This window comes from Vicia villosa, unplaced genomic scaffold (genome assembly GCF_029867415.1).
Source record: "Vicia villosa cultivar HV-30 ecotype Madison, WI unplaced genomic scaffold, Vvil1.0 ctg.000892F_1_1, whole genome shotgun sequence".
NCBI classification, from domain to species: Eukaryota; Viridiplantae; Streptophyta; class Magnoliopsida; order Fabales; family Fabaceae; genus Vicia; species Vicia villosa.
The window spans coordinates 239,398-311,486 of NW_026705401.1; the positions used below are offsets into that span (position 1 = coordinate 239,398).

The window sequence follows — 72,089 nt, forward strand, 5'->3', positions numbered from 1 at the left end:
TACAACAGCAATGTAGTGAGCTTGATGATGAAGTTTGAGAGCTTTTGAATTTGACAGCGTTTCTGGATAGTGCGCAAGTGTTGTTAAGCTTCTCATCAAAACTTCATATTTATAGGCACTTGAGAAGATGACCGTTGGGAGCATTTAATGCTTTGCGTATTCCATACAGCATTGCATTTAATGTTTCACTCTTTTGTCAACTACCTCGAGCCTTGTTTCCGTTGTGTCTACTGACATTGCCTTTAATAGCTTCTAACGTTCCTTTTGTCAGTCAGCGTAGCCTGCCAGTCTAGTACTTGCTTCTGATCTGATGTTTGTGTAAACAACGTTTGAATGTCATCAGAGTCAAACAGCTTGGTGCAGAGCATCTTCTTGTCTTCTGACCTTGAAGAGCTTCTGAGCGTGATACCATGAGAACTTCAGTGCTTCTGCTTCTGATCTCAAGTTCTTCTGATGCTTCCATAGACCCGTGTTCTGATTCTGCTTGACCATCTTCTGATGTCTTGCCAGACCATGTTCTGATGTTGCATGCTGAACCTTCTGAGTCAGTGCTTCTTGCGCTGATTTTGTGCATACTCTTTATATAATTCCTGAAACAGAAATTGAATAGTATTAGAGTACCACATTATCTCATACAAAATTCATATACTTGTTATCATCAAAACTAAGAATATTGATCAGAACAAATCTTGTTCTAACAATCTCCCCCTTTTTGATGATGACAAAAACATACATAAATGATATGAATTTGCGATCAGAAAATCAGACGGCTAAAGACAATTACACAGCTATAGCATAAGCATATAGACAATGTGTGAATATGTCTCCCCCTGAGATTAACAATCTCCCCCTGAGATAAATAATCTCCCCCTGAAATAAATACTAGAGAAATTTTAATAAATAAAAGACTTCCCTGAGTATTTCAGTAGAGACTTTCACATATGCTTTGATCTTCAGAACATTCGCAGCTTCTGATTCTTACTTCCATAGGACAGCTTCAGAACTTGAATTTCCTAGATCTTCAGAATATTCATAGCTTCTGATTCTTGCTTCCATTGGACAGCTTCAGAGCTTGAATTTCTTCTTGAGTCATTTCATGCTAGATTGTATCAGAACATTGTTGAATGTACCAGAGCATCATCAGAGCATCTCTACATCCTGAAATGTTACAGAACAAACTAAACGACAAAAGTCAGCATGAATGAATCAGAACATAGAATATGTTTCAGAACATATAATATGTATTAGAGCACACACACAAAATGTTTCAGAGCATATTTTGTAACTAAAAACATGCATCAGAACATGTAAAGAATAAGAATGAAAGTATATTCTATCATCAGAATATCAGAACATTCTTCCTTCTTGCTTCTGATTCTTGAGGCTTTAAAGCACTCAGCTTGCTTCAATTTCTATGAGCTTGATTCTCTATAAAATTGCTTTTCCCCATGTCTTTGCTTCTCATGTTGAGCTTTAAATAGGATCTTCAATTCCTGCAAAACAACATTCAAAGACATAGAACTTTGCAAGTTCTGTTAGAAATGTGGAGCCTTTCTCCCAGCAACTGATAAAATAAATCAGATCATTTATCACATTTTTCTCCCCCTTTTTGTCATAACATCAAAAACATAAAAGATTCAGATGAAAAACAAGACAAACACATAGAAGAAAAAGGATAATTTTCATTAAGCACGGAGAAAAAGTTCAGAAGTACAAGAGGAAGGGCAAGGGGAGATGCAAAGAGAAAACAGATGCAGCACAGCAAAAGAAAGACAATCTAAGACTCAATCTAATATGACCCTAGCTTTGACATGATCTTGGCCAGCATATCATGAATCTCATTGTTGCTCTCATTCTGCCTCTCCATGAAAGCACGAAACTCAACGTTGATCGATCTCTGCTCATCCTGGTTCTTCTGAATGACTTCCAAAGTCCTTGCAAGACGAGAAGGTTCATCAGAAGAAGCTTCACAACTTCTTTCCAGAGGGATGGCATGCGGATCCGTAGCTTCCATAGTCAGATCATTTGCAGGATGTTCCTCAACAGGAATGATTTCAGCAACATGATCTTCAGCATCTGCTTCTTCCATAGAAGCATCTCCATACTCTGCAGCAGGTACCTCAGAATCTCCATTCTCAAGTGCCTGAAGAATGGCAGCAAGATTCCTAGGAGCAGAAGGACCTTCAACTTCTGGTGGGTCAACAACTTCTGGAATGACCAAGCTTGGATCTTCCTCAGAAGGGTTTTCCCTCAGAAATTCAAAAAGAGTCCTGAAGTCTCCGAGCAGAACAGGATATTGAGATCTCCAGACCACAATCTCCCTGCAAGGGTTAGCTTCCATTGCAGCAGCAATTCTTGCTTCTTCCAGTTCATCAATGAACAGCTTCTCCTCAAAGATATATCTCCCTCCGAGACGAGCGAACCAGAAGTCTTCATAACTTCACAGAATACCACAAGGCCGTGGAGCAGCTTCTACACAAACTTCCTGAAGTTCTTCAAAACAAGCATCAGCTTTTCTTCGGAAGATTCTCCGGAACTTTCGCATAGCAACATCATTCAGGCCAGCACTTCCAGCGATTCTGAGAGTATCAAAGACTCTTCTGAGATTCCTCTTTACCAATTCAAAAATTACACCAATAGGGTATTCCTGGCGGGATTTTATTTTGGTTATTGGAGAGACAGGGTTAGGGATAGAATAGGGTTGAGGTTCTCTATCCAACCTAAAAGATGATTCTGCTTCATTCTCAGAGTCTAACACTACCATTTCAGCTTCAGGACGAGGCTTGGGAGTGTAGTTGCAATCACGGAGCAATTGCTCATGTGATGCAGAGTCTGGAAGATCAGAAACACATGGGTTGTTTTGAGAGGTGGAAGGAATGGGTTCATAGCTGGCATGGGGAGGAGGTTGAGAAGTGGATATATTTGTGTGAGGTGGAAAGAGAGTTTGTAGGGGTGGTATATCAAGAACAGGGTTATCAAGGACCTGGTCAGAAGCAAGGTTGGTTGAGGGAGGAGGAGAAGGAATGGGAGCATCTAGAGTGGGTGAAGGAGGAGGAGTAAGGATTTTGGTTACAGGAGAAGTGGGAGGTGTAAGAACGTGGATTTTGATGGGTGATTCTGATGGGGCTTTATCTGGTTCAGGGGTTTGGGCAACAGCTATTGGTGCAACTTCTGAACGTAAAACAGGAACAGAATCAGGTTCAGAGAGATGTATACCTTTGGATACCTTCTGAACAGCTTCGAACACGGCCTCAAGCTTCTTCTGCTTCTTACTCTTCTGCTCTTCAACAATCTTTGCTTTACCACGAGAGATTTCTCTCCTTCTGGAAGATTCCAGAGCTTCCTTCTCATTAACAGCAACCTTTTGACCTTCAACTGCTTGAGTTGTTGGTCCTTGAGAGATTTTAGCTTGCTGATTCACAGTTTCTTGAACAACCTCTTCTTCATCGGAGTCATTTATTATCAGCTTCCTTTTTCTGATCTTCTTCTTCTCAACAGCTTTAACATTTTCAACATTTTTAATCGACTTCTTCTTCTTCTTCTTATCAGCAGCCTTCTTCTTATTCTTTTCAAATTCAATTGACACAGCTTGAACGACTTCAGCAATAACTTCTTTTGGAACAACCTCTTTAACAGTAGCAGCAGCTACATTCTGAACTACCTTCACCTGATTATCAGAAGGATGATCAAATTTTCTTTTGGTCCTTCTTTCCTTCTTTTCAGCAGCTTAAGGAGCAGCTTCTGAAACATCTTCTGAGGCAGCAGCCCTAGAAGTAGAAGTTTTCCTGCGACCTCCTTTAGCAGGAGCACCTTTCTCTTGATCTTTTACTCCTTCATCTTCTTTGAGTGACTTCAGATATTTAGCTCTGACTTCTGGCACATCACTTCTGAAGAAGGTTTCAAAGTTAGCAAGAATAGGATCTCTTCTGCTTCTTGTTCCAGGAAGAGGTTGAGGGGTTTTGATGATAGTATCAATAACTTTTATCTTTCTCAAAGTGAGAGCATTCAAGCAACTTCCAGTGGTAACGACAAGGTCTTTGATAGTACCTTCAGCTTCCAGGTTCTCAACAGTCTTGGAGTGAACCAGAAGGTTTGTAATGATTCTTCCAAAGGGAATGATCGTACAATTTTTTACTCTGAAGGCATTTCTGGAATCCCTCACAGCATTCCACATGTGATTGAAGATTATGTAGATAACATCAACCTTCTTCTTAGTGGCAATGCAATACAGAATGTATTTCTGCTCATTGTTGACGAAATCTGCAGCATGTGTTCCTTTCCTGTGATAGAAACACCCCAGAAGAATCTTGGTCCAGATTTTGTAGAGGTCTTTCATGTCCTTGACATGCTTTGTCATCTTAACGTCTGTGTAAAGGGTAGACAACACTTCATCCCAATCAGCCCTTTGATCAATTTCATAAGCACCCTCAGGGTTTCTTAGATCGAACATCACTCTCAGAATGTTCTTAGTAACTACCACAAACTTCCCATGGACGAAAGACAGAATGGACTTAGGGGCAACAACTGCATGTACCCAAAATTCCTTAACAAGATCTGGGTAGACCGGTCCACAGAACTCAGCAAACAATGAGGTCCATCCTTGAAAAATGATATCTTCTTTAAGATGATATGCATGTTCTTCGATGCTATCAAAATCTACCATGAGTTCACAAATAACTTCCATATCCTTCTTAGGAATAGAGCAGGCAACAACCGGAGTGATTTGCTGATTTTCTTCTTCTTGAAGATGAAGAGAGACAGATGAGCCAACATTGAGAGATGATGAAGCGGCCATTGAAACAGAACAGAAATTTGAAGAACAAGATTTGGGTTTGCGCTTAGGGTTTGAGAAGAGACTGAAAAGATTGCAAAAATGCATGCAAGAAGAAAGAGAAAATGGGAGCGAAAAAGATAAACGTTATGATTTGAAAAGTACTTATAGAGACGGATTTGAAAATGAATGCAATGAAGTTATGAGAATGAACAGTTACAAAATCAAATGAAATCAATTGCATTAAATGATGAGTGACGTTAGATGAGAGATCGTGGTAAATGAAATGATTTAACACAGTTACCTAGGGCGGCGTCCCATCAGATTAACTCACGCTTTTACTAACCGTACATACACGTGTTCACCATCAGAATGCTCTTGATGACAGCTGTGTTGCACTGAATAGACTTTACACCTTCTGATTCTGATCACTGCTTCTGATTGTCATTATTTAGAAACGATCTAGTTCTGATAGGATCATCTTTCTTTCCAAGAATCACATCTTCTGAATGAGCTGAAGTGAGTCTGGGAAATCTTCTGACTGTTGGCTCTTCAGAAATCCTGAGATTCTCTAAAGATGCAGCAACTTGATCTTCAGATCCTTTGCTTCTGAGACGTTCAGCTTCTGGAGCTTTGCTTCTTGGTTCTACAACTTCTGATATGTCAATATCTATATCTGCAAAATTCTCAAACTGTTTTGGTTTTCCAAGACCAAGCTTATCATCAAACCTGATATTGATTGATTCTTCTACAACCAATGTTTCAGTATTGTATACTCTGTAGCCTTTAGAGCGTTCAGAATATCCAAGAAGAAAACATTTTTGTGCCTTAGAATCAAACTTACCAAGATGATCTTTAGTATTCAGAATAAAACACACACATCCAAAAGGATGAAAATATGAAATGTTGGGCTTTCTGTTCTTCCACAATTCATAAGGAGTCTTATTTAGAATATGTCTTATAGAGATTCTATTCTGAATATAACATGCAGTGTTTATTGCTTCTGCCCAGAAGTGCTTAGCCATATTGGTCTCATTGATCATGGTTCTGGCCATTTCTTGCAGAGTCCTATTCTTTCGCTCTACAACTCCATTTTGCTGTGGAGTTCTAGGGCAAGAGAAATCATGGGCAATACCATTTTCTTTGAAGGAATCCTCAAAGAATCTGTTCTCAAATTCGCCACCATGATCACTTCTGACCTTTATGATTTTGCACTCCTTCTCAGATTGAATCTGAGTACAGAATTCAAAGAACACTGAATGAGACTCATCCTTGTGTTTTAAGAACTTTACCCATGTCCAGCGGCTATAATCATCTACGATGACTAATCCATATTTCTTCCCTCTGACAGATGCTGTTTTGACTGGTCCAAACAGATCAATGTGCAGAAGTTCTAATGGCCTTGAGGAAGAGACAACATTCTTAGATTTGAATGCAGGTTTGGAGAACTTTCCCTTTTGACATGCTTCACAAAGAGCATCTGATTTATATTTCAGATTTGGGAGTCCTCTGACCAGATTTAGTTTGTTAATCTAAGAAATCTTTCTAAAACTAGCATGTCCTAATCTTCTGTGCCAGACCCATTGCTCTTCAGAAACAGACATAAGGCAAGTCACCTTCTGCTTCTCAAGATCTGAAAGATCAATCTTATAGATGTTGTTCTTTCTCTTGCCTGTAAATAGGATTGAGCCATCCTTCTGACTTACAGCCTTGCAAGACTTTTGATTGAAGATTATATCATAACCATTGTCACTTAATTGACTTATGGACAATAAGTTATGCGTTAGTTATGGAAGGAGAGTTACCAATACTTATGGTTCCAGAGCCAATTATTTTGCCCTTCTGATCTCCTCCAAACTTGACTTCTCCACCAGACTTAAGCACCAGGTCTTGGAACATAGACCTTCTTCCCGTCATGTGTCGCGAGCACCCAGAGTCCAGGTACCATGACATTTTGTGCTTTGTCCTCTTTGTAGCTAAGGATATCTCTTCAGAATCTGATTCTGATGTAGATTCTGATCCATCATCCACTGTGGCCATTAGTGCAAAGTTGGCTTGCTCTCCTTCAGAGTCTGATTCTGATTCTTATTCAGAATCATCCCATGTTGCCATAAGACCTTTCTTCTTATGAAACTTCTTCTTGGGATTCTCCTTCTGAAGTTTTGGACATTCATTCTTGAAGTGTCCAGGCTCATTGCACTCATAGCAGACGACCTTCTTGTCAGATCTTCTGCCACCAGAAGATTCTCCTCGTTCAAACTTCTTTGAACTTCTGAAGCTTTTGAACTTCCTTTGTTTGCTCTTCCAGAGTTAGTTTACTCTTCTGGAGATCATGGACAGTTCATCTTCTTCTTCTGATTCTGATTCTTCATAATCTACTTCTTCAGCCTGAAAAGCGTTAGTGCATTTTTTAATATTAAATTTTAATGCAATAGACTTACCTTTCTTCTGAGGCTCATTTGCATCCAGCTCTATCTCATGGCTTCTCAAGGCACTGATTAGCTCTTCCAAAGAAACCTCATTCAGATTCTTTGCAATCTTGAATGCAGTCACCATTGGACCCCATCTTCTGGGTAAGCTTCTGATGATCTTCTTTACATGATCAACCTTGGTGTAACCTTTGTCCAGAACTCTTAATCCAGCAGTTAGCGTTTGAAATCTTGAGAACATCTTCTCAATATCTTCATCGTCCTCCATCTTGAAGGCTTCATATTTTTGGATTAGAGCAAGAGCTTTGGTCTCCTTGACTTGAGCATTTCCTTCATGGGTCATTTTCAATGACTCATATATATCATGGGCAGTTTCCCTGTTAGATATCTTCTCATACTCAGCATGAGAGATAGCATTCAGCAAAACAGTCCTACATTTATGATGATTTTTGAAAAGCTTCTTTTAATTATCATTCATTTCTTGTCTTGTAAGCCTTACGCCAGTAGCATTCACTGGATATTTGTAACCATCCACCAGAAGATCCCATAAGTCACAATCTAGACCAAGAAAGTAACTTTCCAGTTTATCTTTCCAGTATTCAAAGTTTTCACCATCAAATACTGGTGGTCTAGTATAACCATTGTTACCATTTCCATTGTATTGCTCAGCAGAGCCAGATGTAGATGTAGGTGTGTTTGTTGGAATTTCACCAGCCATCTTTTACTGAAGCGTTTTTCTCTTCCTGAATCTTTTTTAAACACGGTTAAGTGCTTGCACCTTAGAACCGGCGCTCTGATGCCAATTGAAGGATAGAAAAACACTTAGAAAGGGGGGGTTTGAATAAGTGTAGCTTTAAAACTTGTAAGATAAAAACAATTTGCACAATGATTTTTATCCTGGTTCGTTGTTAACTAAACTACTCCAATCCACCCCCTTGGAGTGATTTACCTCACCTGAGGATTTAATCCACTAATCACACTTGATTACAATAGTTTTCCACTTAGCCAACTGCTAAGTCTTCTAGAGTATCCTGATCACAACCTGATCACTCTAGGAATAAACTGCTTAGACAACTTCTAAGACTTGCTAGAGTATACTGATCAACAACCTGATCACTCTAGAACTTACAAATTAATGTAAACAAATTCTTTTAAGAGTTACAATGCTTCTTAAAAAGCTATTATCACAACTGTGATTTTCTCTTAAGTTTAAGCTTAAATCTCACTAAGATATTACAACAGCAATGTAGTGAGCTTGATGATGAAGTTTGAGAGCTTTTGAATTTGACATCGTTTCTGGATAGTGCGCAAGTGTTGTTAAGCTTCTCATCAGAACTTCATATTTATAGGCACTTGAGAAGATGACCGTTGGGAGCATTTAATGCTTTGCGTATTCCGTACAGCATTGCATTTAATGTTTCACTCTTTTGTCAACTACCTCGAGCCTTGTTTCCGCTGTGTCTACTGACGTTGCCTTTAATAGCTTCTAACGTTCCTTTTGTCAGTCAGCGTAGCCTGCCTGTCTAGTACTTGCTTCTGATATGATGTTTGTGTAAACAACGTTTGAATGTCATCAGAGTCAAACAGCTTGGTGCAGAGCACCTTCTTGTCTTCTGACCTTGAAGAGCTTATGAGCGTGATACCATGAGAACTTCAGTGCTTCTGCTTCTGATCTCAAGTTCTTCTGATGCTTCCATAGACTCGTGTTCTGATTCTGCTTGACCATCTTCTGATGTCTTGCCAGACCATGTTTTGATGTTGCATGCTGAACCTTCTGAGTCAGTGCTTCTTGCGCTGATTTTGTGCATACTCTTTATATAATTCCTGAAACAGAAATTGAATAGTATTAGAGTACCACATTATCTCATACAAAATTCATATACTTGTTATCATCAAAACTAAGAATATTGATCAGAACAAATCTTGTTCTAACACCTTTCCCCCTCTTTACATTCAAGGTGTTAGTATCTAGTTTAACAAGAGTAGCCACAACAGGTGTTAAACCAAGAAGGACACTCTCATCATAATACAATAAGTTAAGCCTTGGAAATCGAATATAAACCAGAGTCTTTTCCACTTTGTGATAGGAGATGCAAAGTCTGAAGTCCATCGAGCTACTGCCAAATAATGGTCAAATACATTTGTGGACCTTCTAACTAAATTTTCTCCCTATCTGCGAGCAGTTCTAACTTGACCATAAAGAAACATTTATCAACGTCCATGATCTCAAAACTTCCGGTAAGTTTCCACATTTTTTCAACATATCCTTCATCAATGAAATCACACGTTATTCCCAAGGAGTTTAATGACTAGTCTCTCCTTCCAAGGATTGCCCAATTCCTGGAAAAAAACTTCTCATCCAACGTGACCGTTGGTAGCAATCAGTTTTCTTCTTCAAGAGAGACTTTCATAAGTCCCTTTCCATTCAGGTTCACTCTCTCCTTCACAATAGTAATTCCTTAACCTTCACTGAGAATATTAGTGAGAATATTCTGTAACGACTGTCTAAGAGACTTAAATGCACATCTATTTGGTGACTTGGCCGGTGGCGGCGGCATGGAAGTGGCAAAAATAAAAGACTTAATGCAAAAATTAATAACAATTATTTTAATTTTATTGTGAGTATGCATCAACTTATTTATGATTGAGAATCAGATGAATACAAAAGAGTTTTTTTTTAATAATTTTTTATTGCTCTTTTTCTTTTTATTTTAAAAATCTTTACTTCATATTCTACTTATTTTTTAACTAAACTAGTAGAAGACCTGTGCGTCCGCACGGGTGCCTTCATTTATATCTTAGATGATTTGATAAGGCTTGATCATTTCAAAAAAATTAAATATTATAGTGATAGCGACCTGTGCATCCGCACAAATAAATTCATTCATATCTTATGATCATTTGATAAGGCTTGATCAGTTCAAAAAATTAAGTATTATGGTGCTAGTGACCCGTGCAATTAAAAGTTTAAATATTTTTGATAAAGTATTGCAATTAAATATTTATTTATTTACTATTAATATTATTATAATATGAATAATTATCGTATAAAATACAATTAAATGCAAATCTAAATTTGAAATAAATTTTTTATTTATAAAATAAATAATTATTATATAGACTGAACTGCATTAACCAAATAAGTAATTATTATATAATTGTATTTCAATTAATTTATTTATTAGCCAAACTTTGTGTATAAGTGTAAAAAATGAATTAGTCCCACATAAATAGTGGAGATATTTTGACAATCATAGTGCATAGTTGTAATATGAAGATTAATCTCATTTATATCAGTTGAAAAAAAATATTGAATACTATCTATTTAGAATCCTTCAAGCAAAAGAAGAAATTACTTTTCAGTTCATCCAAAGTCTCCTCTCTTTCTATTTATTGAATACTATTTATTTACGATCAAAGCTTCGCAGTGATCTTTTTATGCAATAAAGCCATAATTCAACCTGTCAAAAAAAAAACATGAGAAAGGATCACTAAGTAGGTTCTATACATTCTTATAACTTTCAAAATTCAGTTTTATATAAGAATCAAATAATGAGGCTAAAACTCATAAACTTAATAAGGTTTCCATCCTGCTTAAAAAATGACACCTGATAGATTTCTTGTGTCAAGTGGTTTTAAGAAACACTAAAATGTGTAAAACACAATAGACATAAGGATCTTGGTCTTTATGGGACATTATAACAAAATACTCTAAAAAATTATATATATTTTTTTAAATAAATCTACAATTTTTATGATAAAATAAACTTAAACTAAGGAGATCCACTTAAAGTAAAGTAAAAACATATATATAGTGTTCAAGAATAATTAAAAGATTATCCCAAATTTGATAAGAAAAAAGAACAACATATATTTCACTTTCTAGGTCATGAAGAATAAGATCAAATATTAACTGAGTGGAAAAGTGAAAGTATAAAGGTGCAGTATAAAGGTGAAGCGCAACCATCTTTTTTAATTGGTCTTAGAACATAACTTGTAACTGGTAAGAATTATATGGTTGGTTAGCATTTGGATTTGAAAAGGTAGATAGCATACAAAATAGCATGTGATGAGATTTGAAAAACTAACCAAAAAGCATGAAGCGGTAGACAATTACCATAAAAAATCTTGTGATTAAAATTGATATTGATGAAAACAGATTGTGAACAAATTTGAAAAACTTAGTCACAAAGCATGAAGAAGTAGAAAACATTTAAAAAAAATAGGTGTTGAAGTGGAGTTAACATAGAATTTCAAAAAAAAACAAATTTTGTTAAATCTATCAATCTTACTAATAAGCTTTTGAGGTCATTGATGTTCAATGACATTACAAGTTTAACAATAATAGCTATCACTCAAAAGGAAAACTCATAACCATGGACATAGAAAATTACCTGGTGCTGAATAGCTTTCATATCATTATTAATAGCAACTCCTTCTGAAGTTAACTTGAAAGTTTGAATCATAGAAGCCTTGAGTTGGAAAGGAGCTCTACTTCCCTCTTTTGGAATGTTCATTCATGTTCTGAGGATGACCACTACAGCGGTAACTACCACTCCAACTCTAAATCTGAAAAACGCATCCTCATCCTGTCAAAGGGAGAGTTCGAAAGATCAACAACAGTTAAAATGTTGATGCAAATAACCACTAATGATTTTTTCAATGGATTTGGAGCAAAACAGAAACTTAATATTAATGTCTTGGGTAGGCTAGTCTACATATAAATGCTTTAATAAATAGGTTGTTTAGTTTAAATGTAGATCTTCAGCCTCAATAATATGTAACAAAACTCAATTCGCACATGGAGAAAATGTATGAAATGTCAAGAGAGTTGCAGATAGCATAAGTAAACTATAAATGGACTGATGAAATGTTATTGACAAATCATAATTGGCATAACAATGCATATAGTGTTTCACACTCTTTCGAACAGTACCTTATAATTGGTGATTCTTAGTTAAAATAATAAAGCATATGAGAGAAGAAAATAAAGCTTCTATTTTCATGACTAAAATATTATGCTTATAAAAAGGAGTAAATATTCTTGGCTAGAGTGGTTCTACCTTGCCCTCCTATTCCTACCGCAGAGATGGCAGTGTGGTCTTCCCTTCCCTTTACCAATCAATAAATCAACCTGCAATTATGTGCTACACCTGAAATTGAGATAATGGAACACCAAAATCAAATGTTATAATACTTATTCCATGAAAATTCAATCACATCAGCATTATGTGCTTTAAGAAAATGGGTTATTTGATTGGGAATTTATATCATCCGCGTCTTGGTTACTTGTGGGAGCAGTTGTTGCAAAGCTCATTTGTATAATATTGTGAAGCTCATACTCCCACATATCATGCATCTATAGCAAATTGTATCAAAATATAGTCAGCTAATAAACCTAATGCAAACATAATTTGGCCGCAAAAGCAACTTTAATGATTATTACCTGATTTGGCTCCTTGAACCCTCCACTCAATTGTGGATGCATAGCTCTACGGAGGATATCGGACGGATTTGTCATGTTTGGAATAACTGCCTGAATTAGCCCTGGCTAAGATTGATGTAACAGAGTAAAATTCATAATACAATAACGCAATGTTAGACAGAGTTGCAGATCTTAAGCTTTTTTTCCTAACTGGTATGCAAATAGATGAACAACTTACATCTTTAGCAAGAAGACCTTCAATATTAAAATCCAGCCGTGGAATTACTGTTGCACATTTCATAGATAAAAACTGCCAAAATAAAGAGATGGATCCGAGTCAATTTCACATAACTAAAATTTAAAGGGTCATAAGAATGAGTGTTCAATTTCACATATATTGGAAAATGATGGAAATGAGGAAATATGCCAAATTATAAATGTTGATATTGTGTTGAGGTAGAACTAAAATACACAGGGCAAAACAATTATAGGATTAAAATCTCTAGTGGGAAATACAAAGATAAGACCACAAGCAAGACTGACCATTACAGACTACCTTTATCTAAGCATGAAAAAAACCACACATTAGTAATAGAAAGGTACAATTGATTTTATATTAAATAAGTATAAAGTCAGCTATATCTGGTCAAAGTTACCTAAAATCTCATGAACCATTGCAATTGAAAATAAAAATTAACTATCAATAATAACAAAAATAAACAAAAGAAAATAAGATTATTGTTATGTGTTTAGATTTAAAAGCAAGCAAAATCATTTAATAGTATGAAGTAAGTCTTACAACAAATGACAATTTATAAAAAGCTTGCTTGAAGCTATTTAGCATAAGGCTGAGTGATACAGATTTGTGACATTTAGGCAAATAGCAATTCAAAAATATGTTAACAACTCAAGAATAGTGACAAATGTGGACAGTTATCTATAAGTGAGTTGTTAATTATATCAACAATACTAAGCATGAAGAACCGAAAGCTCTAACAACAGAGCTAACCATGTTTGCAACAAAATCCATATTGTCCAATGTTGATAAAACTACATCAAAAACCAACAAAATCAATAGAAACAACAAATGTCACAAATGTCTCAGCCAAACAAAATAATATAATGAAAAGAAATAGAAAGTATTAATTAGAAATACTGACCATTTGAGATAGGAGAGTACCAAGCCTTCAAAACCCTAAGAGAACCCTTCTCCATTCCAAACTTGTGACAAAAATTGAATTTCATGGTGAGAATACAAAGAGAGTGTATCAATGAAATCAAAACCACAACCCATAATCTGGGTCAACGACAAGTCACCGAAACAAAATTTGATTCGGTTCATTAGGAGGGTTGAGAGATGAAGAGAACGAATATGGCATCGGTTTTTCAATCGGAGGTGGCAATGGTCCTATATAGAAAGGAGAAGGAGCTGCGGCGGCTAGGGTTAGGGGAGAAAAAAAGGAGAGGTATGGTTCTTGTTTGCAAAGAGACAATATTTGTTGGAGGAAACGAAATGTTGTGAAAAGTAGATTGGCAAAGTACAAAAATTGAAGACATTGACCAATAGAAGACTACCAAATGGCATGGATGAATATTGAATTTGTTAATTACAGGAAAGACCTTTTAGTAGTGTAAAAAAATTTGAGTGCAGGGGGTAATAAGTAATTTTGGGCTACATTTTAGTATTGGGTAGATAGTTGATTTTAAAATTATAGTTTGATTTTGTCTGAAATAGTTATTTATTATATTTACTTATTCTTCCATTAAATTTTAAATTTTCATAGATGTTTTTTCCGAAAATTAGAGATCAAGCCCAAAAAATAACAATAAAATGTATGAAATCAACCATCAAAAATATATTTATATAATAATATAAATAAATTGTTAATACAAGGACATTAATTATTGACTAACAGTATCACCAATAAATTCTTAAACATAATAAATACTCACTTTAAGAAATAACATACCATATAGTAAATAATAACATAATCAAATCATATGTAACATAACATAATAATAAAATCCTAAATCTTCATCAAATCTTGAAAGATCTTCATGACAGGAGCAGGCAAACCAAGAAGCACATTGATGTTCCTCCTCTCCTGCCCATGTGAAAGGAACAAAATCACTTCCTTCTCCGGCAAGCCAACCGGTCCCGATAGGACCGGTTCGCCCCAACCGAAATCAGTAATATGAAAAGAAAGCCTAGACCAAGTTGTGATCAAGAGTGTGCAAGCCAAAGAAGGCCTAGCTCTTGTCACCTCAAAATAATCAATAGCTGATCTCATGTATCCATCATTCACCATCTTAATTGCTTGTTGAATAAGTTTCACAGTATATGAAAAGGGCTTGTTTGTAATTTCACCTGCTTTACAAACAGATTTTGTTAGCACAATTCCATTCCCAAAATACCCTTTTGGGAGTTTTGGTTCAAATTTTGCCCTTCCATCAACTGCAAAAAGAAGCTTTGTTTCTTGCTCTGGAAGCAACTTAAGTGCTTTTGTTCTAGCTATCCAAACAAAAGCTGAAAGCACTTCAAATGTTGTGCAAGACTCAAGAACACCATCTTCATCCTCCATGGCTTTTTTCTTCAATTCTTTTAGTTTTTCGGGATCGAAACAGAATGACCTATACACCATTTCGTCTTCGTATAAGCTGTTAGTGTTTGATTTGTCTTCGATGTCAGCGAATTCTTGGTGCAAATGCTCAATCCTTGGTGGATTGCGCGCCTTTAGTATGCTTCGGTCGAGAACCGGAGGGATTGAGATTGGTAAACCTCTTGCTTGTTCTCCCCATGAGTTCACAAACTCCATAGCTCCAATTCCATCAAACATGCAGTGATTCATGCATAGTCCAAGAGCGAAACCTCCACATTTGAATTTAGTTACCTGAAATATTGAATTGATTCTTCAAGATTACAAGACAAAGTGTGAAAAAAATTCCTTTTTATCATTTTTCACATAAAAGGTTTTTAGTGTCTATGGTCAAGGAGGACTATAAAAATAACTGAACCAAATTAAAGTTGAATTAATCGAACTGTTTAATTAATAAATCGAACTATCTTACATAAATAGCTTTAGAATTGAACCAAATGATAAACAAATCAAATCAAACCGAAATTGAAAATGAAAATGCTAAGAACAAGTTTAAAAATGTTTATTAAAAGATTAAAAAATATATAATAGTTTGATTCTTTAATAAATGGCTCCATTTAAAAAAAATTGTCTTCTAATATTTGATGTGGTTCGGAATTCCGAACGGATATACCAAATGAATACTCTACTTTTAATTTAGTCAAATTCTGAATAAATTAAAACGGTTTGATTCGATTTAAATTATCTTTTACAATCATTCAATTTAGTTTTTTCACTGAACTGGACCCTGCAAAGCTTTAACTGTCCGTGCACAGCTCTAACTGTCTGGTTGTCTTAAGTTTTTTGAAGCACGCGTTTCGTGGCAAAGACAAAATAAATAGGAGCCTTATTTTGTTGAAGTTTAAGAATTGGTAAATATTCTATGAGTTTTATTTAACCATGGTTTTAAAGTGGAAAATTTTGGGCTATGTGCAATACTATAGTTTATATTGCATGCCCTCAATGACGATCTTGTATTCGGTCACGGTCTAGTAGGTGGATCCAACCTTTAAAAATTTAAATCTCTAAACATGTAAATCCTTAAATTTTAAGATCTAATTACAAATTACTCAAAAAAAATTAGGGACCTAACTAAAAAAAATAGTTTCACTAGTCACAAAACATACCTGAGCAACCAAAGGAGGCATCTGAAGAATATGTTTAGCATCAGGAATATCATAAACCAACATCCCAAGAGTCCTAGGATCAGGTTTTGTAATATCACCAATTTCCTCCATACAACAATTAGCTTCAGCTTCAACAAAAAGAGCACCTTCTCCAGTACAATCCACAATCAGTTTCCCCTCTGAGCTTATGCTCAATCTCCCAGCAAGAGGGTAATAATGAACAAGAACATCCTTCAGTGCATTCTTAATCACTTCACAAGCATCCTCGTTTCCCTTGTCTTTGTTTTTGAAACAATAAACGGTTCGAACAATGACCGCGATGTTTTGATCAAGGTTTGATAGAAAGTATGTTCCTTTTGTTGTTTCTTCTGATGGTGGAACAAGTGATGGTTCACTTGTTAGCTTCACATTAATTTGTTGGAAACCGTTTTCATAGTTGGAGTTCTCCATCTCAAAATGTTCTTGCTTAATTCACCTGAAAAAAACAAGAAAAAAAAAAAAAACAAGAACAAATGTTTAAGGAAATGTTGGAAATGTCACATGGAATGTATGTGTTTTGTTATTTGATGATACCTGAATTGGTTAACACAAATATGAAATGGGAAATGTGATGAGTATCTTTAAGAGGGGTTTGTTATATATGTATGATATATGGAATGGTGTATCTTAGGGGTTTAAATAAAAGATATGATAGAAAATAAATGTAATGGGAAGAGGTTAGAGTTAGTTGTTTTTGGACAACGGTACAAGCTACAAACGTGGATTTTTGAAAAAGCTATACTTTAAAAATACTATAATTACAACTTTTAAAAGAGAAATGCTATAGTGACACTCAAAATGACATATACACCATATAAATATACAATCAAGTCTACCTTTTTCTATTTTTTATTATTTTTTACATGTCTTGGAATATGTGCTAGAGTTAAAATGAACTTTAAAATTACGGTGTAAGGCATACGGTGTATAAAACCAGATGTAGAAATAGCATTGCTGCTTTTTAAAATACTATGAAAAGATCTCTTTGAGTTTAAGTGAAAGTTTCTATTTAAAAAAATATTTAAAGATGAATAAACCGACTATTACGAATTTGAATAATATTTTTGTACTCGAATGATCTCACAATTAACCATTGAATTGGATTAACAATCAGATATATCTCTTTATAATATCTCTTTATAACTAATAATTGAGCTGATTAACGGAATAGTGTAAGTAGGGATGATAACATGGGTTTGATTTGTCGAGCATTTTCGTTTTGCCCCGATTTTTTACGAGACAGACCAATTTTTCAGGTCTGCGTTGTCAAATATGTCCACTCACAATAATTTTTATAATTTTTAAACATACTTTTTATAATTTTTAAATTTTAAAAGTTTATTGTCCGTCCTGTTCAACTTCACTTTTTTAAGGATATATCAAGATTTTAGATCTGCGCTCTCAATAATGTCGATCCCGTCTCATTTTTGCATAACGGATTTAAACATTATGATAAGTGCGTTTGTCAAATGTAAGTGAGTTTTATTATTAGATTTTTCTACCTATACAAATATGGTTTGATTGACTCTTATTAAAAAATTGAAAATTGTTTTGCTTTTCTTTTGTGAATATTTGGATCATGTTTGGGTGAGATTAGGTCACTAGTAAAGAGACTTAAGACAAAAAGACCAAGTCAAAAAAACCAATGTGTAGGATTTGTTTGGTGAGATTGGTGACCATAACATTTGATAACCTAACACATTTTACTACATGAGTCGGTCCTTGTTTGAAACTGAGGAAACTTAAAATAAAATGAAATCAATATTAGTTACTTCTTAGATGATGATAACAAATAAGAATTGTTCTTTCCTCACATCATCGTTTTTGGCAGTGTTAGGAAAAGTTGCATGATTGAGTAACGAATTACTTTAAATTATGTTTAGAAAATTTGTGGAATTGTTAGTAAAATTTGATTATAAATTGCAATCTATATTATAAGAAAATAAAAATGTATTGAATATAGTTCCTATTAGTTTTGGTTAAATTATCTACAACTTGTATAAATCAAAGAATTAATTAATTCTAAGTAAAAGCCATGTCTCTATATACTGCATTCAGGCAAACGTCTCTTGTCTTATTTTTTTCTAAATTTTCTTATTTTCTTATAAAAACATGTATTTAAATATTATTTTAAAAAATTAATTTTTTGTTTGTCAAAGAAAAGGGTCATATGTCCCTACTTACTGCAATCAAGACAACGCCTCCTGCCTTCATTTTTTTGTCAATTGATTTTTCTAAAAAATACATTCATTGAGGATTATAATTGCTTTTGCGCGAATCAAATTTTGGGGGGATTTGATAAATCTGGCAAATTTTAATATTTAACAATTGAGATAATTATAGTTTAGCAAATAAATTATTATTAAAATATAATCATATAAAATTATTTATTGGACTAATTTAATAATTTTTTAAAAGTACAAAAGGATTGAATGCTTATTAAAAATTAATCTTGCAAGAACATGTTGCTAATAATTTTTTTAAAATATTATTCATAAATATTACTCCCTCCGTTTTTTATTATAAGTCGTTTTAGACTTTTCACACAGTTTAAGAAAAATAATAATTGTTGTATGAAAATGAGAAATTTTGAAGGTTTTTACAAAATTATCCTTCATTAATGACATATGGAAGATAAATTTATATAATTGAAAGGAGAGAGAATAATAAATATTTAAGGATATAATAGGAAAAGTAGCATTAATTATTCATTGGAATTGTAAAGCGACTTATATTTAAATACAAATTTTTTTTCCAAAACGACTTATAATAAAAAACGGAGGGAGTAATAACTTACTCAAATTGATTCATAGATATAAACAAACAAAAAATGTATCAAATAATTAGTTGCTATTAAACATCATTTCCTGCGTATGTATCGAGAGTTTTACACATTTAAAAAAAATGACCTACATAGGGATTATAAGTTATAGGCATTCAACACCTAGACCAATTTTAGAAAATTTCTTTACCCACCTCGCTACGGGGTCACCCCCAGCGAAAACCCAATTTTATCCCGCTTCGGAAATGTTTTTTTTTTTTAATTTTTTCAGACTTCGGAAGTGTATTTCCGAAAAAATCCCAAAAATTGGGATTTTGACAAATTCGGAGATGCATCTCCGAAACAACAAAAAAAAATCTAAAAAAATCCCAAAAATTAATTTTATGATATTAATTAATTCATATATCATAAATTTGATATAATTTATGAGTAATGAATAATAATAATTATATATTTTGATATAATTTATGAGTTATGAATAATAATAATTATATATTTATATTCTGATTCATATTTTAAAATTTAAAATAATTTTAATTAAAAAAATTAAAATAATTTCACTTACAAAATGAGTTATAATTTTTTATTTATATATTTATAATAATTATTATATATTTACAAAAAAAATTAAAAAAATGAGTGTTTTAATTTATATATTTATATATTTATATAATAATTATAATAATTATTATATATTTATGAAAATTATTATATATTTATATATTTATATAATAATTATTATATATTAATTATAAATATATTTATATATTTATATAATAATTAAAAAAAATTTAAAAAAATAGTGTTTTAATTTATAATAATTATTATATTATTATATATTTATATAATAATTATTATATATTTATATATTTCACTTATAAAATTAATAATTATTATTATATATTTATATATTTCTATTCTGATTCATAATTAAAAATGAGTTATAAATTTTTATTTAGTTTAAAAAAATTAAAAAAAGATTTTGTCTTAATTTTATTTAAAGAATAAATTTTATATTTAATTCTAAATAATCAAAATTTAATTATGAAATTAAAATGTTTTTGATTTATATAAGTTAGTAAAATAATTTTTAACTTTAAAATTGTTTAGGAAATTTTGATTCACCTTGATTTTATTGACACTTTGATTTTAATTTTTTAATTATTGAAGTGTATATCCGAAACATTCCAATACCAATTTGGTCTTGGAATATTTCGGATATGCATCTCCGAACACACCCCCTTTCCCAAAAAGGGGATTTTTCGGAAATGCATCTCCGAAAACTCAAAAAAGGGATGTTTTCGGAAATGCATCTCCGAAAACACCTTTTTTTCGTGTTTTCGGAAGTTTTTTCAGAAAAAAAGTGATTTCGGAGATGCATTTCCGAAATATAGGGGCATTCTGAGAATTTCGCCAGGGGTGACCAAAAAGATTAGGAGGTCTGTTAAGAAATTTCCCCAATTTATCTGCAAACAAAACTCAATGAAATGCAAAGATTAGTACAATTGTATTTGTGTTAGTACAGACTCTCAAGAAAGTATTTACACTGTTTTTTATTCACCAAATATGGCAACAAAGTTGCAACAATAATTGGGTAGCAAGCAAGATACTACATTAATTCTTTTGTCGTATCTATCAAGAAACGAGACTTCTTGTTCTTTCAAAACTAGCTTTCAGTACATTTACAGGGACAACAGCATTTAATGCAAACTGGTGAAGGCAGTTACAAATATTATAGCTTTGATTTGAGTATTCATCACCCAATCTCTGATGTGATTTTGCTTCACAAAATAATGTCTTATTTTTGGTCATCAATGGAACTCTGTAAGTCAAGCTTGGCCACACCTACTCAGGCAAGCCAGTCCTTCTTCTAGATAATCTTCCCTGTTAATCCAAAACTCTGGCGCATCCTGCATTTTAACCACCAGAGAAAAAGTTTCTTGGATGATGTTTGTTTTCAAACTAGGAAAGACTCAAATTATTTGGATCCTCTAAAGTGAAATATGTAAACTGGCGTGTGTTTGGTTTTGCAGTGAAATTGAAGTTAAAGTGACTTATGTTTGGATAAATTTTGGTTTTGCAGTGAAATTGAAGTTAAAGTGACTTATGTTTGGATAAATTTTTGCAAAAGTGAATTGAACGGTAAATTTCTATGTAAAATTCACGTTTAAACTCAAAAGCTACAAATCATAATTTCAAGTAGAATCGATTCTGCAAAGCATAATCAAGTCTACCCGAGAGCAACCAAAATGTCAAAATCAATTATCCCAAAATCAATTGTAAGCACTCCAACCGTGAAACCAAACATACATTTAGAGAGTAAAGTTGTGTATAAACTTTGATGACGTAACATATATACTAATGTATAATAAAGGCAAAACTATATTAGAACCCTTTAATTTAAATTTTTAAACAAGTCCAAGTCCTTTACCTTTATGGTGTAAAATTAGTCCTTTATCTTAAAAAATTAATCAACTTCTTTTTTTCTTAGTTCACTTCTATTCCTTCATATTTCTCAGCAACACAATTAACCACTCATTGACACCAATGACGTCACGATATTAAATAATAAAATTGAAAAAATCATGTTAATTTTGATGGATTACATATTGCAGTCATTATGATGTTATCTTACTGAATTAAATATGTAATTTACTTTGTTGGGTGGTTAAGACTTCTGGTATCATACATAGATGAAAAAGTAAGTTTGGTTGAACATTTTTTATGTTTTTAAATATAATGGACTAACTTGAGATGAAAAAAATACTAACTTGACAGAGAAAAAAAATACAAGACATTTTTTTAAACTTTAATTAAGTTAGATGACACCTGGTGTATTTTTTTCCTATAATAATGTTTAAAGTGGCTAAAAGCTTAATAACTTTTCGAACAACGGTTTTTATTTTGCACTTTCAGAATAGCCCAATCCAATAAGGTTTAGATAGCAACAAGCAAAAAAAATAACATTTAACTCAAACCTTCATTATTCCTGCAAGGACAGCACCTCCAAGGTACACCATGTGTTTCCTACGTGGTGGGTCTTCAATTCTTAGTCGCAATTTCTGATTACGAATAACAAGAAAAATGAGAATAAGTTTATGCGAACTTCTCCTTCTTTCTCTCATTGAATAAAAACAGCTTAGACTTAAACATGTGTTCTGTAAGTGCATAGTTGATATGCACGCGATAAGTTGTTTTCAACATGTGTTCTGTAATGCAGAAGCAAAAAGATAAGAAAATTGAAGTTTACCTTCAATCCATCTTTGTTTCCCTTCAAAACAACATCAAGATAACGATCAAGTATTTCTTTTTCCAATCTGAAGATGGGAGAAAGAAAAAGAAAACAGGATTACCAACTTTATTTTGGTAACACACAAAGAAAACCCAAACCGTTTTAAGAGTACCAAACACCATGTGCCAACAGATGAAAAAATAAAAGCAGAAATAAAGGGACCTTCCAAATTATTTATTTACATCAAAATTTGAAATTCAAAACAATCTAGATTCTAGAAATATACTATTTAATGCATAATAGTAAAGCAAGTATAGGGCATCATTAAAATGATATATGCTTAGATGAGTAACCTAGCTTGCAAATAAACAATGTATAATAGAGTTCTAGAACGCACTTTTGGCCAAAGAAAAATATGCAGAGAGATACCGTAAACATTTCAAATATTGAACAACAGGTGATCACGTATACGTGTAGCATAAATATGAGGCATTATCTATTACTATATGAGTTTAAAGGAGTGCTATCAGTGTAAACCAGTTCTACATGACACTTACGAGATTCCATTGTTTTTCCCTGTCATCTCACTCTTGTAAATGTACTTTGAAATTAATTAATTGTATATTAAAGTGGCAAAGCAATGAAGTGGGTTCTTATTGGATGTGAGCGTAAAATCAATTTACACCAATAGACAGTGCCAATTAACTCGGTACTATATACAATTAAAATATCATAAGCCTGGATTTAGCTGAAAAGAAACTAATGGATTGAGATCAAAGTTATGCAATACATGCTCAGGGAACACGTGATGATATTTAAGAAAAAAAACAGCAACAGAAAAGATTAAAGAAAATTAGTTCTGATGTAAAGGAGAAATAACCAACTACCTGCTTGGTAATCCAGGATACATGGTGCTCCCTCCACTTAAAACTATGTGTTGATAAAGCTGCAAAAAAAAAAGATCAGAACAAGATGTAGAATAAATTGCATGACATTTTCAAAATACAGTAGAAGAGGACGGAGGAATATTCTGTGAAAGTTATAAAAAGATTATCTAGAGCTGAAGTGGTTTTTATAATAAGTATAAGTTCTTCGATTTAAGGGGAAATGAAATCGGTTAGGATGTGCTGAAGTGACGTATCTAATAGCTGTCATAAATGTCATTCAAGAAAGCTAAAAACTAATACTATTTCACTCCCATAGTTAAATTTTGAGATATGGAAGATACCATTACAGTACAACCTTTTAAATTTTAAATGGAGATAATCAACAGGTAAAAAATAACTTATGTTAAAGATATTAAAGAATATATATTTCAAATGGAGCATCATACCATCATCCGGTTGTCAATATCCATTTCTTGAATGCAACGAAACACCATGTCAGCCATTCCATCACCTTCAACATCTATAAGTTCCTGCAAGAAGAGGGAAAACACCAAGCAATCATAAGCCAAAAAAATATACACCTTATATATTTAGCTAGAATTGCACTGGCACATTATAAAAATACTAATGTTAACAAATCCTTCTACACTATAATCATTTTGATAGGTTTTGAAAAGCTCATTTAGAGAAAACATGAGCGAAATGAGCAACAAGTACTTACCGGTGTGAAAAGAGCCTCAGGGGCCTGGAACCTTTCAGTGCCTACTTTAATGACTCTTCCATCTGGAAGCTGATTTAGAGAGTGCAAATCAATATAAGTGATATCAACATAAACAGTATATGAATGACAACACCTTTTGGCATGTATGAAGCGAGTGGAACGACTTGGGGTCATTGCAGTTTTAATTCCTAAAGTTTAAAAAGTATATATTTGTCCTAAATGTTTTGAAATGTACTACAATTGGTACCAGTTATTTTTTTAGTCCCTGTAATATAATTTTGTTTATTCTCATTCTAGTCCATGTAATATTTGTTTTACAACGACTAGTTGAACATAATCAAATATTAAAGGACTGAATCCCAAAAATAGACCATATATTGTATTGTAGGTATTAGGAAGGTCCTAAAGTCCCACATTGGTTGGAGATAGAGCATTGAAAGAGTTTATATAGTGACATTCCTCCCCTTACCAACCGGTTTTGTAAGGATGAGTTAGGTCAAACTCTAATAATAGAAACAAAAATATATCAACGAGGACCGGTTGTAAAATATTTCAGAAATTGGAGGATGAAAAAACTACTTAGGAAAGTTTAGAGACTAAAATTGACAATTAGCTCAAGTTAGGGGATAAGCATATTACATATTTCGCATATGCATTAAGACAACTACTATGAATTGGTTAAAGAAAAGCTTTGAAAAACATATGAAAATAAACTCAATAAAGAACATTAATAGATCAGTAGAACTTGAGCCATCTGTGCCTTTATATTCAGGAAAGTCATTTCGACCAGAATTGCTAACTAAATCATTTACACAGAACTACTCGTGCAGATTTCAGGAAATTCAGGATGCCAACTTACAGTATAGTTCTTAACAAGGATAGTGGTTTCAAGCCCCAACTGATATTCCCTCTTGTAGTCATAGCTGCAGTAAATTAGATGAACTGTTGAGAAAACATTTTAGGGCATACAAAACTAATATTTGATTTGAGATTTGTTTCTAACCCTATATAGCATAGCTTCTCTTTGATTTCCCTAACAGTCTCAAAATCAGCTGTCCTATTCACTGCATATCTTGAGGAAAGAAAATTGTGTTCCAGTTAGAATTAAAGCATAAAAGGGTTTCATAATACTTATATTACATTACACCTGAAATGAAAAGAAATAGCTCTCACCCCCTCCTTGAAAGCAAATCAACGAGATAGGCAGTTATATGCCGGCCAGCTACATTCATTCGTTTTGTCAAATGAGGGAATGAATAGCCGTCAACAACTGGGACCTAGATCAAGATTCGAAATTTTCATTACAACATTTTTTGAATGAATACTTTCAAATAACTATTTCTCATAAAACTAAACTTTTTAACCACCTTTTACTTCATTAAACCATGGATCTACATAATGCTTGTGTAGCAAGATTATAATTGGTAAGTCAGTATATCATATTCATAAATTATGCTTAACTCCATTTTCATTTTGCTTCAAGCAAAAGCCGTGCAGGAGAGTAATAATTTACTTTTCAAGAATTGATTTAAATAATTCTCTACACAAATATTAGATTTGCATATCTCCAAACTGTGTTGAACCATTAATAATGTGTTATGACATAGTGCCACATGCATACATTCATGTACAATGAAATTTTATATATTGTATATTAGTAAAAACGACCCCCATGGTTACTCCCTCACTTACAATTGCAAACACGGCCCCCAAGCCCCCTTTCAAAGCCACCATGGCAAGTCACTTCACTTTTGTCCAGTTTGATATATGATGTTTTTATGGTGTTTTATAGATCATTGTTTGTGTTTTTGTTGCTATTTTAAGTTTGTTTCAAGTTTGTGATCCATAGGTTCTCTGAAAAGCCTGAGAAATACTGGGTCTATTTGTACTGTATTTTGAGTAAGGGGCTTATCATGGCTACCACCCACTTCAGCACCCCATTAACCATACAAATGACTTTTGGACAAGTGGTTGGATTGGTCATTTTAGAGACTACCTGTAGTCGATTTGAGACCCCACAAGCCAGAGAAATGATTCGTAATCTGATGAAATTAAAGATTGGATATCTCACTGTCCTTGACCATTGGACATGTGCGGAAGAAATTAGTTTGGTGGTTAGGATTAAGAATTTGGATTGTAAAGCTTGACAACATAGTTATTATATAACAATAAGAGATAGAATCTAGTACAGCACCCTCATAGTGATCTGCAATACAATATAATTAAGTAGCATAGAGCTTAATTAATTACCACATGAGTGACACCATCACCCGAGTCTATAACTAATCCAGTAAGCAAACCTGAGACAAGCAAAGAAGTGTTATGAAGGCACAAAGATTGCATATTGATAAAAGGTATGATTCGTAGAAATCGGTGTACGTGTGGGTTTTGGTTCCTGCTATTTGTTACTTAATCGTTGAAAGCACAAATTAGCCTATTTCAAAGCCTTGCAAATTAGGATATATGATGTCGCCACATTTGATTTGTGAAATAAAGCTATCATACATTATAGAATATCCAAGGTTTATAAATAGGTATGTTATGATGAGTGTTAGTAGTTTCCAAGAATGAGTAACAGCAATTATAGGGTGCAAGCTCTAATTAGGATGAGATAAAAAACAAAACAAAAAACATTAACCTTCACTCATCTCTATAAGCACCTTGAGCATATAATGTTAGAACAGCTTGGATTTGGATAAACACTCCAGCAAAATTGTACTTCTCAAACATTGTCTCGACCTGCCAGGTCAAATCACATAAACAATAACATTTAAAACAATTAAATGCAAGAAATTAGCAAAAGGGAGAGCATAATTGCACAGACCATTTTTTCACGATTCTTTGAGGGATTAAGAGGCGGATCAGTAAGTAGAATCTTACAGTCTTGCGGATTAATCTGTCAGTAAAATTGTGGCCCAGAGTTAGCTACGATATCAAACAGTCACAGTTGAAAGAACAATGAGAAAGAAGCACCAGAAGGTTACTTTTAATTCGTTGTAAAATGCATGATCCCACACATGACACATGTCATCCCAGTTTTGGACAATTCCATTGGTCACAGGATAAGATATATCAAGCTGATGTCGCAGGTCTGCACATCCCTCGCCAACAACAATATCCTAAACAGAGCATAACTTAAAAAGTAAATAACAAATCTCACAAGACCTAAGCAATATCTTAAAATCAGGAAATTAAAGTGCATAAATATTATTGTTTACGATGAATAGACTTGAGGGCTAACTCAACCCACAAAACCGACATGTATGATGAAAGCTATCCAAACGTTGTAAACACTTCCTAAGACGTGTCTCTAGTTGATGTGGAAATCTCAACACACCCACCTACATTCAGAAATCTACATCTAAAAATTCTAAACTGTGGATTAATGTGGGTGGAATAACAGGAATACACTCTGTAACACCCACAGCTAAACATTTGAAAACACGAACAAATGCAAGTCAAAAAACATTGACCCTATCTGAAATAGGCTCTAATATTATCTTAGAAATTGGAACTAGGATTTAACTAAACCCCACAAAACCGACATTTGATGTGTGAACTAATGGGGAGGAATAAGCATAATATTGGCCCAATAACAGATTTTGGCCCAATAACAAGAGCCTGTTTCGATTGACTTATTTAAGATTAAGCTTATCTCCTAGCATAAACCCTTGTGAGACGGTTTGGATTGGTCTATTTTATCCTTTGTTACAAAAATAGCTTATATATAAACACATACCCGTAAGACCTTATATTGTAAGCATTTTTTTTAAATCTTGGTATCCGGCCTTCCACTTGTGGGAGGCCCGTTTAAACCCAGCCAGAGCAAAACTTTGTATGGAATTGGCTCAACAAAGGGTTGTTTGCACCTGTCGGGATTCAAACCTAAGACCTTGAGATGGTTTTAAATTACGATTGGTAACCATAATTGCAGACGCAATATTGCTGATGTGGTAGTAATTGCGGTGTGATTTTAAATCATGTGTCCTACTACATTAGGAACCGCATCAGACAACATCGTCCAAATTTTTTCAAGTATTTTCATCAAAACTCAAAATTTAGAACCCAAAAACTCAATTTACTTCTCAATAAAAATTCACGCCGCAACAATCACAATGTACATCGCAGCAATCGCAATGGTCGCAATCGCAACACCCGCAACCGCATCGCGACAGTAATTTAAAACTATGCTTGAAAGGAGCACACTAGAACACAAGCCGCCTTCACCACTAGGCCAACCCTGGGGTTTTGTAAGCTCTTAATTAAGCAGTTTATCTAAAATGAGCACTACATTGGTCATATCTCTATATCTCTAATCAACGTCTGACTCTCAACAACTAGACCCAGAAAATCACTATGAACTTGTAAAAAATCATATACAAACAACCACATGTCATATAGTAGATCAAACAAAGTACATATCATAATTCAAAAACCTCAAAAATCAGGTTTCACATGCCTTTAACTCTTGCTCGGTAAGAGATTCTTCGTATCGGAGCATTGGCCTCCCCACAACACAAGGAAAAACGGAGGTAGGGAAATTCTCACCAGCAAATCCACACTTCACATACTGAATTTAAATAGAAACACAAAAAAAATACATCAGAAGTAGAAAATTGGAAAACACGATTTGTGATAATTTGAGATTGGTGATTTTTCAAAGATCTGTTGGATCCGATGCAATGCGGTTTGATTTTGATATGAAAAGAAGATATTGGAGAAAGAGTGAGAGAGAGAAGTACTCCGGTTCCGTTGTCGCAAACGACGACGTTTTTGCTGTCCATGGTGTGGTGTGATCGGTGGCTGTTTCGGTTTCAGTTAGCTTTGGCCGGAGATGCCGTACTAAAGCAGGAAGAGAGCACTACGCGGTGGGTGGGACTCCTTGTTAGAACGTCTAGTCAATGGAACTTAATAAAACGACCTCACTGCTTAGTCGTTTTAGTTTTCAATAATATAGTTATGCAAGCAAAGTGGAAGAAATGAAAGAAATATATACTAACCGAAGCAAACCCCTATCCGTGAGTATCCATCGAAATTTGCTCCGAATTTGACATAGAAAATTCATTTTGATTGAATTTAAATTCGGGTTTGAGTTCTCTTTGATTATAGAATATGTATATGGGGATGGTCAGGTAATGGATGTTATTTCTCTTAAATTATGAATGGCATCAATTTTGGCAAAACTAACTTCGCAGCAACATGTTGAACAAGATGTTTCAACTTGCAGGTTCAACATGTTGAATGTGATGTCTTAACTAGAAGAGTAGGATTTCCAGTCTGTTAGAGTTTACAGCTTAAATTATGTTGGTTCAATTTAATTACTGAATATTTTGAGAATATTAAAGTAATCCTATGTGGCGTCCAAGATTGAGGAATCAGAGATCATGTTGGTACTGAAAAGCATTCAGTTTTCTAAAGGTTAAGACATTTTAGGAATGTTGAGATATTTTAGGAAACTCTTAATTGAATACCTATTTTTATGGAGAAGTTTTTGCAGATCTTTAGCAGACTCCTTGCTGCATTTTTGAAGCCTAAATTCAGTCCAGATGTGTGCTTTAAATAGATTGTCACTAACCTAGTTTTAGTGTGGCACTTACGTGTGTTTTTGTTAGAGTTTGGATGTGTTAATCACGAGCCTCTCTAATATCATCTTGATGCTAGAGTATGATTGTTTCTATTGTGTTGTAAGTTATGTTAATCATTCATAAGCTTTTAAGCATTGAATGATTGTATGTCTTTGAAGTGTATCTTCAAAAGTATTTGAACTGATAATCACGGTTGTGATTGAGGGGATTAGGAAGGGTCTCATACCTAGGTGAGTCTTAGGTAGAAGTATAGTGTAACACCCTGGATTTCCGCTTACCCTGCGGGGCTTCCGGCCTACCAAGCATGTCATCAGCTTAATCAATACTCCCCCTAGGTCCGCATACTGGCTGCCCATGAAATATTGTTTTTGCCTCCTGTAGGAATCGAACCACGTACCTAGGGGTTAAGTGCGTATTCATAGCAATTCCTGCTACCACTTGAGCTACTAGCAATTCCGAACCAAACCAAACCAAATTAATGCGGTTTGGTTCAGTTCGGTTGGTTCGGTTTTATACAAATATTTTATTGAGCCATACATACACATATAGATGACAACATAATTTTGTATTTAGACATTCATACACTATCAAATAACAACAAAACTCGTCATATTTTGACAACAATTTTCTATTTAATATGTAAAAATTAAATTAGACAAAAGTGAAATATTAAACATAAAATAATAGCATAAAAAATATAAAAATTATTATAATAAAATAAAAAAATAGAAGAGACGAGAGATTAGTGAAGGTGAAAAAAAAGTTGAGAGATTAGAGAAGAAGATGTGTGGTAAAAACGAAACTGAAATACGGAACATTTACATAAAAATGAGAAGGTGAAAAAGAAAGAATATAAGAGAGTAGAGATTGAAGCAACTGGAAAACTCATTGAAACAAAACAATGAAGTCGCCATCGAACATATATTTATCCTACGCACAGGAATGGAAAATATCGAAGAAAACCAAATAACAAGCAATGGTCTTAGAGAAAGGTTAAGGGTGTCTGTTACGTGAGGGGAAGGTGTTAGCACCCCTCACGTCTGTGGTACTCCACAGGATCCATTCTTGCTAATTTTCTAATCTAAAGGTATGTGTGTGTGTGTAACATGTTATGTGCTAAGGAAGACATGCAATGGAAGATATACAAATAAGAGGAAACATGCAATGGAAGGAATAAGCAAATAAGCAAGAAAGTCGAACAAAAATAAGAAAAGAAAAAGTTTGCTCTCTAGGGTGTTCGTACCTTGTGCCTACGTACCTCCAATGGGCAATAGAGAAATCAGAGCGCCGTAGTTCGGCCAACTAGTTTCTGTTTGTTTTATGTTTTTTAGGTGAACGAGTTACATTCGCACTCCGCTGCTCGACCTTTGGAGACTTATGCTGGGAATGGAGCGGAAATAACAAACTCTTAAGAAAAGAAAATCAAAGAGTGTGGTTTGTGTTTTAAAGAATGCATGAGGAAAACCTAAGTTAAGGGGGAAAGCTTGCTACCTATGTTGTCATACAAAGGGTGCAAGTCTAAACTAAGATAGCAACCTATGGGGAAAACAAAAACAACACACAAGAATATCACAAAAACGAGCTCCGCTCGTAAAGCAAACAAACCACCGGCGCAGGCCGTGTAGTAGAAAAGCGGTTCCGTTGTCGCAAACGACGACGTTTTTGCTGTCCATGGTGTGGTGTGATCGGTGGCTGTTTCGGTTTCGGTTTGCTTTGGCCGGAGATGTCGTACTAAAGCAGAAAGAGAGCACTAGGCGGTGGTTGGGAATCCTTGTTAGAACGTATAGTCAATGGAACTTAATTAAACGACCTCACTGCTTAGTCGTTTTAGCTTTCAATAATATAGTTATGCAAGCAAAGAGGAAGGGAAGAAATGAAAGAAATATATACTAAGTGAAGCAAAACCCTATCCGCGAGTATCCATCGAAATTTGCTCCGAATTTGACGGTGAAATTCCATTTTGATTGGATTTAAATTCGGGTTTAAGTTTTCTTCGATTATAGAATATGTATATAGGGATGGTTAGGTAATGGATGTTATTTCTCTTAAACTATGATTAGCATCAATTTTGGCAAAATTAACTTCGCAGCAACATATTGAACGAGATGTTTCAATTTGCAGGTTCAACATGTCGAATGGGATGTCCTAACTAGAAGAGTAGGACATCTGGTCTGCTACAGTTTACAGTTTGAATTTTGTTGGTTCGATTTAATTACTTAATATTTTGGGCATATTAAGTAATCATATGTGGCGTCCAAGACTGAGGAATCAAAGATCATGTTGGTACTTAAAAGCATTCAGTTTTTTAAAGGTTAAGACATTTTAGGAAACTCTTGATTGAAGACCTATTTTTATGGAGAAGATTTTGCAGATCTTTAGCAGTCTCCTTGCTGCATTTTTGAAGCCTAAATTCAGTACAGGTGTGTGCTTTAAATAGATTGTCACTAACCTAGTTTTAGTGTGGAACTTACGTGTGTTTTTGCTAGGGTTTGGATGTGTTAATCGTGAGCCTCTCTAATATCATTTTGATGCTAGAGTATGATTGTTTCTATTGTGTTGTAAGTTATGTTAATCATTCATAAGCTTTTAAGCATTGAATGATTATATGTCTTTGAAGTGTGTCTTCAAAAGTATTTGAACTGATAATCACGGTTATGATTGAGGGGATTGGGAAGGGTCTCATACCTGGGTGAGTCTTAGGTAGAAGTATATCACAGGTGGTGATTAAGTGAGAAGTCGGTAAATCGTGGGTTGTTTACATAAAACTTTGAATTAATGCTATCATAGTGGGTTTATCACTGGTTTGATAGCCCTCGGAGGTAGGTGTATTATATATCGAACTGGGTGAATAATTATGTGTGTTCATTTACTTTTTAGCGCCTTTAAATTGTATTTACCTTGTCATTGTATGTTGTTCAGAGATCAGTGTCTCGACATCTCTTACGACATCTGAGATCTGAATATTAGAATTTTAATTGGTATCAAAGTAGGCATCTTGTTTGTATTTGGGTGAGACTCAAGGAAGATACTTCCTGGTACAATTAATAGGGAATGAGGATTTGTTAATAGATCATCCATTATTGATGGAACCAGCTATGACTATTAGAAAGCTCGTATGGTGGAGCAAGACATGGAAATTTGTGGTCAAAGGATGGAATCTTCCATTGACTAAAGATAAGGATTGGAAGATTATTGAATTATTAAAGGATGGGGGGGACTGGGATGATGAAGATGATAAATTTGCTCTAGGAAACTTTAAAGCATTGAATGCCTTGTTCAGTGGAGTGGACAAAAACATCTTCAGACTAATAAGTAGTTCTAATGTTGCTAAAGAAACTTGGGAAATTTTGAAGACTGCTCATGGAGGAACCTCTAAGGTAACGATGTCAAGACTTCAACTTCTTACCACTAAGTTTGAGAACTTAAGAATGAAGGAAGATGAGAGTATTCATGACTTTCACGTGAATATTATTGAGATAGCCAGTGCCTCTAGTGCAATAGGAGATAAGATGTCAGAAGCCAAGTTGGTCAGAAAAAATCTCAAATCTCTTCCAAATAGGTTTGACATGAAGGTTGATGAACTTAATTATGGGATCTTTTCACACCTTTGAACTAGGGTTTGGTGAAAAGTCTGAAAAGAAGAAGAGTATAGCCTTTGTACTAATGCTGGAAGTTTAAAAGATATAGGTGACTTGGCTAGAGATGAAGGATTATCGGAAGACCTTGTGCTACTTGGAAGACAATTTAATAAGGTGTTTAGAAAGATGGACTGGAAGTCAAGATCAAATGTCAATAACAAATCACTCGACATCAACAATAACTAGGATGTTGGGAGAATGTCCAGAACTGAGGAACAGTCATATCGGCATCACCATGGCATGATGAGAGGAAGCTACCTGCCATTGAAGAAGCCTAAGATATAAATAACATGAAGGTTGATGAACTTATGGGATCTTTTCACACCTTTGAACTAGGGTTTAGTAAAAAGTCTGAAAAAGAAGAAGAGTATAACCTTTGTGTCTAATGCTAAAAGTTTAAAAGATATAGGTGACTTGGCTAGAGATGAAGGATTATCTGAAGACCTTGTGCTACTTGGAAGACAATTTAATAAGGTGTTTAGAAAGATGAATTGGAAGTCAAGATCAAATGTCAATAACAAATCACTCGACATTATCAATAACTAGGATGTTGGGAGAATGTCCAGAACTGAGGAACGGTCCTATCGGCATCGCCATGGCATGAAGAGAGGAATCTACTTGCCAAGCATCAAAACAATAAAGGCGTCGAGCTAACGATGTAAAACAAGCGCTTGTTGGGAGGCACCCTAATGATTGTAAATTTTAGTTATTTTTCTGTATCTGAGGTGTTTAGGTGAAATGGAACTTGGCTAAAAGATCAAACTCAGTTCTGATTTTTGTGAATTTTTCTGCTCCCGCTTAGCGTGCTCAAAAAAATTTGCCTTCTTTGTTTTGTTCCAGTGGGATTCCTATTCCACTTGGCCTTCCTTTTCCCACTTTTGTAACACCCCAAATCTACCCTGCAATTTAATAAGAAATCAGAGTGCAAAATCTCAAAGACAACAACTTTTTGAGGCATCACATATTCAACTTAAACAAAATCTCATGCAAGCTCATTAATAAATATACATAACACAATCAAGGGAGGAATCGTAATCCAATATTCATTCAAAATCAAAACAACTTTTAAACATCGCAGCGGAATTCACAAAACTCATAAACTTCAAGTTATAACATTTGTGACAACATGCCAACAACTAAAAAACATGTTCCATAAACGATAACAAAATCCAATCAAGCATAACACATAAAGCAAGCAAACGACAAATCCCCCGAGTGCTACGTATTATAGCAATAGACATCGACTCGAGCTACAAAGGTAAACAACTACTCCACATTGTTACCTGCACGTTACCAACAAAGGGTAACATTCAAACATAAGGGGTGAGATATCAAACAGTATAAAGGAACATATGTTAATACTCATAGCAAAGAAAGATCATACATCGCTCACCACTTCTCATCACAAAACTACATTCATCTCAACAACAATGTTATTAATCATATACAATAACATATTCAAAAGCACAACTATCTCATCAATACATCATAACCTTTACATCATAACACACAACCATTCAAAATGTGACTCAATATGCGACTTGATTTTATGCACATGCATGTGGTACCATTGGAGTAAAACTCTCGTCTCAAACATTTGCCACTTGGGTCGTCTCAAACATTTGCCATTAAGGTCGTCTCAAATATTTTGCCACTTGGGCCGTCTCAAACAATGCAATGGATGTGGCTCAAATGATGCACATCCACAAATACAACAAATACAACATAAACAACACGTCACAACATCGTCTAAACAACATCAACTTAATGCCAAGGTTCTATGGCAACAACCATATCATTACTATGATAGTAACTTATCACATCTCAATCACGTCTTTACGATATACAACTATACACAAATATTCAACTCCACAAAATATCATTAAATCGGAAACATACAATTTAAGAAAAACTTTCAAAAAGGTTTCCAAAGTTTTCAAATCATTTTCATTAGATAAACATTGCTTCAAGCTTCACGGAGGTTCAAACGACACTTAAAAAGGAGTTACGGATCAAAAGATACAACAATTAGAAGTTTCAAAAAGTTTTCAACAACAAGGTTCACTTAGCAGACTCAAGCGTGCTTCGCAGAACTAAATCCAGAAGTGAACAGTTTTCGCAGCCCTGCTTAGCGGACCATCTCCGCTTAGCGAGCTCACAAATTTTCAAATTTGTTCCCAGGGGTCGCTTAGCGGACCATGACCGCTTAGCAGACGTGTGATTTTGTAGAAAAACAACAGCGATAACAGACTTGCGAAATCATTTTTCCACTAACGAAAACCATTCTAAAACAACAATTTAAGGCACATATAACTAGCATCTAACATTGTTCATCAACAATCTTCATCATAACATGATTAAAGGCACAATTTCATGGAAATATATCACAAACCCTAACAATTTCAATTCACACATTCATGGATAACAAACATACAATCAATCCCCACCATACAATCCCTTATCATGAAAGAATCTCACCCTTACCTTGGGTTTTAGATTGAAGACAACTCTATCGACAATTGGGAACCTTGACGTATCTTCTCCTATTCTCTTTCTCTTCTTTCTCTAAATGAGATTCTAACCTTGGCGTATCTTCTCCTAATTCTGGAGCTTATAGGACTATAAAACACAAATTCAAGTTGAGCTTGCAAAGTGGCACGGTTGTTACAAAAGTTGAAACTAATCTGATAACTGTCTCTCCTCATAGATTGGTATCTTTTCCATAAATTGTTGGGAAAATTGATATGGACTATTTGATCGGTAAAACCAATTTTTTTTCTAAATTTGATTCTGTTTATGTTTTGTGCTTTATTATATTATACGATTATATGTTTTTGATATTGCTTTTCCTAATCATTCGAAATAGAAGTTGTGGCAATTGTATTTGCTGTTGGACGTGAGAGGGTTTATGAAAGGAATCGTGTCACCACTAAGTTTAAAGTGATTGAGTTAGAGTCTAATGGGTAAGCGATTGTATATTATACAAACCTTTGAATACTACAGCTGAGTTGCCATATGACTTACATTAAGTGAATTTGTTTTTTAATCTCTATACAAAATGAAACTTGAATGCATACTTTTTGGAACATATGTTGATGCCCTTTGTAATACGGTGAACTGACTTTTTTATAATCGAAAATGTCGCGGTTAAGCATGAGTCGCCACCGACTTTTATTTTATCCAAATATCGGAAAGGCTAAAAGAACAGGAAAAACCTTTTAAATAAAATAGGGTTCGGGGGGTAATTATGCAAAGGGAAGGTGTAAGGCACCCTTTGCATCCATGGTTTTCCATGGGCTCTTAATTGCTTTGCTCTTTGTTTTCAGAAATGTAGAAGAAAAGAATATGGACTTTAGCTCGTAAATGAGCGTAGCCATTTAGAAGGTTTATGAGAAAGAATATGAAAAAGGTTTTAGAACAAGGTAAAGCAATTAGGGGCAATTACCTTAATAATGTAGAAAATCAGTTCTTTTAGCCTTTCAGGGTGAAAGGGTCTTTCCATGCCATAAGAGGGCAGGGAGCCTTTCATTTGGAGATTGAAGGGTCATCGAGAGTTTGTTCGCCATAAGACTGTCTCATGCCATAGAGAGGCAGGTAGTCTAAGGGAAGAACCAGAATAGCCTTTCGTAGGCAGCTAGAGGATACCTCAGCCTTTCGTAGGCAACTTCCGAGGGTCGAGGTCATATTGGTGTATCGAAGGCAGCATCATTTAGGGACTTTATGACCTTTGTATTTACCGAGGCAACATGGCTGAGGTATCCTCACATTCGAGGGACATGGCTATTCTGCAGAAAACACAAGGCAACATGCAACAAGGCAACAGGCAACAGAGAGGTTACCCCAAAAGTGTGCGTGGGTGCAACAATCACGTGATTAATTCGAATATTTATCTTGTAATTAGTTATCCTAATTCAGTTCAAGGCTTGCACTCCCTAAGATTACTAACCACAGCAGAAAGTATAAAACAGTTTAAGTGCCTTCAAGGCCAATCAATACAGACTAGAAGCAGATACATAATAATAGGGGAAGGGAATAAGAATCCAGCGGGTTTGACATAAGTAATAATTAGGCAGAAAAATAAAAGGAGTTAGAGTTCTAGGGTTACCGATTATTCGAGCTTTGGCGGTTGGCAAACCCTGAAAAGGTGAGAAAGGGTGAGTGCATTATCGGTTCGGAGGCGAACATTACCAACCCTAATAAAAGATAAAGATAAAGAAATTAAGAAATAATAAATAAAAAGGCACTTAGCTTTGCATTTTGAATTTGATCTGACATGGTTGGCGGTCGGAGGAAGCCTCAGGGTTAACCCTGAAAAATGGCAAAGGCAGAAAAATATATGGAGTGAATGTATGCCCAGTTCAAAAAATATAAAGGGCAAACCCTAAAATCAAAGGAAACAAAATAGACTTTTCAAAATAAATAGAATACTTAGCTTTGGATTTTGATAGGCGCGTAGTCGGGATATACTTGAATAGTCAACCCTGAAAAGGCACAGAAAATAAATATCTCAGTGTATGGAATGATCTTCGTAAACCCTGATTAGGGTACAAGTTAATCATGATTAATAGAATAAATAAAAGGCCAAATTAATTAATTATTGATTTTCAACCTAATTAATTAAATCGGCAAAATAAAGTTTTGATTAAATTTTCTAATCCTGATAAGTATTTTTCAAACAATTAAAAAAAGCATTTATAATTAATTAAATAATTAAACAAATTAATTTAAATTGAATATTTAAATAAAATTATTTAATTAAGATAAATATTTTTATTTTTAATATGTTTTATGAAAAAAAGGAGTTTAACAATTTTTTAAAGGAAAAAGATATTAAAAAGGATTTTTTAGAAAAACAATATATAAGTAATGTAAATAAATAAAAAGACAATGTATTATATAGTTAAAAAGAAAAAGAAATTGAAAAAAAAGAACTTAGCTGATCCTGTGTGGTGCAAAGCTGAAGGTGCATGGTGCACCTGCCTTCCCCAAAGGCGTTAGATCTGTTTCCGGAGCAATCTGATGGTTGGATAGTGTCAGGCGCATCATGAGTTCTCATGGACTTTATGCACTGGATCCGCGAAGGAGGCTTAACAAACAAAACAATTAAAATAAACGCAGAACCCTGGGATCGAACCCAGGTTCCCTGCGTCACACGCTTGCTACGCTGGCCAACAATTAGAAGTTTCAAAAAGTTTTCAACAACAAGGTTCACTTAGCGGACTCAAGCGTGCTTCGCAGAACTAAATCCAGAAGTGAACAGTTTTCGCAGCCCTGCTTAGCGGACCATCTCCGCTTAGCGAGCTCACGAATTTTCAAATTTGTTCCCAGGGGTCGCTTAGCGGACCATGACCGCTTAGCGGACGTGTGATTTTGTAGAAAAACAACAGCGATAACAGACTTGCGAAATCATTTTTCCACTAACGGAAACCATTCTAAAACAACAATTTAAGGCACATATAACCAGCATCTAACATTGTTCATCAACAATCTTCATCACAACATGATTAAAGGCACAATTTCATGGAAATATATCACAAACCCTAACAATTTCAATTCACACATTCATGGATAACAAACATACAATCAATCCCCACCATACAATCCCTTATCATGAAAGAATCCCACCCTTACCTTGGGTTTTAGATTGAAGACAACTCTATCGACAATTGGGAACCTTGACGTATCTTCTCCTATTCTCTTTCTCTTCTTTCTCTAAATGAGGTTATAACTTTCTATTTTTCCAAATTCCCTTGTTTTGTTAAACCCTTACTAACTTCTCATAATGCTAATGGGCTCTAATTAGCACCTCCCAATTACTAATTCTAACTTAGGCCCAATTACTAATAGTTTTACTAACTCATGTTATTCACTAATAATCTCCCATAAAATAACACAAAACCAATTATTCACATAATTATCAAATAATTCACACAACACACAATAACATAATAATTAAAAGAAAACGATCGTTACAACTTTCACCAAGGCTATTTAGTAGTAGATAATAGTATTATTTTTTCTAACTATTTTGTTGGTTATTTAGACTCAAGCTTTGGTTCGTTAAATAAAATATTTTTGAGGTAATTTGTCAAGTTTGAGTGATTCAACTTGTGGATGTATGATAATGATGATTTTGAAGCTGTATCATTCAAGGTACTCATTTGTCGCTTTCTATGGCATAACGTGTTTAGAAAACTTTTCATTTGTAAAATTATCATGTCATTCATTCTTTTGCATTACTTGCTTGTTGATTAAATCACCTTATTTCCCTAACTCCAAATGCGAGAAAGCTTTTCATTGTTCAAATATGTTGGACGCTACAGTATTTATTTTAACTATATTTTATTATGTTTAATATGTTATTTATGTTGATTGTATGAGAGCATGAAAAGAATCAATACATTTGTTTCATTTTGCGCACAACCACTATAACTAAATAGTCAATTCACCATGTGAGTGTGTGATCATTTGTTAACCTCCTTTGAGCTTTTTGTCAATCTCCATGTTGCTTTTGAACTTGATGCTTGTATATGAGTATTTAGTTCTTCTTTTTGTATGGATTTTGATCTTTATTTTCTTGAATCCACAACCATAATTTTTTGTTTGAATTTTTACCTTGCCTTAAAAAGTAGGGAGTATTCACACTTTGATGTTGGTTGAATTTAAGTTGGAGAGAGAAATGTTTGCTATTTATTTGGTTGTTGAGAAAAGAAATGAAAAAAATGTGAAAAAGAAAGAAAAAAGAAAAAAGTTTTGAAAAAAATAAAATAAATAAATATGTAATAGTTGTGCAAATAAGTAGTATGATTGATGTGACAACTTGGGAACAAAGAAGAAGTTTGATTGAGATTTTGTTGTTAGAGCCTCTGTGAATTGATCACTCCTTTAAGTTTAGGCAAATTTTTGTTTTGATTATCCTTAGTATTTACCCATTGTTTGTTAACCAAGCCATATTAGAACCTTTAAAAGCCCTTGTGATTCTCGCCTTTGAAATTTTCAATATGATTTTTGGATGAATGCGTAATTTAGTTTTTTGTTTACAAGATTGTTGGATGAGTGTTAAAGTCCCTCGCTTTTGGGAGTTTTTCATCCCTCGATGATTTTTTGCTAGGTGTGATTCATGATGTGAGTTTGTATTGTTTTAGAATGTTTAGCATGATTAGTGTACTTAGGATTCGTTTCGCTTACATGTTGTCGTTGTAGGACTGTGGTAAGTATTACTTTGTTTGTACGTTTTTGTGTAGAGCCATACATTTGTTTTTGGTTTTCGAAACTTGTTGATTAACGATACTTTAGTTTATTACTTTTGATTCTTTGAGTTGTTTGACATTGTTTGAGGACAAACAACGTTTCAAATTGGGAAGAGTTGATAAGTGCCAAAATATCGTAATTTTAAGTATATATTTATGACACTTATTGATTTTATTCTTTTGGTTTTTATAGTAAAACACCCAACTTTTGTGTAAATAATAGTATACTTGAGTTTTAATTCGTTTTATATACCGTTTAACTATTTTTATTCATTTTATAGGTATTGATGCATATTGGAGCCTCGAGCAATAAAGTACCGAAGGCACGACTTCGAATGCGCAGTTTTGGAGTAATAAGGAAGAAAATTCTGCAGAGCGCGCATAGCCCAAGTTGAAGCGCGCTACCAGTTTCAATAACAAAGGCATGATTGATTTTCTGAGCCCGCTTAGCGCGGTCAGCCAGCTAAGCGCGACCTCTGTTGTACAACTAGATGTTTTGGGAATAAGTGGCAGCCCAGTGAGGTGGCTTAACGCGGTTGCAAGAATTTTGTGTATATGTTTCTCATTTGAGACATTTTTTAGGATTATGTCTTTGGGTATTTTTTGTCCCAAATTCATCAATTTCATTATTAGGTTAGATTAGCTTAGAAAACAATAATATGCTTGTGCATTTAGATGATCGGAGGTGGATTCTTCATAAATCGGAGCAGACAACCCATGAGATGTTTGGTTTATCTCTTATCCTCTTTGTCTATTTATCTTTTATTATGTTTTGTTTGTATACTTACTAGAATCTTGTGTATGTTTATCGCTTATGGCATTGTACAAAATCTGCTTTATATAGTTTTTGTTATATTCCCCTTTTTTTTGCATTTATGCTTGGATTTGTGTTATTGTAAAGATATATTTCACATATTATGGTTAGGGATAAATTTATGTTAGCTTCTAGACACTATAGATGGATTTAAAGCTAACAATCACTTGTGAGTCGAAGCTTAATGCTTTAGTGTTTGAGTTTCGCGCGAGAGATCGTCGACGCGAGAATACGGATGTTCCCGCAGCTTTGCGTTAGAGATAAATACTTATGTGAGAGACACGTGATGGTAATGACGAGAATTGTAGGTTGAGTGCAACTGTTTGATAGGTTTAAGTTTTTGACAAGTAGTGTATATTCATGCCTGATAGGTTATTCTCTCCTAAGAATGTATTTATTTTTTATACGTTTTTACTTTTTGCTCATTCAAACCCAAGCTCGAAAACAATGAAACCGTTGAATGACATTCTAACCTGACAATTCTCTATGGACACGATAATTCTCAGAGTAATACTTTGAAATCTTTTGCTTGCCACTTTATTGCGCCAACAACAACCCAATTCAAACCCCTTTTTCTTGTGTTTCTTGCACCTTCGTGGAGATTCTGGGTACATAGATTACTTAGGTTGTATTCATAGCTGCTTTTTTGGAGAAGTACTACCCCGAGGATGGGGGCGGGAAGAAAGAAATTGAATTCCTTAAGTTGAAGTAATGGAGTTCAACTATTGATGAGTATGTTGCTAGATTTGAGGAGCTAGTGAAGTATTACCCGCGTTATAACAATTTGGCAGCAAAAGTGTCCAAGTGCCTCAAGTTTGAGAATGGACTACGTCCAGTGATCTAGCAGGGTGTCAGTCATCTTGAGATTCTCCAGTTTCCTATGCTAGTGAATAAGTGCAGAATTTATGATCAGGATAACATAGCCAAATCTTCTTTTTATAAGAGTTATAATGAGAAGAATGGGAACAACCCAAATCATGGTAAGTCGTATAGTACTCTTATTGACAAGGGAAGACAAAAAGATTTTTATGAGAAGAAGTCAAGTAGGGGAGGAGCTCCCACTTATGTCAAGTGATTTAAGTGTGGTGAGCCAGGCCACCGCGCCAACGATTATAACAATAAGGTGTTGAGATGTATCAAATGTGGTAAGACAAGTCATTTGTGCCCCTGAGTGCAATAATAAAGGTCCGGATTATTTTAATTTTGATGAGCAGGGTTACATCAGTAACCAGTGTTAGAAGTGAAAGAAGTTTGTTACTACTGCTCAGACTAGTGGTAAAGTGTTCTCTTTGAGTGGTTCAGAATATTCTAAGAAGGATAACTTAATTCGACGTACTTGTTTTATTAACTATGTTAAGTTAGTTGTTATTATTGATATTGGTGCTACTCATTCATTTATTTCGTTTGAATTTGCTACTATGATGGGTTTGAGATTGTCTTCTATGAGTGTGAGTATGGTGATCGATACTTCGGCTAATGGTTATGTGATTACTGCGCTAGATTGTTTGAGTTGCCCTTTGACCATTTATGGTAAGAGTTTCGTGATTGATTTGGTGTGTTTACCCTTGCACCAAATTGATGTTATTCTTTGAATGAACTAGTTGGAGTTTAACTATGTTCATATCCCTCTAATCACAACAACACGATAACTAATTAGAACACCAAAAACCATCATTAATCACCAATAATTCAATATAAAACAATTAATAAAAATTGCGGTGTTACACAATGCAGATACACCTGGTTCTTTGTTGCTTTCTCATGGAATACCTCTATCAAGGCACAAGAAAATTATCCCACTCTAGTTGATATTAGTGAATGGAAAATAATGTAATTTTAATCGTGTATGTTGTCTTATAAGAATAAAATTAGATTATCATTTTTGTGTAATTGATGCAAGCACGATATAATATATGAAAAAAGTGAGCTAGTGGTCAAATATGGAAAAAGTATTGTAATGTCCTATTTGACAAAGTCCTATATTAAAGCGCCCATCGCCTGATAGTTGGACCGCCTAAGCGAAATCCATTGGGGTCCCCCTTGTGGTCCGTCCAAATACACATCTTAAGCAAGTAAAGTCTTCATTGACTCCGATGATATAGTCGATCAAATAGTCTCCCTAAAAAGGGGGAGTATACGAGACCACGTCTGGGGGACCGTAAACCCTAGCTCCAGAAAACTCTTATAAAAGGACTATCGACCAAATGGATAGAGGATCCTCATTCATTCAAGTGACAACCACTTATTACCACCCAATATTATTTAGAAAACACTCAACTCCGAGTAGCCACCTAAAACACCATTGTAACCGCCCACATATAACCTAACAGCACCGACCACCATCAGAACCACCCACCTCACGTGAGCTGACTCTCTAAATACTCTAAAAAATCACCTTAAAAAGGCTACTCGCCGCTGTGGACTAACCCTAACCTATTTCATGTAATATATCTACTAGGGCTCCTGAGTCTCCTTGCCTTTGCAAGAGAAACACACACTTATACTTTTTTTTTTTACATTACAAATATCATTTTTTCACTTAGTTCAACATTTTACTTTAAAACATAGGTTACTAATTAATTTATACAATTAAAATAATAATTACATAAATGTGTAAATGAGACAAGTGTTTGTCACTCATAAATTAATTAAAAATATTCTTAAAAAATAATTACTTTTATTTATATCGATAATTAAAAATTATACAATTTTAATAGTGTTGTACCCCTCTATTGTTAAAGTTAAATCATAAATTTATTTTAATAATTTATAAATTATATTTATTTAATAAATATTTCATCACAAACATTTTACTTACATAATAATCATTTTTATTATTATGAACCGGGCCTAACAAAACCACACTAACAAAATCAACTATGGGCCAAACCCGACCCATAACCGAAAGCCCACATTTCAGAATCTCTTTTAAGTTCACTTCAATCACAACTAGGGTTTTTCCTTTGTCTACACTTTCTTCTTCTTCAGCCACTTCCACCAACAACAGCAGCAGCTATGGTAACAATTCTCCCCCCTCTCTCTGAATCGATCCGCTTATTCTCAAATCCGCTTATTCTCAAACGTGATTCTCTTTGTTTTGCAGGGACCAAAGCGCGGTGGAAAAGCACCAGTTGCAGCTGCTAAGAAGAAGCAGCCTGAGAAAGTGGTGAACCCGCTTTTCGAGAAGAGGCCAAAGCAATTCGGGATCGGCGGTGCTTTGCCTCCGAAGAGGGATTTGACTCGGTTTGTGAAATGGCCTAAGACTGTTCAAATCCAGAGGAAGAAGAGGATCCTTAAGCAGAGGTTGAAGGTTCCACCTGCACTTAACCAGTTCACCAAGACACTCGATAAAAACCTTGGTAAATATAACTTTTTAACTCGCTAACTCGCTCTTTGTGATTGTGAAATGGTAATTTTTAATTTAGATTTGATTTTAGTTTGGTGTTTTTGTTAAATGTTCAATGTTTGGTCAATAATATTAGGGTTTTTTGATTTTTATTCTATTTAGCAAAAGTTTTTTTTTTTGTGTTAATTGTGATTTAATTAGGTTTTATGTTAATTTTTAATGGGTGGTTGTTAAAATTTGGGTATTATTGACATAGAAGTTTTGTTTTTTTATATGTTTATAATTTGTAAATCGACATCAAATTTGTAGAAATGAATGAATGAATTATAAGTAATCACAAGCAGTGTTGTTAAAAATGACTGAATTAATCGTTTATAATTTGTTTCTGACACAGACACTCACACAGACACACCTTTTTCAGATGTGTAACAGATGTTGGTGCTATGTAATTTGATTTTTTAGGTTTAAAGAATAGTCTGGATTAATTGGTTGTTTGATCTTGTATGCTTTGCTGCATGTTACTAGCTTGTTTTAAATATCTTGTATGATTTTGTTAAGTTCAAATTTGTTACTTTTGTTTAATGCTAAGAAATGATACATTATAAGTATGTTTTTAGAGGTTAATATTGAGAGATGTTTGTTTGATGTTGTGTGCTTGCTGGTATATGACATGCTACATGTAGTGATGAATGATGTTTATGGTGTTCATTTTTTGTATTATGATTGTAATATTGTAATTGCGTTTTACTTGTGCTAATCAATTCTATTTGATGTACTGTGCAGCCACAAACCTATTTAAGATGCTCCTTAAGTATAGGCCTGAGGACAAACCTGAGAAGAAAGAGCGTCTATTGAAAAGGGCTCAAGCTGAATCTGAGGGCAAAACTGTTGAGACAAAGAAGCCTATTAATGTGAAATATGGTCTCAACCATGTTACCTATCTTATTGAGCAGGTATTATTCGTGCTTTATGTTAATGAATGATTATGCATACTCTCATATACCCATTTGGATGATTTTCTTCTAACATATACTTGTGGTTTTCTCAGAACAAGGCACAACTTGTTGTGATTGCTCATGATGTCGACCCAATTGAGCTTGTCGTATGGCTTCCAGCTTTGTGCAGGAAGATGGAAATTCCTTACTGCATTGTCAAGGGCAAAGCACGCCTCGGAACAGTAATTATTCTCTTATTGTCTATTATATAACACAAATTCTACATGTCAATATAAATATTGACTTAACCAATGTCAAATTTTGCAGATTGTTCACAAGAAAACTGCTGCTGTTTTGTGTTTGACAACTGTCAAGAATGAAGACAAAATGGAATTCAGCAGAATCCTAGAAGCCATTAAGGTGGTTAAACTTTAGAGTTTGGTTCTTTAAGTCTTGTTTGCATTTTCATACTCTAAATTTTGAATAGATTGTTATATTTTACTAATCTATAATGTCTTGCTTTTTTTCAGGCTAACTTCAACGACAAGTATGAGGAATACAGGAAGAAGTGGGGTGGCGGTATCATGGGTTCCAAATCTCAAGCAAAGACCAAGGCCAAGGAAAGACTCATTGCCAAGGAAGCTGCCCAAAGAATGACCTAGAAGTTTTGTATGCTTTTGGTTGTTTTAGAACTTTGAGGTTGTTATTCTTCTATATTTTTGACTGAGGTTTTCGTTTCATTCTGGTAGTTGTAATCTACAATCACTGGTTCAATACCTGACTTTTTGCTGATTTATTTCAGTAGTTGTTTTAGACTTAAATGGAATATGTTTTTGTGTTTAATTGATTTATTTATGCTTACATGTTTCTTAAATCTTTTTCTATCACACCTTACTTTTTTAAGTAGTGTAAACCTCCTTATTGTTAGTCCTGTTTCTGTCTTTTATTACCGGTTAAAAGAGGTTATCTTCTTTGTTTTGATCCATACATATCTTTTCCAACACATATTTTAAGAATGATTTAATCAATACATTTCCATTACTTTGAGCTATGTTTTTTAACTACCCAAATCTGTGCAACATTATATCAAATGTAGATGGTTTATATTATGTTAACTTATAAATTTGTATCGATTCACTTGAAACAATATCAAATTTGTATCTGTTCACTTGAAACAATATCAAATTTAAATATGGTTTATTGTTATGTTAACTTCTTATCCTCATATATGTGTTTATTATCATTTCTATACCATTGAAAGGAAAACTACACGCAAGAAAAATGTAATGTACTGTACCCCGTTACTTATTTCCCAAATTAAATAATATTTCATCAAAATACTTATCCCATTTACTCGAGAGATGTGAAGACCTAATATTATACCCAAAAAAGCACCAGCATATACTCATATATATTTCGATTACAAAATATGAAGGCGGGTGAGATAGTGGAATACTTGCTCCCAAATACATTCTATTTATTTTTTATTATGTACATTATAATTTAAAATTTAAAACATATATATTTCGATTACAAAATATGAAGACGGGTGAGATAGTCGAATACTTGCTCCCAAATACATTCTATTTATTTTTTATTATGTACATTATAATTTAAAATTTAAAATATTAAAGTAAAAGGAGTTTTATGGCAAATTTGCTATTTGTAAATAGTTAGTATTTATTATTTATTTTGAATTCTCATTCAAAGAATATAAATTTAAGAAATTGACTTTTAGTAAAACTTTGAATTCTCAATATCAGGAATACGCATATTTGTTTTTATTAGTTCATTATAGTTAAAAAATATGAAATTGCCCACTTTTAGTTAATCTAAATTTTATATCTAAATTAAAATAATTAAGTTTAACAAAAATGTTAATTGTAGTGCAAATGGTGATTTTTTTTTTAAAAACCATTTATTAAAAAAAAATTACGCAAATAACTACGTTTCAGAATAACCAGATTTCTAAAACCCTTAACACTAAGGGTGTGTTTGGTTCGGGGTAGATGGAGGGGAGGGGAGGGAATATTTTTAATTAAATGTGTTTGGTTCAAATTTTATGAGGGGAGGGGAGGGAAGGGGAGCTAAACCCCTCCAAAACACACTTTTTGCGTTCCTCCAAATCGGAGGGATTTGGAGGGGAGGGGAGAGAATCTCAATTTTAATATTTTAAAATTATTATAATTACTATAATATCCTCAGTTTAATTTTAATATTTTAAAATTATTCATTTTCTTTTGTATTATTGCTCTCTTCTGTGTGATTTTTCTCGATTGCTTCTATCAACTTATTATAATTATTCTCCACCTTCAAATTATTTTAAAATTTTTGTCCTTAATATAAATCATAATCATTTCACTTTTTTGATTTTTTTTATAACTCTTTTATGTTTATTTATATTTTTTTCTAATTTTGTTATGTATCCTATCATATTTTCTTTTATATCAAATTTTAAATTTTTTATTTTAATTTATTTATTTTATTAAAATATTTAAACCATTTATATTTAATAATAAATTGTTTTATGTATTTTATGTGTTAAATAATTCATTACGATTTCAAAGTTGTTATCAACATATAGTTTAATTTGTTTTTGAACATTTTATTCGAATTAAGTGAATTCAATGTTTTAACGTTATGTAGTAAATTATAACTTTTCAGTCACTCAATACTAGAAATTTTACTAACAAAAAAATATGTATAGATTTTTCACATTTGAATATCATATTGTATCACTTATATAAGATAATAAGGATAAAAATGTAAATTGTTAATAAAACCCCTCCCCTCCCCTCCTGAACCAAACATATTTTTAATTAAAATTCCTCCCTTCCCCTCCCCTCCCCTCATTTGAACCAAACACCCATCTGATTAAAAAACCCCCTCACCTCCCCTCCCCTTCTCTCCCCTCCATTAAAATCCCTCCCCTCCCCTCCCCCTCATTTGAACCAAACACACCCTAAGGCGCAATCTCACATGGCTTATTTCATTTTTTTTAGCCCTAGGCGCCATCTGACATGGCACACTCAGTCCAATAAGCCATGTCAAATGGCGCCTCCCTTTAACTTTTAGGAGGAGGAGTCATCTCATATGGCTCCTCCTTGTATATGTGTCTTCTACAAATGCACCAAGGCGCCATGTGAGATGACTTATTGCAGAAAAGCTGGACATAGGAGCCATCTCAAATGGCGTCTCCCTTCATCTGGTACAATGGTGGCGCCATCTCACATGGCGCCTTGGTGTCAAGGTTTTCTGAAATCTGGTTATTTGCGTAATTTTTTCCGAAACGTGGTTATTTGCGTAATTTTTTTTAATACATGGTTATTTAAAAAAAATCACAAATGGTTTATCGAGTATTTATTCAATTTTATTTATTATTTATTATAATTTATAAAAGTAGTTTATCATTAATATTAATAATATTTATTAATTAATTTAATATAATAAAACTTTTTACATTTTTGAATTTATTTTAAAAAGATTTAATTGTAATTAACTATATTTAAATCTATAAATCGCAACTTCTTATAATTCTTAACTTCTAAATTATTTAAATGGTAACTATAATTAATTTATTTAAAAATATTTAATTGTAATTAATGTAATATTTGTACTGAATTTTAGCTACTATTTTAGACTTTGGATACAGTTAAAACCTGATAATAACAAATCGTGTGTTGCCATATCTTGGGCCTTGAAAACAAAAAACATAGATGGGTCCCTTCATTTGTTCATAAGTTGAACCGGCATAGCTTTGAGACTCATGCAATTAACGCCTTTCACCTCAAAACGACGACCTTCCTCTATCAATTCGAGTTGTTCTTCTCAATGCAGCCCTTACAATTCACTTTTAATTATCATACATCTAATTATCAATGTTGTTTATTCCATTCAATTTTCCATGTAAGTACATTTAATACATGTTGATTTCTGATTTCTGATAAATTTGGGTGTATAAACAGGTCTAATTCCTTTTTCCAAAACATGATTCCTTCCATTTCCTCATCTATTTTTCTGCAATTATCATTCATTGATTCTCTATCAGAAATTTTCCATGGCCGCTAGAAGACATGACTATGTTGACGACATCACTCCTGCCAAGGAATCATGGGACATTGTTGTTCGAATTGTTCGCTTATAGTTTGTACCAGATATGAATTCCAAACCGAATTTTTATGCAATGGAAACGGTTTTGATGGATGAAAAGGTTATCGTTGTCGTTTGGTTTTATTATACTTAATTCCTTATTTTTTGATTATATTTTGTGATATTGTTTTTCTTTTGCTTATGAATTTAAAGGGTGACAAGATACAAACTTCAGTTAGGAAAGTCATGTTGTCTTTTCAATCTAAGATATGTGATGGAACTGTGTATAATTTGAAATCCTTTGGTGTTGCCGCTAATTCTGGAGCTTATAGGACTACAAAACATAAATTCAAGTTGAGTTTGCAAAGTGGCACGGTTGTTACAAAAGTTGAAACTAATCTGATAACCAGGACCGTCTTTGAGGGCGTGCAAGGCGGCCTACCGCACAGGGCCTCAAAAATTTGAAGGTTAACTTATGGCTATGGGGCCTCATAAAATATTTGCCAAGTTAAATTGTGATTATATAGGGACTCTGTTTATTTATGTTCTTGCTAAATTGTGACTAACCTACACAGGGCATCCAAAAACATGAGACGGCTCTGCTGATAACAATCTCTCCTTATAGATTGATATCTTTTCTAGAAATTGTTGGGAAAATTGATATGGACTATTTGATCGGTAAAACCATTTTTTTTTCTAAATTTGATTCTATTTATGTTTTGTGCTTTATTATATTATACGATTATATGTTTTTGATATTGCTTTTCCTAATCACTCGAAATAGAAGTTGTGGCAATTGTATCTGCTGTTGGACGTGAAAGGATTTATGAAAGGAATCGTGTCACCACTAAGTTTAAAGTGATTGAGTTAGATTCTAATGGGTAAGTTATTGTATATTATACAAACCTTTGAATACTACATCTGAGCTGCCATATGACTTACATTAAGTGAATTTGTTTTTTAATCTCTATACACAATGAAACTTGAATGCATACTTAGTGAATTTGTTTTTTAATCTCTATACAGAATGAAACTTGAATGCATACTTAGTGAATTTGTTTTTTAATCTCTATACAGAATGAAACTTGAATGCATACTTTTTGGAACATATGTTGATGCCCTTGATGCATTCCTCCAGACTGGCTACATAGGAAAAGTTGTCGTGCTTGTTGGGTGTCTGAAAGTTAAAATGTATAATGGGAAAGTACAATTGCAGAATGCAATGAACTGTACCAATCTATTGTTCAACCCAGAAAATCCTTGAGGCAAATTGTTTCAAACCCAAATAGGTAGTTAACAACTATTACTTCAGTCCATTTTTATTGTTTTTTCTCATTCATCAATTATGCTTAGTTCTGTTTCTTGCTTATCAGTGATAACATTGGATCACCCACTCAACCATTCAGTTATATAAAGTATGCTTTTGAGTTGAGTTTAGAAGAAGAATTCTTGAATTTGAGTCAACGAAAAACAATTGAGGAGCTAAAAGATAGTCAAAATGTAGTATAACGTATATTTATCATCTAAATGTAGTGATATTATTTATGATGATTCTAATTTTGTTATTCTTTATTGTGTGTGTAGGACATGGTTTGTGTTGTTTTAGGCACAATCAACCATTTTGTTGGTGGCAGTGACTGGTGGTATGCTGCATGTGTCTATAACAAGGGAGTTGTTGTAGATTCCAAAAGGTTTTTTTGCCCTAAATGTAACAAACATATTCGGACTATTGTGCCAAGGTGATCCTCCTAAATTGCTTATATATTCCATTAGTTTTTAAAATTGTTCATGTGTATTTACTATATTCATGATCTAATTTCATCACTTTCTTAAATTTATAGATACAGTGTCAGACTTAGACTTAGAGTTATTGGGAAACAAGTCTCGACATCTTCTGCTTCTGCTTTTGAGAGATCTCCTTAATCATCATAACTTGGCTTCTGGAGTCAAGACTTCTGGTTTTTTCAATGATTTTTCACTTCGACGATTCTCATCTTTCACAAATGGTACCAGTACTTGACCTTCTTCTCATTTGAGTCATGTTGTGTTGGTTTGAGGTTAACACTGTTGCACCCCAATTTTTGACCTCTGAGATCCCATCATTTTTCTAAGTGTTATGATCATTATCATTATCATTTATCATCATGCATATTTTTATTTACTAACAAAAAAAGCAAAAAAAGTTGGTTGCTTGTGTGTTAAAAGACAGGAGAATGATCAAGAGAAAGCTGAAGAAATTAGGGTTTTGAGGCCCACAAGAGGTTCAACATTATTTCAGGATTCAAAGGTTCCTTCAATCAATATTCAAGTCCAAGGATGGCTCAGTTTAAGGCAGACAACTCTCAAGATCGCCAGAAGCGCCAAATTAGGGTTTTGACCTAATTTCACCAGAAGATTGAATTTTAATCAGGAGATGATTCAAAGGCCTTCAAATCAACATTATAATCCATTCATGTCATTCAATTGAGGAGAAGACCTTGATTCATTGAAAGATCGCAAAACTACAGTTCATCGGAGAAAAGTCAACTGCAGTAAAAAATTAAGATTTTTGGTCAACATCAATCATTTGAAGTAATATTCACTATTTGATCAATGTTTGATCATAATTCATCAAGAAAAGTTCAGAAATCAACAAAACTCAAAATTGCAAAATTAGGGTTTTTGACCTAAAAGTCAACTGAACTTTGACTAGCCATAACTCTCTCCTCTTTCATCAGAAAAATTCCAACCACAGCTCATTCTCAAGGAAATTCAATTCTCTACAACTTTTATGTTGAACCCAAGGTCAAGAAATGCTTCCGCATAAGAGATATAAGCCAAAACATTACAGGTCGTTTTGAAAGTCAACAAAAAGCAGTTTTTTGTCAAAGCCTATATCATCAAGATAACTTCTCCAAATGCAAAAAAGCTTCCAAAGTGGCTTGTAAAGGACATCTTGGGATTTCCAAAAAGTACAAGAACACCTTCATAGGATCAAAATTGAGGGAGATATGCCTTGATGAAGTTGACCTTTTTTGGAAAAATGCATGAAACAAGTAATGACCAAAATTTGATTCTTTTTCAAAAAAATCCAAGTCTTTTGTGATTACGTCCATGTTCTCATATGGCTAAGGGAATCCACAACCTATCCATGGTTCATGACATTTTTATTTCATTTTTGATTAAATTTTATTCATTTAAAATTTAATTAAAGTGAAATAATTCTAAGATATTTTCAAAGATGCTTATGGTTGCCAATCAAGACAAATTCAAAGATGCTTCAAGATAAGATTTGAGATTGGAGAGAATAACACTTGAGTGTTTTAACCATGGTTAAAGAAATGCACTCATTGAAAAAATATGGCAATTCCTCTTTTGAATGAAAAAATATGCCATTTTATCTTCTTTTTCCACAAAATCAATCATGGCAATTCCACTTGCTTGGCCTATAAATAGGGCTCAATTTTCTCATTCAAAAGAGGAGGAAGGGAAGAACAACAACAACAAACACAACAGAGCCATAGCTTAAGAATTTTATATTTTCCAAAAGTTTCAATAAACTTGTAAAAATCAAGGCTCATTCAAATAGCCACTTTCAATCAATTTCAATCACTCTATTCCACTCTTGGGACATCATAGAGTAAGCATCATGTAGCCTATAACATGTAGTAGTGTTAGGAGTTCATGAATCAAAAACTCCATATTTATGCATATTTCAAATTTTATCATACTTTTATTATTGTTATATTTTGTTGAAATATAATGACACTAACATGTTCCTGGGAATATTTAGAGTAACTTTGAACGTTAGCATGAAGCTTTAATGGCCAGAACCAAGAGAACCATGTTAAAACACCATGTATGAACATTACCATGGCCAAGCTCCAAACTCATAGTTACGTTGCTCAAATGAAAAAACTAACACCGCTATCATGTTTAGAAGGGTCAAATTAGGTGATCTGGGTGGCCCTTGTTTTTTTTTCATCTTCATTTTGTAGGTCGTTCAAGAGCTTGAAAATTTGAAGGAAAAATCCGCAGGAAAATCCGCAGCTAATTCCGCAGGTAATATGAAGAAGAAGATGAATAGTAAGTTTGAAATTGAGGACCGCTTGCATGGCAGTCTCCATTCTTCCCAATCGCTGGTCAACTGCGAGGAGCCCACCATAGACTTTGAAAAAGAGGATTGATTCATTACTTTCATCCCATAATAATTATGGTGCGCTTTTCAATCATAACCATCAGATCATCACAGATCTTCATCAAACGCTCCCAGCTAGCACAGACCACCATGGTCCACCAAAAAATCACCACACAGGATCCAGTTTGTTTTATTTTCTTTATATTTTCTTATTTAATCTATTTTCTTTTCAAAATTAATTAAAAATAGTTTTAAAAACCCAAAAATATTTTAATTTCAGTTTTAAGTTTATAAAATATTATTTTATTTTTTAGCATAAAAATATTTTATTTTTATTCATGATTAATTTATTTTGCTTAATTAATTAGTAATTATATAAATATTGCTTTTTAATTATTTTTAACCAGTAAAAAAACTCCAAAAATATTTTCCTTTTAGATTTAGGTTTATATTTTTATAATCTAATTTTTGACATAAAAAAGAATATTTTTCTTGTTAAGTTTAATTATTTGTATAATTATTTGTTTAATTAGCTTGTTAATTAACTTAAAATCAATTCCAAAAAATCACAAAAAAAATGAATTAGGTTTAATTTGTTTTATATTTATTTTTGTATATTATTTGATATTATTTCTTATCTTTTTCTTTGTCCCGAATCAGAATAAAAGATCAAATATGGCAGAGATTGTATGCAGTTGATTTAAGACTTTTGAAAATTTATCGTGTAGTCGCTATGATTCTATCAAGCTTCTGATAAATTTTCATTAACTTTAAATCCGAGATCATCATTCACTCACCATCGATCTTCACTAACATCCTGGATATACTTGACTAGCTTCAAGATGATTCGCGTGCTAACATACTAACAATTGACTTTAATTTTCGCATTTTATTATATTGTTCTTTATATTTCTTGTTTTATGCTTTATTTTATCATTCATCATATTTATGTTTCTGCTATTTTCTCTTTGTCCATTTGGACGTATTATTTATGTTTATGTTATTTTCTCTTTGTCCATTTGGACGTATTAGTTATGTTTATGTCATTTTCTCTTTGTCCATTTGGACGTATTATTTATGTTTATGTTATTTTCTCTTTATCCATTTGGACGTATTATTTATGTTTCTGTCATTTTCTCTTTGTCCATTTGGACGTATTATTTATGTTTATGTTATTTTCTCTTTGTCCATTTGGACGTATTATTTATGTTTCCGCTATTTTCTCTTTGTCCATTTGGACGCATTATTTATGTTTCCGCTATTTTCTCTTTGTCCATTTGGACGCATTGTTTATGTTTCCGCCATCTTCCTTTTGTCCACTTGGACCATATTTTTACCTTTGAGCTAAAACATTAATAATCAAGATAAAACTTAAAAAAAAAAACACTTCGCACACTTGCACCTCTAGGGTTTCCCCTCTTGTTACCTTTTTGATCATACCATCATTTAAGAAAAGGAAAGATCTTATAAATTAAGGGTAGGTAACTCCTAATTGCTTGCCCCAACACCTCTCATTTTTAAAATAACGTATTTTCAAGACTTCTCATCTATTTTCAAAAACTTTCTTCTGGTATTTGAAGGGCATTATTCCCGGTGAAACTCTTCAGAGACCTATGTGACCTAGTGTCCATCTTCACTTCTTCTATTTTCAAATCAATTTCAAAACGGTTTTCAACCAAACTTTCAATCACTGTTTTCACAAAAACAAAATTCAAAAGATAAATCTTTGTAGGCATCCGCCAAGGATCATTACAAGGTTTTTCAAATCAAAAGTTCAAAAACTTTTCATACCTCGTTGTCAAAATAACTTCAAAAAATGATATTTGTATACATCCACCAAGGATTATTACAAAGTCAAACCATTCAAAAAAATGATATTTGTATACATGCGCCAAGGATTATTACAAAGTCAAAACATTTTCCAACACACACCCACACCCATTTTCAAGCAAACAAAATCGAACAAGACAAAAGTGATCTAAGCAAAATTAATAGCCCATGGATAACCATGGATACAAAGGGTGCTTAAAACCTTCCCTTTGTATAACCAACCCCCCGAACCCAAAATCTGTCAAAAGGTCTTTCCTGTTCTTTTATGCCTTTCCTATTTGGATAAAACAAAAGTCGGTGGCGACTCTTGCAAAAAAAAACCCGCAAACAAACATTTTTGCTATGCGGAAATTAAAAGAAAGAGTATGAGTCAGTTCGCCAAAAAAACCGAGTTACAAACACCACACCTTCTTCTTTAAGATCCTCAATGATTACCAAAAGCTTCTCTTTCTCATCCTGCAGTAGAGCAGCAACATTTCTGTGCTCTATTACTCTCTTACGTAGTTTTTCATTTTCTAAGCACATCTCTGAGAGTCCTGCTGCAAGTTCACTTATAGTAAGTTCTCCACATATGTCTCCGTATCAGACTCATCAGTTTCCTCGTCATATTCACATGCTTCAGTCATGCTATTTTCTTGTTTGACTGATTTCTCTCTGTTTTCTCCTTTGAGCCTTTCCCCTGACCATGACACAACTGAGCCTATCTCATGCTTCTTGAGGTATATGATTTGTTTTCCCTGTTCATACCCTTTCATGATTCAACCAGGGCTTCCTTGATATGTTGTTGAACTACTTTATCAACATAGCCAGATCATCGGATGAGCTTTCAGGGCTCATCTCTTCTTTGGTTTTTGAGTTTTCTGAGATCGAGGCAAAGACCATACTCTTCTTGTCAAGATGTTGAGACATTTGATTTAACATATTTTATCCAGTCTTGGGATGACTAGAATCTAGGGCTGACTTCTTTTTATCATTTAGACCTAGGCCATTCATGGCTCCTGTCATTCTTCCCACTTGAAGAATTTCATCAAGCGAGTCAGACCCATTATTAAGCATTCTAACAGACTTTTGAACTTTGTCAAGTCCAAACTTTAGAGAGCTCACCTCTTCTTCCAGTCCAGAGATAATTCTCATATGTTCTTTCTTTGCTGCATTCAGTTGGCCTAACAGACCTTTTTGTTTCTCCCTTTCTTGACACAATTCAACACTTTTGAGACACAATTCTATGTATGATGCAGCTAGTTCATCATATGTTGAATCACCATCACCAGAGTTTCCATCCGATGTCCATGTGCTTGTTAAAGCATTACATGTTTGGCAGATTCGTCTTCAAGGTCACTTTCAAAGTCTTCTTCAGACCAAGTTACAGATAGGTCCTTCTTCTGTCTCTTAAGGTATGTAGGACACACAGGTCTGATGTGTTCAAAACCTTCACATTCATAACACTGCACACTCTTTTCTTGAGAGGACTTTTCTCCAGCTTTCCTTTTTCCAGCATCATTTGAATTGTGAATGTCAGATGAGTTGTTCTGGACATTTGATCTTGGGTTCCTGCCCATCTGCTTTATCTCCCTGTTAAATTTTCTCCCAAGCAATACTATAGCAATGGAGATTCCTTCATCTGAAACCATATCACATTCCTTCTTTCCATCTTCAGTGTTGGCTACAAAAGCTATGCTCTTGTTCTTCTTTTCAGCTCTATCATTGATGCTCAACTCAAACGTTTGAAGAGATCCTACTAAATCATCTAACCTCATCCGATTATTGTCTTAAGCTTCTTAGATGGAAGTTACCTTCATGTCAAATCTCTTGGGAAAGGACCTGAGCATATTTCTCACCAGTTTCTCTTCTGGTATCTTTTCTCCTAACGTACTGGACGCATTAGCTATCTCAAGAACATTCATATGAAAGTTGTGAATACTTTCATCATCCTTCATCCTCAGATTCTCAAATTGAGTGATTAGCAGTTGGAGTCTTGACATCTTCACTTTGGATGTGCCTTCATGAGCAGTTTAAAGAACTTCCCATGCATCCTTAGCTAATTCACATGTGTTCACCAATCTGAAGATGTTCTTGTCAATTCCATTGAATATGGCATTCAAGACTTTGGAATTTCCAAAAGCTATTTCATCCCATTCTTTACTCTACTCTTCTTCAGGCTTTAGCTCAGTAGTGGGTTGTTTATCTGCTCCCACAATGACATGATGTTTCCAACCTTTCAAAAATGCCTTCAAAGCCCCGCTGTCTATGGATTTCAAGAAGGCCACCATATGTGGTTTCCAGTAGTCATAATTGCTTCCATCCAGAACAGGTGTTCTGTTCAAAAATCCTCCTTCCTTGTCCATCGTATCAGAAAGTAACTTCCCTAGATCTCACCTAGATGCAGAGCAAGATGTCTGCTTTGAAACCAATTGAAATTCTGGTATCAGATATGTGATGTCAAATGAGATGTCACGACATAAATATCTGTTGATTAAATTCTATGGAACAAGATGGTAGAAGTAACGAAAAATAGTGCAGAAAGGTAAAAGACACAAGGAATTGTTTACCCAGTTCGAAACTACTTTCCTACTCTGGGGGCTACCAAGCCATGGATGAAATCAATATATGATAGTATCAATTCGAAGTTAAACTTCCCCGTTTATAACTTCTCGCTTAATCACTACGCTTCCTATGACTTCTACCTAAGACTCACCTAGGTATGAGGCCCTCGTCAAATCCCCACAGTCACAACTCGTGACAAACACCACAAATAATTAACAGTACAAGACACTCTTCCACGACACACAATTCTCAATGCTTAAAAGCTTATGAGAACTTACACTACTCTCCTTGCTTAACAACTTCGGAGATTAACATATTCAACACCTACAGGTTTGTGAATGAACAAAACATGGAACTTACAACACAACCAAAATAAGGATTCCTAGAACCCTAAAAATACAAATATCAGTTCCACTTAAAACTAGGTTTAGGCTAGTCTATTTATAGAATTAGTATTGACTGAATTGAGTCTAAAACTGCAGCAAGGAGGTTGCACAAAGTCTGTTACTTGATCTCCAAGAAAATAGGTTTTCAATCCAACCTTTCGTAATTTGTCTCCAATTATAGAAAGTGTGAAAACCAACAAATATCTCTGATTGAATCGATCTTGGATACACATAAGCTAATTGAATATTCCACAATATTATGTAGCTGATAAAACAGCTAATATACTTGACAGATCAGCTCCAGCAAACACGATGTCATACCTGCCATGTTCTGACATCTTGTTCGACATGTTGAAATCTGTATGATATGGCATTTTATTCAACATGATTCTGCTAGGTTGGCTTTACCAAAATGCATGTCAATCTTAGAGAAACTACAATTGTATAGAAAGTACAAATATACAAATGTATATAACAAAATCTAAAATTAGAGCTCAATATTTTGGGATAACTTTTCTGGTGATCAAAACTATTTTGGAGGTGAGGCGTTATGATAATTAAATGTGAAGTTATAACTCAATGTTGTTGGGATCACAGTGCCAACGGTCAACACTATTTTTTAGTTGAATATTTATGGCGTATAACCATGTGATTACTTTGGCTTTGAGGCATTTGAGAGAGATTGAGTACTATAAAAGGTGATGTATTAATGAATATATAACTACCACCATGCTCCAATATGTTTTAATTTAACGGTAGAGATTCTTAGTTAAGTATCACATCTTGAGTTTATTTGTTTAGTTGCCAACCAAATTAGGAAATGTGTTATTAACTCGAGAGTCACTTTAAGAATTATTTCTATTGAAAAAAAATATACATTGATATTTTAAAGTGGGATAATGTTAGAAATATTTTTCAAGCTACAGTCAATTCTATGTTTTAACTTTACGGAAACATGTTGATGTTATAAATGTAACTCATTCAAAAATATACAGTGATTTAATGTATGAATAACATTACTCATTGTTAAAAGCTCACTAGACTTATTCAAACAAAGGTACACTTTGGTATTATAAAAGTAAATCTCCTAGACACTTATAAAGAAAGAATGACAGTTACATAAACTCTATTATTTTTTACTCTCCATCGTTCTTCATGAAACTAACTATGTGAGCAAACAAAATATGAAACTAGGTTATAATTCTAGTCTTTATTTTGCTTTTATAAAGACTAATATTTATAAGTATAGTTTTTTTAATGTCAACTTTGTTTTTTTAAAGTTTAAAATTGAAAAGGGCAACTAATACAAGTTTTTTAAACAGTAATTAAAGTTATGCATATAATAAATTACACTAAATAATATTACTAAATTACACCGCTAACTCTATAAATACAATTCAATAATCATAAAATAAAATAGAAAATATTGAATTTACAATGTGGTTACAAGATTTCATTTTTATTAATTTTTCGTTCACATTATTTTTTCCATATGGTTACTTTCATGAACCGTACACAATATTTATCATATATTTTTCCTATAGTTAATTAATTCTTATTGTTAGAACAAGATTTGTTCTGATCAATATTCTTAGTTTTGATGATAATAAGGATATGAATTTTGTGTGAGATAATGTGGTACTCTAATACACTGCAATTTCCCTTTCAGGAAATATATAAAGAGTATGCACAAATCAGCGCTCAGAAGCTTTGACTCAGAAGGTTCAGCATGCAACATCAGAACATGGTCTGGCAAGACATCAGAAGATGGTCAAAAGCAGAATCAGAACATGGGTCTATGGAAGCATCAGAAGAACTTGAGTTCAAAAGCAGAAGCACTGAAGTTCTCATGGTATCACGCTCAGAAGCACTTCAAGGTCAGAAGACAAGAAGATGCTCTGCACCAAGCTGTTTGACTCTGATGATATTCAAACGTTGTATACACAAACATCAGATCAGAAGCAAGTACAAGATGGCAGGCTACGCTGACTGACAAAAGGAACGTTAGAAGCTATTAAAGGCAACGTCAGTAGACACAGCGTAAACAAGGCTCGAGGTAGTTGACAAAAGAGTGAAACATTAAATGCAATGCTGTACGGAATACGCAAAGCATTAAATGCTCCCAACGGTCATCTTCTCAAGTGCCTATAAGTATGAAGTTCTGATGAGAAGCAAGGTTACCGATTCTGAAGAATTCTGTGAATACTAACTTGCTGAAACACTGTTCAAATCAAAGCTCAAAAACTTCATCTTCATCAAAGCTCACTACATTGCTGTTGTAATATATTAGTGAGATTAATCTTAAACTTTAAGAGAAATATCACTGTTGTGATTATAGCTTTTCAGAAGCATTGTAATACTCTTAGAATTGATTACATTAATTTGTAAGTAACTAGAGTGATCAAGTGTGATCAGGATACTCTAGGAAGTCTTAGCTTGTGTCTAAGCAGTTGTAATTAGAGTGATCACGTGGTGGTCAGGATACTCTAAGAAAGTCTTAGCTTGTGTCTAAGCAATTGTTCCTGGAGTGATCAGGTTGTGATCAGGATACTCTAAAAGACTTAGTCGTGGGCTAAGTGGAAAACCATTGTAATCTGTTGCGATTAGTGGATTAAATCCTCAGGTGAGGTAAATCACTCCGTGGGGGTGGACTGGAGTAGTTTAGTTAACAACGAACCAGGATAAAAATAACTGTGCAATTTGTTTTTATCGTTCAAGTTTTTAGACTACACTTATTCAAACCCCCCCTTTCTAAGTGTTTTTCTATCCTTCAATTGGTATCAGAGCGCCGGTTCTAAGGTGCAAGCACTTAACCGTGTTTAGAAAAGATTCAGGAAGAGAAAAACGCTTCAGTAAAAGATGGCTGGTGAAATTCCAACAGATCCACCTGCATCTACATCTGGCTCTGCTGAGCAATATAATGGTAACAATGGTTATACTAGACCACCAGTATTTGATGGTGAAAACTTTGAATACTGGAAAGATAAACTGGAAAGTTACTTTCTTGGTCTAGATGGTGAACTATGGGATCTTCTGATGGATGGTTACAAACATCCAGTGAAAGCCAGTGGCGTAAGGCTTACAAGGCAAGAAATGGATGATGATCAGAAGAAGCTTTTCAAGAATCATCATAAATGTAGAACTGTTTTGCTGAATGCTATCTCTCATGCTGAGTATGAGAAGATATCTAACAGGGAAACGACCTATGATATATATGAGTCATTGAAAATGACCCATGAGGGAAATGCTCAAGTCAAGGAGACTAAAGCTCTTGCTCTAATCCAGAAATATGAAGCCTTCAAGATGGAGGATGATGAAGACATTGAGAAGATGTTCTCAAGATTTCAAACGCTAACTGCTGGATTAAGAGTTCTGGATAAAGGCTACACCAAGGCTGATCATGTAAAGAAGATTATCAGAAGCTTACCCAGAAGATGGGGTCCAATGGTGACTGCATTCAAGATTGCGAAGAATCTGAATGAGGTTTCTTTGGAAGAGCTTATCAGTGCCTTGAGAAGTCATGAAATAGAGCTGGATTCAAACGAGCCTCAAAAGAAAGGTAAATCTATTGCATTAAAATCTAATTTTAAAAAATGCACTAACGCTTTTCAGGCCAAAGAAGAAGATCCTGAAGAATCAGAATCTGAAGTAGAAGATGAACTGTCCATGATCTCCAGAAGGGTAAACCAACTCTGGAAGAGCAAGCAAAGGAAGTTCAGAGGCTTCAGAAGTTCAAAGAGATTTGAACGAGGAGAATCTTCTGGTGACAGAAGATCTGACAAGAAGAAGGTTGTCTGCTATGAGTGCAATGAGCCTGGACACTTCAAGAATGAATGTCCAAAACTTCAGAAGGAGAATCCCAAAAAGAAGTTTCATAAGAAGAAAGGTCTTATGGCAACATGGGATGATTCTGAATCAGAATCAGAATCAGACTCTGAAGGAGAACAAGCCAACTTTGCGCTGATGGCTACAGAAGATGATGGATCAGAATCTACATCAGAATCAGATTCTGAAGAGGTATTTTCTGAACTATCTAGAGAAGAGTTAGTTTCCAGTTTAACAGAACTTCTGGAACTCAAGGCTCATCTTAGTATCAAATACAAAAAGCTGAAGAAGCAGTTTGAATTTGAAACTAAGAAGCTGGAAGTGGAAAATTCTGAACTGAAGGAAAAAGTTTTAAATCTATCCAAAGATATTGGATCTCCTTCTAAAACAGAAAAATCCATTCCAAGTCTCAATCATATTCTGAAAGAATATGACTCGAGCTTCAGAAAGTTCTTATCTAGAAGTATTGGCAGAAGTCATCTTGCTTCTATGATATATGGTGTTTCTGGAAACAGAAGGTTTGGCTTTGGCTATGAGGGTGATACCTCACATAAATTTGAACCTATTGATGATCTGAAGATCACATACAAGCCATTGTATGATCAGTTCAAATATGGCCATGCACATGATATTAGGCTCACTTCACATGCACAGAGTTTTAACACTGTTCACACCAAGAAGCATGTGACACATCCTAAGAAATATCATGCTGACAAACCTAAAGAATATCATGATGTTCCTCTTGTTAAATATTTTGCTAAACCCAAGTTCAATCAGAACTTGAGGAGAACTAACAAGAAAGGACCCAAGAAATTGTGGGTACCTAAGGAGAAGATAATTTCTGTTGCAGATATCCTTGGCTGCAAAGAGGACAAAAAGCAAAATGTCATGGTACCTGGACTCTGGGTGCTCGCGACACATGACGGGAAGAAGGTCTACATTCCAAGACCTGGTGCTTAAACCAGGTGGAGAAGTCAAGTTTGGAGGAGATCAGAAGGGCAAAATCATTGGCTCTGGAACCATAAGTCTTGGTAACTCTCCTTCCATAACTAATGTACTTCTTGTAGAAGGATTAACGCATAACTTATTGTCCATAAGTCAATTAAGTGACAATGGTTATGATATAATCTTCAATCAAAAGTCTTGCAAGGCTGTAAGTCAGAAGGATGGCTCAATCCTATTTACAGGCAAGAGAAAGAACAACATTTATAAGATTGATCTTTCTGATCTTGAGAAGCAGAAGGTGACTTGTCTTATGTCTGTTTCTGAAGAGCAGTGGGTCTGGCACAGAAGATTAGGACATGCTAGTTTGAGAAAGATTTCTCAGATTAACAAACTAAATCTGGTCAGAGGACTCCCAAATCGGAAATACAAATCAGATGCTCTTTGTGAAGCATGTCAGAAGGGCAAGTTCTCCAAACCTGCATTCAAGTCTAAGAATGTTGTTTCTTCCTCAAGGCCGTTAGAACTCTTGCACATTGATCTGTTTGGCCCAGTCAAAACAGCATCTGTCAGAGGGAAGAAATATGGATTAGTCATCGTAGATGATTATAGCCGCTGGACATGGGTAAAGTTCTTAAAACACAAGGATGAGTCTCATTCAGTGTTCTTTGAATTCTGCACTCAGATCCAATCTGAGAAGGAGTGCAAAATCATAAAGGTCAGAAGTGATCATGGTGGCGAATTTGAGAACAGATTCTTTGAGGAGTTCTTCAAAGAAAATGGTATTGCCCATGACTTCTCTTGCCCTAGAACTCCACAACAAAATGGAGTTGTAGAGCGAAAGAATAGGACTCTACAAGAAATGGCCAGAACCATGATCAATGAAACCAATATGGCTAAGCACTTCTGGGCAGAAGCAATAAACACTGCGTGTTATATTCAAAATAGAATCTCGATAAGACCTATTCTAAATAAGACTCCTTATGAATTGTGGAAGAACAGAAAGCCCAACGTTTCATATTTTCATCCTTTTGGATGTGTGTGTCCTATTTTGAATACTAAAGATCATCTTGGTAAGTTTGATTCTAAAGCACAAAAGTGTTTCCTTCTTGGATATTCTGAACGCTCTAAAGGCTACAGAGTATACAATACTGAAACATTGATTGTAGAAGAATCAATCAATATCAGGTTTGATGATAAGCTTGGTCTTGAAAAACCAAAGCAGCTTGAGAATTTTGCAGATATAGATATTGACATATCAGAAGCTGTAGAACCAAGAAGCAAAGCTGCAGAAGCTGATAGTCTCGGAAGCAATGGATCAGAAGATCAAGTTGCTGCATCTTTAGAGAATCTCAGGATTTCTGAAGAGCCAACAGTCAGAAGATCACCCAGACTTGCATCAGCTCATTCAGAAGATGTGATCCTTGGAAAGAAAGACGATCCCATCAGAACAAGGGCATTCCTTAAGAACAATGCAGACTGTCAATTAGGTCTTGTTTCTTTGATCGAGCCAACTTCTGTTGATCAAGCTCTAGAAGATCCAGACTGGATAATTGCCATGCAAGAAGAACTCAATCAGCTTACAAGGAATGATGTATGGGACTTGGTTCCTAGACCAAAAGGATTTAACATCATCGGTACTAAGTGGGTATTCAGAAACAAGCTAAGCGAGAAGGGAGAAGTGGTAAGAAACAAAGCCAGACTGGTTGCTCAGGGTTATAGTCAGCAAGAAGGGATTGACTACACAAAAACCTTTGCACCAGTGGCCAGGTTAGAATCTATTCGTCTATTAATTTCTTTTGCCACTCAACACAACATCACTCTTTATCAGACGGATGTCAAGGGTGCCTTCTTAAATGATTATATAGATGAAGAAGTTTATGTCCATCAACCTCCTGGTTTTGAAGACTCCAAGTCTCCAAATCATGTTTTTAAATTAAAGAAATCATTATACGGATTGAAACAAGCTCCTAGAGCTTGGTATGAACGTTTGAGTTCTTTCCTTCTGGAAAATGGCTTCACTAGAGGAAAAGTGGACACTACTCTCTTTTGTAAAACCTTTAAAAAGGATATTTTAATCTGTCAAATATATGTTGATGATATCATCTTTGGAACATCTAATGCTACACTTGGAAAGGAGTTTGCTGAGTCTATGCAGGCTGAATTTGAAATGAGCATGATGGGAGAACTCAAGTATTTCCTTGGGATTCAAATCAACCAAACTTCTGATGGAACCTATGTTCATCAAACGAAGTATGTGAAAGAACTTCTGAAGAAGTTTAATCTTTCTGAAAGCAAAGAAGCCAAAACTCCTATGCATCCAACATGTGTCCTAGGTAAGGATGAGGTAAGTAAGAAGGTAGATCAGAAGTTGTACAGAGGTATGATTGGATCTCTTCTATACCTAACTGCTTCTAGACCTGACATTCTCTTCAGTGTTTGTTTGTGTGCTAGATTCCAATCAGATCAGAGAGAATCTCATTTAACTGTTGTTAAGAGAATTCTGAGGTATCTGAAAGGTACTACTAATGTTGGTTTAGTCTACAAAAGATCCAAAGAATACAACTTAGTAGGATTCTATGATGCTGACTATGCTGGAGAAAGAATTGAAAGAAAGAGCACTTCTGGAAGTTGTCAATTTCTTGGAAGTCATCTGATCTCATGGTACAGCAAGAAGAAAGCTACTATTGCCCTCTCAACAACAGAAGCAGAATATGTTGCTACTGCTGGTTGTAGCACACAAATGCTCTGGATGAGAAGTCAGCTAGAAGATTATCAGATATATGAGAGTAACATTCCTATCTTCTGTGATAATACTTTTGCTATATGTTTATCAAAGAATCCTATCTTACATTCAAAAGCTAAACATATTGAGATTAAACATCATTTCATAAGGGACTATGTTCAGAAGGGTGTTATATCTTTAAACTTTGTGGATACAGACCATCAATAGGCTGATATCTTTACAAAACCCCTTGTTGAAGATAGGTTTAAGTTCATTCTCAAGAATATCAGTATGGACTTGTGCCTAGAATGAGAAGATGAGAAGATCTTTGTATGAGTATCTTCTGAAATGTGGTAAGACTAGGCAGCTATAAGAAGTTCTGATACTAATCAATTAGAATCCCTGATTCTGTTATCTCTAACGTTTCATTGTCTAAGTTGATTCAGAAGCTCTTTTAAAGCAAAACAGCTGTCACCAGTCTCTCCATAAAATGAACACGTATTCACTATTTCTGGAAAAGCATGCGTGCAGTTGAGGGGACGCCTACTTAGGTAACTGTGTTAATCACTTCTTTTGTCATAATTATCTCTCCTCACGTCACGTAACATTAAATGCCATTCATCATTTCAGTTTATTTCTTTTTCATTTCATATTCTTCAATCGTTTCTTTTCCCTCTTTTTTATATTTCTCTCTCTTGCATTCAGTTTCGTTTTATTTCTCTCTCTCTCTCTCTCTCTCTCTCTCTCTCTCTCTCTCTCTCTCTCTCTCTCTCTCTCTCTCTCTCTCTCTCTCTCTCTCTCTCTTTATCTGCATTTCGCATAAACCCTAGTTTATTCATCTTCAACCTAGCATTCACCATGAATCCGTCTTCATGTTCCTCTCAACAAGCATTCAACAGACAAGAGGTTACTCCACTGAAAACTTGCTCCATTCCTCCATCAGAAATGGATGTGCTGTGTGAGTCTCCGGTGGACTCTGATGACTTGGGCGCTTATGGTTTCAAACCAGATGCGAAGATAAAGGCTCAAGGGTGGTCGATCTATTTGAATAGAACATTTGGAAGGGTTGATTGGTTCCAGGTTGAGAAACAAATCTCGGGGATCGCCGACATTGATTTCAAGACGGATCTCACAAGAGACTCAAGATGCCAAGAAGTCTCAAGTGAGATCTCTTCTGTGATGCTGTTATCAACATTTATCCAAAGGAAGAAGACTTTCTTGAGATATTGGATGAAGTTAAGCATCATGTACTTGACTTCTATGTTAAGGGAAAGCCCTGTTTGAGACATTAGCTTTCTTCCTGTGAACTGTCTCTCACTTCCTCCTTGGATTCATCTATTCTCTTCCCGTAGAGCTTCTTGTCTGGCCAGGCATGCAGAGTTTCAAGCTTTCATGGCTAGACAAACTGAGAACAACGCAGGGATTCATGATATGTTAGCTAAGATTGTCTAAGCTAGGGTCTTAGTCTTTGGTCATTGTAGTTTTCTTTGCTTGTTGCATCTGCTTATTCTGCATACATCTTTTGTAATCTTGTTTGTTCAATCAATGAAAATCTTTAATTCTGTTTCATTCCTATTGTCTTTTGTTTTTCATCTGAATCTTTTATGTTTTTGATGTTATGACAAAAAGGGGGAGAAAATGTGATAAATGATCTGATTAATATTATCAGTTACCGGGTAAAAAGGCCCCACATTACTAACAAGAACTTGTAAGTTCTGTGTTGTTTAAGTGTTTTGCAGGATTGAAGACATCTTTCAAAGCTCAACACTAGAAGCAAAACCATGAGGAGAAGCAATTCTAAAGAATCACGCTCTTGGATTCTTGAAGCAAGCTGAGTGCTATGAAGCTTCAGAATCAGAAGCAAGAAGCAAGAAGGAAGAATGTTCAGATATTCTGATGATAGAATATGCTCTGAAACATTATGTCTATCTGTTCTGATACATATTATGTGGCTCTAATACATATTATGTGTTCTGACTCATTCATGCTGACTTTTGTCGTTTAGCGTTGTTCTGTAACATTTCAGGATGTAGAGATGCTCTGATGATGCTCTGGTACATTCAACAATGTTCTGATACAATCTAGCATGAAGTGATGTAAGAAGAAATTCAAGCTCTGAAGCTGTCCTGATGGAAGCAGGAATCAGAAGCTGTGAATGTTCTGAAGATCAAAGAAATTCAAGTTCTGAAGCTGTCCGATGGAAGCAGGAATCAGAAGCTGTGAATGTTCTGAGGATCTAAAGAAATTCAAAGTTCTGAAGCTGTCCTATGGAATCAAGAATCAAAAGTCATGAATGTTATGAAGATCAAGCATATGTGAACGTCTCTACTGGAATACTCAGGGAAGTCTTTTATTATTAAAATTCTTCTAGTATTAATTTCAGGGGGGGTTATCTATCTCAGGGGGAGATTGTAAATCTCAGGGGGAGACATATTCACATGCTTATGCTTTAGCTGTGTAATTGTCTTTAGCCGTCTGCTCTTTCTGATCGCAAATTCATATCATTTATATATGTTTTTGTCATCATCAAAAAGGGGGAGATTGTTAGAACAAGATTTGTTCTGATCAATATTCTTAGTTTTGATGATAACAAGGATATGAATTTTGTGTGAGATAATGTGGTACTCTAATACACTGCAATTTCCCTTTCAGGAAATATATAAAGAGTATGCACAAATCAGCGCTCAGAAGCTTTGACTCAGAAGGTTCAGCATGCAACATCAGAACATGGTCTGGCAAGACATCAAAACATGGTCAAAGCAGAATCAGAACATGGGTCTATGGAAGCATCAGAAGAACTTGAGTTCAGAAGCAGAAGCACTGAAGTTCTCATGGTATCACGCTCAGAAGCACTTCAAGGTCAGAAGACAAGAAGATGTTCTGCACCAAGCTGTTTGACTCTGATGATATTCAAACGTTGTATACACAAATGTCAGATCAGAAGCAAGTACAAGATGGCAGGCTACACTGACTGACAAAAGGAACGTTAGAAGCTATTAAAGGCAACGTCAGTAGACACAGCGTAAACAAGGCTCGAGGTAGTTGACAAAAGAGTGAAACATTAAATGCAATGCTGTACGGAATACGCAAAGAATTAAATGCTCCCAACGGTCATCTTCTCAAGTGCCTATAAGTATGAAGTTCTGATGAGAATCAAGGTTACCGATTCTGAAGAATTCTGTGAATACTAACTTGCTGAAACACCGTTCAAATCAAAGCTCAGAAACTTCATCTTCATCAAAGCTCACTACATTGCTGTTGTAATATATTAGTGAGATTAAGCTTAAACTTTAAGAGAAATATCACTGTTGTGATTATAGCTTTTCAGAAGCATTGTAATACTCTTAGAATTGATTACATTAATTTGTAAGTAACTAGAGTGATCAAGTGTGATCAGGATACTCTAGGAAGTCTTAGCTTGTGTCTAAGCAGTTGTAATTAGAGTGATCACGTGGTGGTCAGGATACTCTAAGAAAGTCTTAGCTTGTGTCTAAGCAATTGTTCCTGGAGTGATCAGGTTGTGATCAAGATACTCTAGAAGACTTAGTCGTGGGCTAAGTGGAAAACCATTGTAATCTGTTGCGATTAGTGGATTAAATCCTCAGGTGAGGTAAATTACTCCGTGGGGATGGACTGGAGTAGTTTAGTTAACAACGAACCAGGATAAAAATAACTGTGCAATTTGTTTTTATCGTTCAAGTTTTTAGACTACACTTATTCAAACCCCCCCTTTCTAAGTGTTTTTCTATCCTTCACTTATCTTCACTTTTACAATTATGAGTAGGTGTTTTTTTAGTATGTAATTGCATGTGTTATTTCTAATTACAAATGAAGGGTAAAATAAAGTAAATTAATTACTTTTAATTAACAGTTATTTTTTATTTAATTTTATGTATTTTTTTATCGATTTGTGTTTGTCCTTACACGTTTATTTTAACTATCAAATAAGTAAATATGTGGAGAGGTTATATGTTTTAGTAATTGTCTGAATAAATTTAGATACTATTGCCCAGCAGTTGTGTATGCCTGGCACAAAATTGGTTTTTTAAAGTTAGAGTGATTTTTTTTGGTGAATTAGATAGACCATACAACCTATTGATTATTGGTATATATAGATACACAATAATTATACTAATTAACAGAAAAATATTTGTTTTTCTTAATGAAATTTTTTATAGATATTAAAGTAAAAAATACCATCAACTTTATAATCCCGACTACATTATTATTATAGATGCCAAAAAATAAAATTAATGTAATTATTAAAACTATTAATTGAAGGATAGTTGTTTCTCATAATTCCATGCAATGTGCACCACCTATTTTAAAATAATTTTTATGAATAACACCATGAGAAGTTTAAATGCTCTGCTAAAGCAAATTAAAGAGAATAAGAGAAAAGAAAATATTTGTATTTCCCTTAGCCTAGATATAACTATTGTCTCTTTTTTTGGTGTTGGCCTTATTCATTTTGATATGAATTCTGATTTTCTATTCCGTGCTCTTTAGGTTGACTCTTAGATTCATAATTTACTATTTATAATACAAAACTTTAAAGAATATAACAACAAAAATCTATAACTCACTCATAATCAAATGATAGAGAATAAAAATTAGGGATTTTTTTAACAATAATTAAAAATTACTAATTAGAATAAAAATTTAAATGAATAAATAATTAATTATAGAATAGTAAAAGATCAATTAAAAAAGATGAAGATGATTGAGAAAGAAATGGAAAGAAAGAAGAAATAAGAGAGTTTCTTCAATCCATTCTTTTTTTATAGTGACATAGTTAGCAGAGTATTTGTTTAAATGAGGGAAGTCGGTTTGATATTCATTTCAAGTGGTAATCGCCGAGAGAAGTTATTCTCCTCGCAATTGTGAAGCTGCATGGTGTTCCATTATGTATTGTTTTGGATAAATATCTGAGGTTTACTTCTGATTTTTGGAAGAGTCTGCAAGAAGCGTTGGGTTCTAAGCTGAGATTGAGTTCAACGTATCACCCTCAGACGAATGGTCAGACGGAGAGAACTATTCAGTCATTGGAAGATTTGCTGAGAGCTTGTGTTCTCAAGCAGGGAGGTTTGTGGGATATTTACCTTCCATTGATAAAGTTTACTTATAACAACAATTTCCATTCTAGTATTGGAATGGCACATGTTGAAGCATTGTATGGTCGGAGGTGTAGAACACCTCTATGTTGGCATGAATCTGGAGAAAGTGTGGTACTTGGACATGAGATTGTGCGAGAGACTATAGAAAGAGTGCATTTGTAATACGGTGAACTGACTTTATCGAAATGTACGGTAAGCAAGAGTCGCCACCGACTTTTATTTTATCCAAATTAATGAAAGGCTAAAAGAACAGGAAAAAAACCTTTTTAAAAGAAAACTGAGTTCGGGGGGTAATTTATACAAAGGGAAGGTGTAAGGCACCCTTTGCATCCATGGTTTTCCATGGGATCTTAATTGCTTAGCCCACTTTTAAATTGTTTTGAAATGTTGAAAAGGAGGTGTGAAACGTAAAAACTTTGAAGAAGAACTTTAGCTTGTAAATAAGCGTAGTCTTTTTGAATTTGATTTTGGAAAAGAGAGGGAAAAGGATTTTTGAATTTAGAGCAAGCAATTAGTAGCAACTACCCTAAGTTAGAAAAATTGTTCTTTTAGTCTTTCGGGCGAAAGGGTCTATCCATACCATGAGAGGGCAGGAAGTCTTTCAATTGGATGTGAAGGGTCATCGAGAATTATCGTTCGCCATAAGACTGTCCCTGCCATAAAGAGGGCAAGTAGTCTAAGGGAAGGATATAATAGTCATTTAATATTTTTAGGCATCATGCGAGGATACCTTAGCAATTGGGACAATCATCTTATTTCCGAGGCAGCTTCGAGGGAGTTTCAATAACTTTAAAGGCAACATTTTCTTTAGGTATCCTCGGAATCGAGGGACTTGACTATTTTTAGGCAACAAAATTAATAAGGCAACAAGGCAACAGTAATAAGGCAACAATAATA

General features: G+C 34.2%; 4 protein-coding genes across 4 annotated transcripts; 2 read left to right on the plus strand and 2 right to left on the minus strand.

Moving 5' to 3' along the window:
* Positions 1–14,473: 14,473 nt before the first annotated feature.
* Positions 14,474–17,114, minus strand: LOC131631976 (omega-hydroxypalmitate O-feruloyl transferase-like). Its single transcript, XM_058902740.1, has 3 exons — positions 16,962–17,114; positions 16,389–16,863; positions 14,474–15,516 (listed from the first exon to the last, which is right to left on the minus strand). Exons 2-3 carry the CDS (start codon positions 16,836–16,838, stop codon positions 14,653–14,655), a joined length of 1,314 nt encoding a protein of 437 aa, XP_058758723.1. The 5' UTR covers positions 16,839–16,863; positions 16,962–17,114; the 3' UTR covers positions 14,474–14,652.
* A 3,619-nt stretch (positions 17,115–20,733) lies between these two features.
* LOC131631963 (actin-related protein 2) lies at positions 20,734–28,990 on the minus strand. The gene is made up of 15 exons (XM_058902726.1): positions 28,792–28,990; positions 28,509–28,619; positions 27,034–27,168; positions 26,874–26,945; positions 26,710–26,788; positions 26,300–26,349; positions 25,223–25,326; positions 25,053–25,121; positions 24,909–24,972; positions 24,050–24,118; positions 23,775–23,858; positions 23,329–23,387; positions 22,460–22,526; positions 22,188–22,271; positions 20,734–21,119 (listed from the first exon to the last, which is right to left on the minus strand). The coding sequence occupies exons 1-15, from the start codon at positions 28,831–28,833 to the stop codon at positions 21,039–21,041; spliced, it is 1,170 nt and encodes a 389-aa protein (XP_058758709.1). The 5' UTR covers positions 28,834–28,990; the 3' UTR covers positions 20,734–21,038.
* Positions 28,991–44,239: 15,249 nt separating this feature from the next.
* On the plus strand, positions 44,240–46,460 carry LOC131631982 (large ribosomal subunit protein eL8y). Its single transcript, XM_058902747.1, has 6 exons — positions 44,240–44,354; positions 44,440–44,695; positions 45,466–45,635; positions 45,731–45,859; positions 45,945–46,037; positions 46,148–46,460. The coding sequence occupies exons 1-6, from the start codon at positions 44,352–44,354 to the stop codon at positions 46,277–46,279; spliced, it is 783 nt and encodes a 260-aa protein (XP_058758730.1). The 5' UTR covers positions 44,240–44,351; the 3' UTR covers positions 46,280–46,460.
* Positions 46,461–49,674: 3,214 nt separating this feature from the next.
* On the plus strand, positions 49,675–51,629 carry LOC131631967 (uncharacterized). The gene is made up of 8 exons (XM_058902731.1): positions 49,675–49,749; positions 49,920–50,081; positions 50,282–50,384; positions 50,491–50,587; positions 50,784–50,897; positions 51,080–51,206; positions 51,291–51,397; positions 51,548–51,629. Exons 1-8 carry the CDS (start codon positions 49,675–49,677, stop codon positions 51,627–51,629), a joined length of 867 nt encoding a protein of 288 aa, XP_058758714.1.
* The last annotated feature ends 20,460 nt before the right edge of the window (positions 51,630–72,089 follow it).

Bases quoted from the DNA above. Each gene is read 5' to 3' on its own strand.
- LOC131631976 (XM_058902740.1), bottom strand. From the start codon at position 16,838: ATGGAGAACTCCAACTATGAAAACGGTTTCCAACAAATTAATGTGAAG. The intron at 15,517-16,388 runs GTATGTTTTGTG...TCAATATTTCAG, and splicing joins TGCCTCCTTTGGTTGCTCAG to GTAACTAAATTCAAATGTGG.
- LOC131631982 (XM_058902747.1), top strand. The intron at 44,696-45,465 runs GTAAATATAACT...TGTACTGTGCAG, and splicing joins GACACTCGATAAAAACCTTG to CCACAAACCTATTTAAGATG. The intron at 45,860-45,944 runs GTAATTATTCTC...CAAATTTTGCAG, and splicing joins GCAAAGCACGCCTCGGAACA to ATTGTTCACAAGAAAACTGC.
- LOC131631967 (XM_058902731.1), top strand. From the start codon at position 49,675: ATGGCCGCTAGAAGACATGACTATGTTGACGACATCACTCCTGCCAAG. The intron at 49,750-49,919 runs GTTCGCTTATAG...ATGAATTTAAAG, and splicing joins GGGACATTGTTGTTCGAATT to GGTGACAAGATACAAACTTC. The intron at 50,588-50,783 runs GTAAGTTATTGT...ATCTCTATACAG, and splicing joins ATTGAGTTAGATTCTAATGG to AATGAAACTTGAATGCATAC.
- LOC131631963 (XM_058902726.1), bottom strand. From the start codon at position 28,833: ATGGACAGCAAAAACGTCGTCGTTTGCGACAACGGAACCGGA. The intron at 28,620-28,791 runs GTACTTCTCTCT...ATTTAAATTCAG, and splicing joins TTTGCGACAACGGAACCGGA to TATGTGAAGTGTGGATTTGC. The intron at 27,169-28,508 runs GCATGTGAAACC...TGCTCTGTTTAG, and splicing joins TTACCGAGCAAGAGTTAAAG to GATATTGTTGTTGGCGAGGG.